Raw genomic sequence first — 72,089 nt, 5'->3', positions numbered from 1 at the left:
CACGGCCATCACGACCGGCCTCACGAGGTTATCTATTGTTCATTTTAGAATATATAAAATTCTATGAAACATTCTGCATAATTTTTTACTTGGTCACATTTATGCTCTTGGCCTACATAAAAAAAAATCTAATTTCACAAACTGATTGACCAAGTCTAGTGTTACCCTAACATGTATACTCTTTAAACATTTCCAAAATCTTATGTTCTAAAGCGTTCTTTGACGAGTGCATTTACATTTACTGTGATAATTAATATTTGGAATAAGAGTTAGGATCGACCACCAATTTATCTCATGTGTTTGTTCATAGTGTGTTAAATGTAATACATAAAAACTTTAACAACCTAAAGCATCATTAACAAAGAAAGACAAACAATAATTTTACATAAATACATATACAAATAAAATTCTGGAAATACGCAAATATATAAAAACAGTGAAGGACATCACATCATTATCAAAGAGAATGTCAACGATTACTTTACATGAATAGATACACAAATATTTTCTTGAGACTACCCTGAAAAATAAGTACAAACTCTTTACACAAATGGTGGATGTCGGAAACTGTTAGTTTGTGGGTGTAACTGTTCAGTGTTCACTACATTATGCACCTCTTTTATCAAGAGTCACACACTGATTCGGATTTCACAGCACACTTTCGTCTTTATTTGTGTACGGGAATGGAAGCTACAGCTTTTTGTGAAGTGTAGGACGCGAAGATTGTTCGAGATAGGACATTTTGCCTTTACAAGTCAGTCTTTGGACCCTCAACCGATTGTTGATCTCATCAGGTTACCATTCTTTCGCAGAATTGATGATGTGGAAGGATCTTCGGATTATACAGCCAGGTAAGTGGGTGCATGATTTGAAACAGCCAAGTTTTCGTCGGATTTGCTCACAGTATGAGGGAGGAACAGTAAGGTAAGATCGTTATAGGTCACTTAGATTCTTCTGAGTCGGCTAAGAGAAGTGTAATTGTGCCTAGTCTTCAGTTCTTCAATTTTCTTCTTTTACTATGTTTGTATTCCTACTCTTCTGTTCTTCATGTCGCTTCTTTCTCTTGATATAACTTTCTCTTGATATAACTATTGTATTTTGGATAGGGATATCGGTAATTGTGGACAGGTAAGTTATCTGTTTGGTGACACTATACATGGAACTTGAGTCGTTGTGTGTGACTCAGATTCCTCAGAAGTCAATGCCAGGTGACTGCAGAAGACGGCGGAGGACCGCTGAAGAAAGCAAACACAGTTGACAGATCCGTACAGCCATTAGCAGTTGCTGTAGGCTTACTTGACTGTATTATGTGTACAATTGGCTTATCTCGTCTCCATCGTGTAGTACAACAGTGGAGACAAGTCATCAGTGACCGTTTAAATTCCCATGTTGCCCCGAACGAGCAGGGCTGTTGTGGCTGCCGCCTGTTACCTGCGCCGTAACTGTCTGCCACCCGAGATCTTCAGGTCGCCGATGAACAGCCCAGCGGTTTGCCTACGTCCGCGACCAGGCTTTGGTTTACAGACAGCGTTTCTTGCTTCTGGACCGTTCTGTCCACTCACGGTGTTGTTGCTGCCAGTATGTCTCGCAAAGTTTCTTTTGCGAATCCTCTGCTCACTAATGTGCACAATTAGTTTCCAATTTACTACAAATACTACACAATACATAACACAATTTATTGACAGCTATGAAATACAAAATTTTAAGATGCACTCACTAGTGAGGTAATTTATCTTTAAATTTATTATTGTTCTATTTGTATTATTAGCCAAGACACTCACGTATTTACTATTATTAATTTGATAAATTTTTTTGTACAAAGTTAATGTTACTTATAAAGAAATACGCCTCTACCATTGTACTGTAGTTATTAAATATCTGTCGGTACCTCTATACCTATAAAAGAGACATGTTCATTAGTTGTCCACACAACCGTAGCATTTTACTAATCACCAGAGCCAATGTTAATAATTGCAAACCACTTGTTAACTATTTGTTGCACTACTGTTAACTACTGGCCAGTAGGATGTTTATACAAGTCTAACTACCCTACTATTCAAAGAAAACTACTCTGTTGTTGTGTATCACAAGATCGTCCGATCTCATGGCTCTTGGTTTCATCTTGGATGTCGTCGTGAATATCTGTGAAGAATAAAGTGCACGTCTGCACACACAAACATGCACAAGCGAATGATTAGGAGGGCCTCTTCTTCATTTCATGCTTTGGCTTGTTTCCTGTGGACAATTATAAACTACATAGCAAGTTTAGTATAAATTACTGCAAGCTTCTTTAGTCACATTTTTACGTACCTTCTCATGGTCTTACTCAGTACTACCTTCTCTGTCACTGTCTCCCTTTTTTCGGATTTGCTGCTGATACCTTTCTCTGGTGGTCTCTTCTTTTCATCTTAACAAACTTACATTTTATTTTACTTGTGGTACTTGCAAATATAAAGATTTTAGTACATTGTATAAAATCACTACTCACCAACACGACTGCCATGCTGTTCAGCAATAAAGCATTTATCTTCCGATTTAGCAAATTGAAAATAGCAGTTGTAGTTCTTCCCACTGATCGGACCGTGCAAGCCAATGTGTTCCACTAAGGCCTTCCTTTCCAGTACCATTCATAGTTTCGTACAGTATCTTATGCTTTTCTGATCGTTTAGGGCTGTAGAAAACCAATGATACTTTTCCCGTATTAAGAATTCCAGTTGAGGCGGTAATGTCTCCAATGCCTTTTCAGCGCACAGATGGAGTGAATGACAAACGCACCTCATGACAATTATCTCACTTATTTCATTCTTAAACAGAGCCTTGACTGAATCGTGTTTCCCAACCATGACACTCGCACCATTGACACCAATCCCGACTATATTTTCAATTCTCAAATCATCTTCTTTTAAATGAGCTTTTATGGCACCGTGCATACTTTTTGCATCAGCATCAAGTATTTTTATCACTCTGTAAAAAGTTGTGATCAGGGCCTTTTTCTTTGCACAGAAAACTCGCAGCATAACACACAAAACTTTTTGCATCGAAAGATCAGTGCTCTCATCGATTATGATTGAATACGGGCCATCACCAATTGCTTAATGAACATCAAACATTTGGTACGATGAAGTTTTAGACCCGGAATCGCAGGCGACGAAGGGTCTAGCTGTGGTAGTATTTCGATCAAGTGGTCCACAGTCTGTAATGAACTGTGGTTTGCGATGAATGCAGCAATTTTCAATTTAGCGATCTTGGTTGTTTCTGACAAAACTGGTTTGAACATTGAAATCAAAGTTTTACATGACTTTATAGATTTGTCGGATGCTACAGCCTTGTCATGTTTTTCAGTCTTTGCGTGAGTCACGTGATTCTTTCTGTGAGCTCTTAACGACAGTACTTGCAAGTCGCGGAGCATGAGTCAGTTGGATCAGGTCCTATCCAACATGTAACATAAATAATACGATTTTCGATAGTATATAACGGTATTTATCAGTGCAAATTAAACTAGTTTGACAAGTTTTAGACAATCCTTTAATGAGTTGCCTCCACTGCCTGGAGAACGGAATAAATGTAAAAATATTAGTTGAAAAGAACTTTCACACCACCTTCATATCAAACGTCACGAGTGCAAGCATGGAAATATTCAAAATGCCGTGTCGATTGAAATATCCCCATGATTCATTCCTAAGCTAGACAAATTAACGAACTCACGTAGAAAAACAAGCAAGCAAGTACGTGTAAATTGAACAAAATTAATTTGCAACAACCGGAAGTAATAGCAAATCACTGCTAAATCAAGCTCCTGTTCGAAGGCATTCCACGAACTGAACTGAAACACACTGACGACTGACATACTTAACCTATTTTTTTTAAGAAAATGTAGCGAAAATCTTGGCTGGTGTCCTGGTCTGGAAGCTTTTAAGAAATTCTTACATAATAAATATTTATCGAAGAATCAACATTTACATGACTATTCATTACGTATTGCTGCGAAACAATGACCGATGGAAACAATCTGACTGCAGAAATTGGGTTATCTCCCTAACCTCATTTTACTTTTCAATTTAGGTTTTCCGTGATCACATTCGGTTATTCTTCTTCTCGGACAGAGTATGATAGGGAGAATATAATATTTCGACTAGAATGCGATATATTTACAATTTTTATACCAGTTTAAAAACAGCTTGGTTAGAAACCTTCGAGTTCTGGATCAGTCTCCCAACATTTGCATATTTTTGTTGATATCGTTTCGTGTTTTCTTTTGGCATTCTAGAATGAATATAAGCACCAATCGTTATTCATTGATGTTCTTGTTCATTTCGTGGTACTTTAGAAAGACAATTATAACTTACTTTGTAATTTTAAAGAGTAGAATACGCTGTTACACAGGCCATCATGTACCTGACCACGTTAGAATCTCTACTATGGAGATTAGAGTGAATGAGTCTGCCCAGGGCAGGAGAGTACGTAGTACCAGCGTACTGGACATCGGCCCTTTCGATAATTCTGTGTTCTACCGCGAGCAGCGTAAAGATGCACAACATCCACCAATAGCAGTGCAATACTGTTCAGCACTTGCGCGGTACGAAGCTCTTTCCCGTTGCCTTGGAGACCAGAGTGAACCATTCCCATCATAGCCCATCTACATATATATACGTCTTAGATGTTGCCGACCGCAGCGTCGCCAGAAGAAGTACGGATTTCGTGTCCACTGCTGAAACACGCTGTGCACACTCCTTTCCCCTAGTCTCCATGATCTCAACAACTGTCGTTCGCACGCGGTTTCTGTCTTTCTCTCAGAGTCCCCCCAAAAATCCCCCCGTAAAAATGAAGCCCTTACAAAAAACCCTTTCCATCTATCTTCTCCTAAATTTGGGGAGAAAACCCATAAGTTGGCAACATTGGGAGCCAGGACCTTAATGACAGCAAGGGCCGCATTTGAACGTGCCGGTAACAGCGAAAGTCGCGCAGAGTGGGGGGGTAGTGCCTCCCCAGCGTCCTGTAAAGCTGAGGGTGTGGTGTCACCACCAGACACCACACTTGCTAGGTGGTAGTTTTAAATCGGCCGCGGTCCATTAGTACATGTCGGACCCGCGTGTCGCCACTGTCAGTAAGTGCAGACCGAGCGCCACCACACGGCAGGTCTAGAGAGACGTACTAGCACTCGGCCCAGTTGTACGACGACTTTGCTAGCGACTACACTGACGAAGCCTTTCTCTCATTTGCCGAGAGATAGTTAGAATAGCCTTCAGCTAAGTCCATGGCTACGACCTAGCAAGGCGCCATTAACCATATCTAGAGAGGGTCTCACTTGTATCATCAAGAATGCTGTATACAAATGATGGATTAAAGTTAAGTAGTCCAGCAGCTACGTACTTTTCTTTATAGCATTCATTACGTATCCTGTTTCAGACATAACGCCAGCCGGCGTGTGTAAACGCGTGCCTTTCGGTTACCCGTCACTGTGGACTGGCTGTCTTGTCAGTCCACAACAGAAGGAGTATTGACATCAGATTGCGGAGACACTGATTCGACTGATGTCAATGGACGACGATTCCAAGATGCTACTGCAGGCGGGTGTTAAATGAATGTGCACTAAATGAAGATTTGGCCCTGTCTGACTACCCCTTGAAGCATATCTTAGAATCTTTTAATTCTATAAATTACAATCTAAACATAAATGAATAATGACGGGAACTAATCCTACTAAATGATAAACATTGTTCCTGCTTATATATTTATTATGGAAGAAAAACCTTTAGATTACAAAGTTTAAAATTCCCAAGCAAAATTACTAATCAGTTGCACAACTCTGCCCCTTATTATGACTGCGCGGTCTAATACCAATGACGAGAAATGACTAACAACATCTACGTACCAAACACTAGAAGACTCTACTTTCAAAGAGGATCTACGGTGGTGTGGAACCTCAGTGGAAATAAACTAACGTGATCACAGCTGTTTAGCTTTTATAGTTCTAATAAGCCGAAGCAGTTTGCGATATCACTGTATGTACTGCGTACGGTGCGTCGAAGCGATGGTTCTCGGACTCGTCTGCGACGGTGGAAGAACTCCAGCCACAAATAAACTCTTTCAAACACTCGAACGCCAGAAGGCGATCCTCTGGCTAATATACTCTACTACTGTCTTCTCCTCTCTGTTTTCTATGGACGAGGAACGCGAACTCCCAACCACAAGGACGGACTTCAGATAACGTCTCAACGTAAGTAAAGGCAGAGGAAGTGCCCTCAATTACTGAATGCTGCGTACTCAACGACGACTTCCAACCCGGAGGTGAAGTCTAGAATCGTATAGGTTCACAACAGTACAGTTCCTAACTTAGAACTACTTAAACCTAACTAACCTACGGACATCACACACATCCATGCCCGAGGCAGGATTCCCACCTGCGACGGTAGCAGTCGTGCGGTTCCAGACTGAAGCACCTAGAACCGCTCGGCCACAGCGGCCGGCGAAAAACAGATAGTTCCATACAGTATAAACATTGCGTACAGCCATGTAACAGACCAGTTACGTAACATAACCCCTTTGTCTTCTCACTTTTTTTTTTTTGTGGCAGACCCTTGGCAGTCATCCTCGATCTTCAAAAATAGGCATACTAAAAGAAGTTAAGCCTTCTTCATAAGAAATTCAGAAGCTAGTAAAAAAACACTAAAATTAAAAAAGAAACCCTAACAGTCTTAAAATTATTTCCAGTCCATAACGGGTTTGGTGTAGCAACATTTCTTTTTTTCAATTTTTTCTTAATGACTTATTTCACCTTTATTTAGGCATCTTCGAACTGGCTTTCGAAAGAACTACAAAATTTCATAATAATAGTGTGACCTCATTTACTAAGGTTAGATTACCCAGAAAATATAAAAGCAACTTACTGGTATTTGGTAGCGATGGGTACATGGGCGCATAACCTCACTAAATGAGTCACGCCACTATTATAAAATTTTGTATTTCTTCCGTAGGCCAATCCGAATATGCCCAAATAAAGGTTGAAATGCGTCATTGGGAGATAATAAAAAAATTAACACTACAACCAAGATTGCTTGTTTCTTCATACCTACCTGTCTTCCCTTAGTCAAAAACAAACTTGGTGGGAAACTTCGCTCACGGATTAATAAAAAGAAAAAAAGAATTACTTATTGATGAGCCTGGGTATGACTTTGCTGGCTTGCTTCTCGGTGAAAACGAACATCACATTAATATTTAACAAGCTTTTATAAAACCGATGTAAAATACTTATTGACATAAAAAGTCTATGATGAATTATCAAAAGCGCACGTAACAAAAATAGATAAAAATTTATGGTAATGGTTATACAGAAACATAAAGAAAGGCAACTACCTCATCTGGTCAACCACTGAATGAAAAATTATAACATTTTACATATTCAGTGAATCATGTTTCCGTGTCGAATGTTGTATATGTCATGGGCTTGAGTATATTATGTGCACCAGAGTTTACTAAGCTGGTAGTGAGGTTTCTTGCTGTCCAAAGACATGGTCACGTTCCAGTCCTGTTCGTCACAGGCGTTAACAGTCGCTGAGGCCTTTGAACAAAACGGCTGACGGCGCCGCTGGAAGAAGCTGCCGATAGACAAAGCTTGAATTACAGGCCTTAAGTGATGTCTGAGGCAGTCAGAGTCTGTCGGAGGGATTTTCTCGGAACACCGGTTACCTTTCTGACACTGTTCAGGGGGCTGTCGTATTATCATGATTCTACCGGCAAGCTTGTGCAGACGACACTGAAATACCAAAACTGCATTAAAAAACTCCATTCTTCTGCACTCTTCTTCACAAACACACAAAAAAACTTGTTGAAAGATCCTACGCATGAATTTACTATTAGACTCTATTATTTATAATTTTATTGAAGTAGTGAATCTGTGGAAAGAAATGTCAGTATCTTTTTATAAAATGATTTCAATTAGGGTTTGAAAATTATTAATGATGTTCACTATTGATCATAAAAACGTAATAGAAATATAGAACACTCCAACGACAACATCTGTAATAATTTTCAGGAACAACAATTAAATTAAAAACACAATTTCTGTCACCCATTCTCCCGTTTAAAATCAGCTCATTTTATGGGCGTTTGTGAGAAAGAAATTCTGTTCACTTCAGCGGGGATGTCGAATCTCAATTGTGCATGCCACGCACAAAGAAGATGGTGAGAGTTACTGTATTCCAAAAGAAACAAATCGAAAGGGATTCCGTCTGGCAACCTCAGTGCATTAATGGCTTAAACTGGCTGCCGACAAAACAACAAAAACTCTAGGCAAAAAAAAAAAAAGCAAGTGGCAGTAGAGCTCTAAGTCTCTCCGGGTGGGGCCTTTACTAGCATCGCCTGAATACTAAAACACTCTCCTGTCAAGAGTCGCGTGCGGCTCATAGCATTCTGAAAGCGCAAATACCGGCAGAGACCAAACTGTCTCCTAGCACAAAACATTCCATACTTCTCAAAGAAATTAAAATGCCAGTTCACAAACGGGTTTAACATGATATATGAATGGAACACCAAATAAAAAACGTAAAACACAATGATGGTGTAAGGAGGCGATAAAAGACATTTTTATCTCAGTCTCGCCTGACATTCCTGAAATAAAACAAGATAAATATTCCTCAGCTGAAACTGCCGCCTGTTACTGTATTTCACCGCGCCATAAGTAAATCTATAACAGTTGATAATAACATGTTAAACGTAAATGTTCAAATGTGTGTGAATTCCTGAGGAACCAAACTGCTAAGGTCACACACTACTTAAACTAACTTACGCTAAGGACAACACTCACAACCATGCCCGAGGGAGGACTCGAACCTTCGGAGGGAAGGGCAGCGCGATTCGTGACATGGCGCCTCTAACCGCGCGGCCACTTCGCGTGACGTTAAAAACGCAGATCACACTATTATCCATATGGTAGAAAGGAGTCCATATAAAAAGAGAAACCGCCTCTTCATTGACACAGAACATTCAGTCATACGCAAGGCGTGCTGCTAACGCAGTTTTCACACTCACGCAAAAGCGGAAAGCGCAGCGTATCAAGTCTTCAATGCTAAATGACTAGGAAAGGCGCAGCTTATCGAATTTTTTCTTAACAATTATTTCTCACCACAACTGCCCGTAAAACACCCTTACAAGCTTTTCAGACTGTTTATGACCATCCTGAATAAGAATGCTCAATAGCTATAACTGTCAACTGTCTACGACATTCAAAAGCCTGTCCCAAGTGTAACATTCTGTCAATATACATTCGAAAATGTCGATTCCATTGTCCCCACTACTGGAAAACTTTTCACTGCAAGAGGGGTATCAAATGCATCACCTCAGCTGCAGCTCTCCCAACATCTGAAGAGGCCCAGACGCTTATAGACACAAACTGGATTCCAGTGCAACAGAAGTTGGTCGCACAGGTGTTATGGAACTTCGGATACTTCAGTATCAGTCAAGAAGTGCGTACACCAGATTAGTGTTATAGACTTGAACGTGATCAGTCCCATTCCGTCAGACATACCCACCTTGCAAGATATACTGTAGATGTAAGTGGCTCCACTCAGTGCAGACCACTCTACAAGTTCGAGCAATCCCTGAATGGAAGAGATTTATGCAGTCTACCAGAAACTTTCTGATCATCCACCATCAACTGACTTCAACATGGTTATACGGCTTTACTATATGCTGTCAACAACAGACAGCAGCAGGTGTCACATTTACCAACCCAGTTCCTTTCCTACCAGTAATATGTAGGTCACTGACAACATCACACGTAAAAATTAAATAGTTCCCAGCCACTGTTTACAGGAACGTACTTTACATGAAAACTTACTTAAACGGAGGTTCTGTTCGAGAGGCACGAAAAAGGGTGAAGTTAAGAATTTTTTTGATATAACGATTGTTTTTATTAAAATGGAGGTTTTACCACTTTATTATACATGCATTCTGTATGAAAAAAATATCTTATAACAAATTAAAAATGGCGGCTATAGTTATTGTCACAGTATGCTCCTCGTGGCGCGTCCTGGTTTGCACGAAGCGTTGTGTAGACTTGTAATTCGTATACTGATCGGAAACTCTGTTAAACTAATTCAACGAACGCCTATATTTCGCTCGGCTTACTGTTCCATTCAACACGTACCAACTTCAAAAATACTTTCACGCTCAAAAAATCCTTTTGAAAGCATAATCTGTACATTCAGATATACAAATTACGTTTTGTTTTTTTTCATCGGTCTCGGTCCTTCCCTTAACAACTGCACGACTCGTCGCGGCTCTACTCCTTCCTTCCCTGAAGCACCAGGTGCAGCGCGACATTTCATTTAGTATTGCGGTGTGGCGTTTTTCGGTCGCAATAACTCTCTTTGGTTTGGCGAAAGAATGGTGTCAGCGTTGCTTGCTCTTCGCTGTTTATTCCTGATATGAAGGGCGTTCACAAGTCCAGTGGCTGTTTGCACAAAAAGAAACAGTCTAGCGATATATCGGCCCAAGCCTTCAAAAATGAATGGGAATGACAGAAGAGTGGGATGAGAATTTTCTATACCTATTATGCCGTCGTATAAGCGACGGGTTCTAAATTTGTTACGAAACGACAGTAGGATACCATGCAGAAGGAATTTAAAGATATAGTGACAATGAAAGAGCAAAAAATTACAACGATCGACAAACGGGATTCATTCTTCTGTACAACAAGAAGCAGTTTGTGCTACATTTGCAGGCATGGAGCACGCGAAGAAATTGTTGGAATGAATAGTAAAATTTCTGAAGTCGCAAGCGTTATTCCACTGTCAGCGTGGTTCCGGACTGAAGCGTCTAGAACCGCTTTTTTTTGGTGCAATAATCTTTATTGAGCAAACTAACAGTACATATATGTATACACAATGCAACAGTTCTTCAAGGAACCATTTAAATATATACAAATGATTGTTAGTTAAACAAAAATGTGGAATAACATTAAATACAACAAAATATAGCATATTCTGTCTTCTTCCTTTTTTCCCAATAATCTTTGTTGAACAAACTAACAGTACATGTATATACACAATGCAACAGTTCTTCAACGTACCATTCAAACATATACAAATGATCGTTGGTTAAACAAAAAATATTAGAAAAACATTAAATACAACAAAATATAACATATTCTGTCTCCTTCCTTTTTTGTTTTTTGTTTTTTGGTCGATGCATGAGAACGTGGATAAGGGTGTTGCATCATGTGACGGGTAGGCATGGCACACCCCCCAACTTTGAGGGGGTCAAGGAAGACGCTGCGGAGATAACCGGCAAAAGTTTTTCGGTAAGATGGTTTCCGGGTGAGGGTGCTATGAGCGGTCACAACTTTGTACCACAAGTCAAGGACTGTATGCGGACCACTCTGAAAGAGGTATTCTAAAGCCTGTCCCCGAAACCAGATGAGTGTGTGGTGCTTAGCAAGAGGGTAGTGAAATGTCTGGGGCAACAACAAGAAATCTGGGGTTACCGTAATTGGCGGGGCACGGAGGTAAAAGCCCAAGATTCGTTGGATGAGGAGTCATACGTTTCGTTTCAGGAAGCACGTAAGACGGTGCTCGTCGGTGTCTTCGAGCTGACAGTCAGGGCAGAGTGGGGAGGTGGCCAGTCCTATGCGATAAAGTCGACTATTAGTCGGGAATTTGCCATAGACTAAAACATACCACAGTGCAGAGGCAGACGACGGTAAAATGGGTGCATGCACACACCCCAAAACCGTTCGCCAGTTAATGTCAGGGTGCTGTAGCACCATGGGGTCGCAAGGGTTGGACAGCATAAACAAACGATAGTAATCTTCTGTACGGGGAGGACGGGTGACTGGAAGATCGGCCCGAACGTAGCTGAGTTCGATGAAACAATTGGCGACGTGGTACAATAATGGAAAATAGGTGCCACATGGAGCGGTGGATCGAGAGAAGCTGGTCGGAGGTTATCTAAGAGACTGCGTGTTAAGGACGGGACCAGCCCCCGCCAGTGCCGCAACATAGTATGGACAAAGAGTGCAGAAGATCGTGCCCGCACGTAGACGAGTCCGAGGCCTCCTATTGCAGGAGGCAGTGTTAGAGTGTTGTATCGGACTTTGAAAAGTGCCCCTGCTGACACGAAATATCCAAAGGCTGATTGGATGCGGCGGCCAAGGAGTAACGGCATTGGGATGATCTGGGCGACGTGTACCAGTTTAGGGGCGACATACATGTTGACATAGGACACACGTTTGAGTTGGTTTAAGTTACGGTGCACTTGACCGCGGACATGATGCCGAATCGACTGCAAAAGCCGTCGGTAAGCGAGGGCCACTGTGCGGTGTGTGGAGCTCGTAAATTCGATACCCAAGTAACGAAGGGTGGTGCTTACTGGGAGTGGGGTCGGCACTATAGCTGGGAGGCCGAGCGTATCTACATCTACTTCTACATTTATACTCCGCAAGCCACCCAACGGTGTGTGGCGGAGGGCACTTTACGTGCCACTGTCATTACCTCCCTTTCCTGTTCCAGTCGCGTATGGTTCGCGGGAAGAACGACTGTCTGAAAGCCTCTGTGCGCGCTCTAATCTCTCTAATTTTACATTCGTGATCTCCTCGGGAGGTATAAGTAGGGGGAAGCAATATATTCGATACCTCATCCAGAAACGCACCCTCTCGAAACCTGGCGAGCAAGATACACCGCGATGCAGAGCGCCTCTCTTGCAGAGTCTGCCACTTAAGTTTGTTAAACATCTCCGTAACGCTATCACGGTTACCAAATAACCCTGTGACGAAACGCGCCGCTCTTCTTTGGATCTTCTCTATCTCCTCCGTCAACCCGATCTGGTGCGGATCCCACACTGATGAGCAATACTCAAGTATAGGTCGAACGAGTGTTTTGTAAGCCACCTCCTTTGTTGATGGACTACATTTTCTAAGGACTCTCCCAATGAATCTCAACCTGGTACCCGCCTTACCAACAATTAATTTTATATGATCATTCCACTTCAAATCGTTCCGCACGCATACTCCCAGATATTTTACAGAAGTAACTGCTACCAGTGTTTGTTCCGCTATCATATAATCATACAATAAAGGATCCTTCTTTCTATGTATTCTCAATACATTACATTTGTCTATGTTAAGGGTCAGTTGCCACTCCCTGCACCAAGTGCCTATCCGCTGCAGATCTTCCTGCATTTCGCTACAATTTTCTAATGCTGCAACTTCTCTGTATACTACAGCATCATCCGCGAAAAGCCGCATGGAACTTCCGACACTATCTACTAGGTCATTTATATATATTGTGAAAAGCAATGGTCCCATAACACTCCCCTGTGGCACGCCAGAGGTTACTTTAACTTCTGTAGACGTCTCTCCGTTGATAACAACATGCTGTGTTCTGTTTGCTAAAAACTCTTCAATCCAGCCACACAGCTGGTCTGATATTCCGTAGGCTCTTACTTTGTTTATCAGGCGACAGTGCGGAACTGTATCGAACGCCTTCCGGAAGTCAAGAAAAATAGCATCTACCTGGGAGCCTGTATCTAATATTTTCTGGGTCTCATGAACAAATAGAGCGAGTTGGGTCTCACACGATCGCTGTTTCCGGAATCCATGTTGATTCCTACATAGTAGATTCTGAGTTTCCAAAAACGACATGATACTCGAGCAAAAAACATGTTCTAAAATTCTACAACAGATCGACGTCAGAGATATAGGTCTATAGTTTTGCGCATCTGCTCGACGACCCTTCTTGAAGACTGGGACTACCTGTGCTCTTTTCCAATCATTTGGAACCTTCCGTTCCTCTAGAGACTTGCGTTACACGGCTGTTAGAAGGGGGGCAAGTTCTTTCGCGTACTCTGTGTAGAATCGAATTGGTATCCCGTCAGGTCCAGTGGACTTTCCTCTGTTGAGTGATTCCAGTTGCTTTTCTATTCCTTGGACGCTTATTTCGATGTCAGCCATTTTTTCGTTTGTGCGAGGATTTGGAGAAGGAACTGCAGTGCGGTCTTCCTCTGTGAAACAGCTTTGGAAAAAGGTGTTTAGTATTTCAGCTTTACGCTTGTCATCCTCTGTTTCAGTGTCATCATCATCCCGGAGTGTCTGGACATGCTGTTTCGAGCCACTTACTGATTTAACGTAAGACCAGAACTTCCTACGATTTTCTGTCAAGTCGGTACCTAGTATTTTACTTTCGAATTCACTAAACGCTTCACGCATAGCCCTCCTTACGCTAACTTTGACATCGTTTAGCTTCTGTTTGTCAGAGGTTTTGGCTGCGTTTAAATTTGGAGTGAAGCTCTCTTTGCTTTCGCAGTAATTTCCTAACTTTGTTGTTGTACCACGGTGGGTTTTTCCCGTCCCTCACAGTTTTACTCGGCACGTACCTGTCTAAAACGCATTTTACGATTGCCTTGAACTTTTTCCATAAACACTCAACATTGTCAGTGTTGGAACAGAAATTTTCGTTTTGATCTGTTAGGTAGCCTGAAATCTGCCCTCTATTACTCTTGCTAAACAGATAAACCTTCCTCCCTTTTTTTATATTCCTATTAACTTCCATATTCAGGGATGCTGCAACGGCCTTATGATCACTGATTCCCTGTTCTGCGCTTACAGAGTCGAAAAGTTCGGGTCTGTTTGTTATCAGTAGGTCCAAGATGTTATCTCCACGAGTCGGTTCTCTGTTTAATTGCTCGAGGTAATTTTCGGATAGTGCACTCAGTATAATGTCACTCGATGCTCTGTCCCTACCACCTGTCCTAAACATCTGAGTGTCCCAGTCTATATCTGGTAAATTGAAATCTCCACCTAAGACTATAACATGCTGAGAAAATTTATGTGAAATTTATTCCAAATTTTCTCTCAGCTGTTCTGCCACTAATGCTGCTGAGTCGGGGGGGGGGGGGGGGGGGGGTCGGTAAAAGGAGCCAACTATTAACCTAGCTCGGTTGTTGAGTGCAACCTCCACCAACAATAATTCACAGGAACTATCCACTTCTACTTCACTACAGGATAAACTACTACTAACAGCAACGAACACTCCACCACCGGTTGCATGCAATCTATCCTTTCTAAACACCGTCTGTACGTTTGTAAAAATTTCGGCAGAATTTATCTCTGGCTTCAGCCAGCTTTCTGTACCTATAACGATTTCAACTTCGGTGCTTTCTATCAGCACTTGAAGTTCCGGTACTTTACCAACGCAGCTTCGACAGTTTACAATTACAATACCGATTGCTGCTTGGTCCCCGCATGTCCTGACTTTGCCCCGCACCCGTTGAGGCTGTTGCCCTTTTTGTACTTGCCCGAGGCCATCTAACCTAAAAAACCGCTCAGCCCACGCCACACAACCCCTGCTACCCGTGTAGCCGCTTGTTGCGTGTAGTGGACTCCTGACCTATCCAGCGGAACCCGAGACCCCACCACCCTATGGCGCAAGTCGAGGAATCTGCAGCCCACACGGTCGCAGAACCGTCTCAGCCTCTGATTCAGACCCTCCACTCGGCTCTGTACCAAAGGTCCGCAGTCAGTCCTGTCGACGATGCTGCAGATGGTGAGCTCTGCTTTCATCCCGCTAGCGAGACTGGCAGTGTTCACCAAATCAGATAGCCGCTGGAAGCCAGAGAGGATTTCCTCCGATCCATAGCGACACACATCATTGGTGCCGACATGAGCGACCACCTGCAGATGGGTGCACCCTGTACCCTTCATGGTATCCGGAAGGACCCTTTCCACATCTGGAATGACTCCCCCCGGTATGCACACGGAGTGCACTTTGGTTTTCTTCCCCTCCCTTGCTGCCATATCCCTAAGGGGCCCCAATGCATCATAGTCGATTTACGGACATTAAGAATGCTACCAGAAAGACGTCCATACTGGTGGATCCATTGGATGGCGCCATTGATTTCCGTGGAGGAGCAGGTGAGAAAGAGGAGGTTTTCCGCATAAGCCCTGCAGTGAAAGGTGTAGTCACTTAAAGTGAGACCCTGCAGTCTAGAGGTAAGACCAGTCATGAGGGGCTCAAGTTCAAATGGTTCAAATGGCTCTGAGCACTACGGGACTTAACATCTACTGTCATCAGTCCCCTATAACTTAGAACTACTTAAACCTAACTAACCTAATGACATCACACAACACCCAGTCATCACGAGGCAGAGAAAATCCCTGACCCCGCCGGGAATCGAACCCGGGAACCCGGGCGTGGGAAGCGAGAACGCTACCTCACGACCACGAGCTGCGGACGGGGCTCAAGTGCAATGGCATATAGTAAAGTAGACATAGGGCATGCTTGACGCACAGAGCGGCGTATAGGAATCGGTCCTACAAGCCTCCCATTGACTTGCACCATCGAGACCGCGGGAAGTAGTAACCGGTGAATGGCATCGACAAAAAGTAATGGGAACCCCATACGTGTCGCGACCATGAGGAGGAATGGGTGTCGAACGCGATCAAAGGCACTCGTGAAATCGATGGATACCATTGCTGCACGAAGGCGACAAACTGCCACCAGCGCGATGATGTCACGGCATTCTCCTAGGGCTGTTTTGTAAGGTGGCCCCACAACCACGTGGAGTCTGCTCCGTTGAAAGGACCGTAGGTAAGACGGTGCATCATGGACGTTGACTCCGCTACGGTGAGGGTCCGATCAGGGGAAGGACGGAGATCATCATGAAGTGGCGTTGCCATCGGTTCATCGTCATAAAATTGGCGATAATGTTCAGCAAAGGCAGACACCACTGCCGCCTGTGTTGTGTGGTGAACACCGTCGGAGGTCGTGATATTGGGAACGAAAAGTCGCCATCGACGACGATGGTCGGATGCGGCATGGATTGTGGATGGTGTTTCGTCCTGGAGGAGGTCACGTCGTCGGGAACGCACCACCACACCATGCAGTCGTGCACATTAGAGAGAGAGGAGACGAGCTTTAGTACGCTGTCGATCCCTATGGGTTTCAGGTGATGGGGGGAGCGCATCGAGCTCACGGAGGACAGCATAGTGAAAATTTGTGGTGTCTCGATGCCATGCTGCTGCTTCCTTGCCACATTGCATGAAGACCTTTCTGATCGCAGGTTTGGCACATTTGAGCCACCAATGGGAAGTGGATGTGTACTGCGGGAGGTATCTTTCGCAAGACGCCCATACAGTGACAATACATTGTCGGCAGTGTGGATCATTAAGGAGGGTGTTATTAAGCTTCCAGTAACCTCTGCTGCGCCATACTGACTGAGGTGGCAAAGCCAGGGAGCTAATTACGGTGCCATGCTCCGAAAATGCAAGGGGCCATCGTTCAGCTTGGGCCACTTCGTTGCCAAGGTGGGCAGAGACATAAAACCGGTCCAGTCTGCTCGCAGAGTGTGCTGTATAATGGGTAAAACTGGGGGTATTGCCATGAATATTTTCCCAAACGTCCACTAGATGAAAATCTTCGATTAAGGTGAGCAGCGCCGAGCATGGAGAATAACCAGGGATTTGGTCCTGAGGATGGAGGACGCAGTTGAAATCGCCTCCCATGATAAGGCGATCATAGCGCCCAGAAAACAGGGGCGCCACGTCATGTACGAAGAAAGTGGACCGCTGCCGACGGTTCGTGGAGTCAGACGGAGCGTAGATATTAATGACGCGCTTGTCTAAGATGGTGACAGCCATGCCCCTTACAGAGGGAAGGATTGTCGTGTCCTTGAGTGGGATTGCTTCGCGTATGTAGAAAGCCACTCCACGCCCTTATTAATCACATGTGGACGTGTATGAGTCGTAGCCGTAGACCGGTGGTAGTGTGGCAACGCGTACTTCCTGAAGAAGGGTGACGTCGACGTCAGAGGCCCGAAGCATGTCACATAGGAGCTGCAGCTTGGGTGCAGTGCCGATCATGTTGATGTTCAGTGTGGCGAACCGGTACGTTTGTTTCAGTGATGGTGGACGCGCATCTACCATCAGCAAGGGAAGTATGAGGAGGGCACCGACAGGAAGTCCCGTCCCATCTGCTGCAGTGCCTCGCTTTTGATGTTAACAGGCAGCCTCGTCCGGCGGAGGCAACTCATCCGGAGGAGGGGGCGTACCTACCTCAACGTCGTCGGCCCATACTCCTGTGCTGTGGGTCTGTTCAATGTCCATGGGAACTGCGTCGTGGTGAGAGAGATCTGGAGCTGTCGGCGGGGAGACAGGCGTCTCAATCTGCTTACGGATCATTACATTGTGCGTGGCTACCTCCATGGTGATACCGTCCTGCGAAACGTCTTGTTCATCGTGAAAGCTGTCCACCGACCTCTGCGTGGGTGTCGTCTTCGTCGTGCGTTTGCGCCTACGTGGCAAGCGTTGTTTGCGCACGTGTTCCTCAGTGTCAAAATGGTTCAAATGGCTCTGAGCACTATGGGACTTAACATCTATGGTCATCAGTCCCCTAGAACTTAGAACTACTTAAACCTAACTAACCTAAGGACATCACACAACACCCAGTCATCACGAGTCAGAGAAAATCCCTGACTCCGCCGGGAATCGAACCCGGGAACCCGGGCGCGGGAAGCGAGGACGCTACCGCACGACCACGAGCTGCGGACTCCTCAGTGTCAGATGACGGCAAGGAGGAGCGTCGACCTGGTTCGAAGGCGTCGGTGGGTACAATGAAATTGTCGAACAGGTGTTTTGAAGAAGTACTGGTCTCCTCAGCGTCCGGTGCGGAAGCCTTTTCGGCGGCAAGGTTTGTCAGGTGGGATGTCTGCACCGTCCGTAGGTGACTGGGACGGTGGGACGTGCCGTTCGGAAGGACCGGGCGATGTACTGGACGAAACTGTAGACGTGGCAAGAGCCGCCGCGTAAGTGAACGGTAGTGCGGTCATCATGGGTGTGGCGGACGCTTCCGACAACGGAAGCTGCGCGACACTTCATTGAATGCATTCAGACCGTAGATGACCTTCTTTCCCGCAACTGGAACAGGTCCGAGGTTGGCCGTCGTACATTATAATGGGACGGCAGCCTCCGATACGTAGATAGGAAGGCACGTGTTTCTGCAACTCTATGCGGACCTGTCTAACACCGTTTAAAACGGGATAGGTTTGAAATTGTACCCATCGCTCGGCAACATGTTCCGGAACGTTGCCATAGGGATGGAGCGCCTCGATGACGACGTCTGCAGGTAGTTCGAACGGCAGTTCGAAGATCCTTATCGTTCGTGTGCCGAGACCTGCGTGATCGACGGTAACAGGTCCGACGTTGCCGTCGGAATGAGAGAAGCGCAGTCCACATTTTGCCTCTTGAAGCACCTTGTCGCACGCCGCATCGTTGATCATTTTGACGTAGGCGGTACTGCTAACTATGAACAAGTGGATACCAATTAGATCCGTTGGTGATATTTTAACTTCATGGCGAATAAATCGTTCTACCTCCAGGGCCTTGGGTCGGGCGAAGTCGGAACTAAAGATGAAACTTCTTCCGATACTTGTGCGCCATGGTGGTCTAGAAGGAAAAACGGCACGTGCCGCGGCCGAAGTAAACACAAACAGACGGTGCGCGCTTCGCCCGCAGCGCTCTGGCGCGTGACCGCCTCGCAGCACTGTCGGCGGCAGACGTCGGCCACAGCGGCCGGCCTGAACGAAGAGTTGGTTCAAATGGCTCTGAGCACTATGGGACTCAACTGCTGTGGTCATAAGTCCCCTAGAACTTAGAACTACTTAAACCTAACTAACCTAAGGACAACACACACATCCATGCCCGAGGCAGGATTCGAACCTGCGACCGTAGAGGTCGTGCGGTTCCGTACTGTAGCGCCTTTAACCGCTCGGCCACTCCGGCCGGCTGAACGAAGAGTGTGGAGACTATATATTTCTGCAAAGTACGTTGATTAAGTCAAGTGGCATTCCTGGAACTATTTTTTGATTTAAAACACACTACTGTTGACTTTATGAAGGAAAAAGGAGTGCAGGAACGAAAATTACAGCATTGGAAATAGATTGCAGAACTCGCACTGTAAGTGGACTTGACTGCATTCTGTGCACAGTAAGACACTGCAAGGTGAAAAACAAGTTGTTTCGGATTTGATGGGTATACATTTAAAAAGAAAATCGCGTTGTAGAAGGGACATATCTTGATAGATACGGTCCAGTTCCCTAAGCTCACAGGCGTTAAAGAAAGCGCGAGATTTGAAGAATTCATTGTGGCCTTGAGAGAACTTAAGGACAGTTTCCTAAGTGTTTTGAGGACACTGCCAACCTTACATCTGTTTTTGAACTCTTTTTCCAGACCGTTTCCCGTTTCAGTTGAAACTGTCCCTGTGCATGTACAGATGTAACTGATTGACCTGCTAGGTAAGACAAATCCCTTTAACGTTATAACTGTCCAGGTCGTCTACATTACTTCCGTCAGGTAGCTTCCACGTCTCCATAATGAAGTTGCAAAAGTGGTACAATATTTCGACCAATATATAAGTATGAAAGACCTTTTTTTCAATTGTTGTTGTTGTTGTTGTTGTTGTGGTCTTCAGTCCTGAGACTGGTTTGATGCAGCTCTCCATGCTACTCTATCCTGTGCAAGCCTCTTCATCTCCCAGTACCTACTGCAGCCTACATCCTTCTGAATCTGCTTAGTATATTCATCTCTTGGTCTCCTTCTACGATTTTTACCCTCCACGCTGCCCTCCAGTACTAAATTGGTGATCCATTGATGCCTCAGAACATGTCCTACCAACCGATCCCTTCTTCTAGTTAAGTTGTGCCACAAACTTCTCTTCTCCCCAATCCTATTCAATACCTCCTCATTAGCTATATGATCTACCCATCTAATCTTCAGCATTCTTCTGTAGCACCATATTTCGAAAGCTTCTATTCTCTTCTTGTCTAAACTATTTATCGTCCATGTTTCACTTCCATACATGGCTGCACTCCATACAAATACATTCAGAAACGACTTCCTGACACTTAAATCAATACTCAGTGTTAACAAATTCCTCTTCTTCAGAAACGCTTTCCTTGCCATTGCCAGTCTACATTTTATATCCTCTCTACTTCGACCCCCCCCCCCCCCCCATGAACCATGGACCTTGCCGTTGGTGGGGAGGCTTGCGTGCCTCAGCGATACAGATGGCCGTACCGTAGGTGCAACCACAACGGAGGGGTATCTGTTGAGAGGCCAGACAAACATGTGGTTCCTGAAGAGGGGCAGCAGCCTTTTCAGTAGTTGCAGGGGCAACAGTCTGGATGATTGTCTGATCTGGCCTTGTAACATTAACCAAAACGGCCTTGCTGTGCTGGTACTGCGAACGGCTGAAAGCAAGGGGAAACTACAGCCGTAATTTTTCCCGAGGACATGCAGCTCTACTGTATGATTAAATGATGATGGCGTCCTCTTGGGTAAAATATTCCGGAGGTAAAATAGTCCCCCATTCGGATCTCCGAGCGGGGACTACTCAAGAGGACGTCGTTATCAGGAGAAAGAAAACTGGCGTTCTACGGATCGGAGCGTGGAATGTCAGATCACTTAATCGGGCAGGTAGGTTAGAAAATTTAAAAAGGGAGATGGATAGGTTAAAGTTAGATATAGTGGGAATTAGTGAAGTTCGGTGGCAGGAGGAACAAGACTTTTGGTCAGGTGATTACAGGGTTATAAATAGGTTTAATAATGAATAAAAAAATAGGAGTGCGGGTTAGCTACTACAAACAGCATAGTGAACGCATTATTGTGGCCAAGATAGACACAAAGCCCATGCCTACTACAGTAGTACAAGTTTATATGCCAACTAGCTCTGCAGATGATGAAGAAATAGATGAAATGTATGACGAGATAAAAGAAATTATTCAGGTAGTGAAGGGAGACGAAAATTTAATAGTGATGGGTGACTGGAATTCGTCAGTAGGAAAAGGGAGAGAAGGAAACATAGTAGGTGAATATGGATTGGGGGGAAGGAATGAAAGAGGAAGCCGCCTTGTAGAATTTTGCACCGAGCATAACTTAATCATAGCTAACACTTGGTTCAAGAATCATGAAAGGAGGCTGTATACATGGAAGAAGCCTGGAGATACTGACAGGTTTCAGATAGATTATATAATCGTAAGACAGAGATTTAGGAACCAGGTTTTAAATTGTAAGACATTTCCTGGGGCAGATGTAGATTCTGACCACAATCTATTGGTTATGAACTGCAGATTGAAACTGAAGAAACTGCAAAAAGGTGGGAATTTAAGGAGATGGGACCTGGATAAACTGAAAGAACCAGAGGTTGTAGAGAGTTTCAGGGAGAGCATTAGGGAACAATTGACAGGAATGGGGGAAAGAAATACAGTAGAAGAAGAATGGGTAGCTCTGAGGGATTAAGTGGAGAAGGCAGCAGACGATCAAGTAGGTAAAAAGACACGGGCTAATAGAAATCCTTGGGTAACAGAAGAAATATTGAATTTAATTGATGAAAGGAGAAAATATAAAAACGCAGTAAATGAAGTAGGCAAAAAGGAATACAAACGTCTCAAAAATGAAATCGACAGGAAGTACAAAATGGCTAAGCAGGGATGGCTAGAGGACAAATGTAAGCATGTAGAGGCTTGTCTCACTAGGGCTAAGATAGATACTGCCTACAGCAAAATTAAAGAGACCTTTGGAGAGAAGAGAACCACTTGTATGAATATCAAGAGCTCAGATGGCAACCCAGTTCTAAGCAAAGAAGGGAAAGCAGAAAGGTGGAAGGAGTATATAGAGGGTTTATACAAGGGCGATGTACTTGAGGACAATATTATGGAAATGGAAGAGGATGTAGATGAAGATGAAATGGGAGATAAGATACTGCGTGAAGAGTTTGACAGAGCACTGAAAGACCTGAGTCAAAACAAGGCCCCGGGAGTAGACAACATTCCATTAGAACTACTGATGGCCTCGGGAGAGCCAGTCATGACAAAACTCTACCATCTGGTGAGCACGATGTATGAGACAGGCGAAATACCCTCAGACTTTAAGAAGAATATAATAATTCCAATCCCAAAGAAAGCAGGTGTTGACAGATGTGAAAGTTACCGAACTATCAGTTTAATAAGTCACAGCTGCAAAATACTAACACGAATTCTTTACAGACGAATGGAAAAACTGGTAGAAGCCGACCTCGGGGAAGATCAGTTTGGATTCCGTAGAAATGTTGGAACACGTGAGGCAATACTGACCTTACGACTTATCTTGGAAGAAAGATTAAGAAAATGCAAACCTACGTTTCTAGCATTTGTAGACTTAGAGAAAGCTTTTGACAATGTTGACTGGAATACTCTCTTTCAAATTCTGAAGGTGGCAGGGGTAAAATACAGGGAGCGAAAGGCTATTTACAATTTGTACAGAAACCAGATGGCAGTTATAAGAGTCGAGGGGCATGAAAGGGAAGCAGTGGTTGGGAAAGGAGTGAGACAGGGTTGTAGCCTCTCCCTGATGTTATTCAATCTGTATAGTGAGCAAGCAGTAAAGGAAACAAAAGAAAAATTCGGAGTAGGTATTAAAATTCATGGATAAGAAATAAAAACTTTGAGGTTCGCCGATGACATTGTAATTCTGTCAAAGGCAGCAAAGGACTTGGAAGAGCAGTTGAACGGAATGGACAGTGTCTTGAAAGGAGGATATAAAATGAACATCAACAAAAGCAAAACGAGGATAATGGAATGTAGTCAAATTAAGTCGGGTGATGCTGAGGGAATTAGATTAGGAAATGAGACACTTAAAGTAGTAAAGGAGTTTTGCTATTTAGGGAGTAAAATAACCGATGATGGTCGAAGTAGAGAGGATATAAAATGTAGACTGGCAATGGCAAGGAAAGCGTTTCTCAAGAAGAGATATTTGTTAACATCGAATATAGATTTAGGTGTCCGGAAGTCGTTTCTGAAAGCATTTGTATGGAGTGTAGCCATGTATGGAAGTGAGACATGGACGATAACTAGTTTGGACAAGAAGAGAATAGAAGCTTTCGAAATGTGGTGCTACAGAAGAATGCTGAAGATAAGGTGGGTAGATCACGTAACTAATGAGGAAGTATTGAATAGGATTGTGGAGAAGAGAAGTTCGTGGCACAACTTGACTAGAAGAAGGGATCGGTTGGTAGGACATGTTCTGAGGCATCGAGGGATCACAAATTTAGCATTGGAGGGCAGCGCGGAGGGTAAAAATCGTAGAGGGAGACCAAGAGATCAATACACTAAGCAGATTCAGAAGGATGTAGGTTGCAGTAGGTACTGGGAGATGAAGAAGCTTGCACAGGATAGAGTAGCATGGAGAGCTGCATCAAACCAGTCTCAGGACTGAAGACCACAACAACAACAACTACTTCGACCATCATCAGTTATTTTGGTCCCCAAATAGCAAAACTCCTTTACTACTTTAAGTGTCTCATTTCCTAATCTAATTCCCGCAGCATCACCTGACTTAATTCGATTAAATTCCATTATCCTCGTTTTGCTTTTGTTGATGTTCATCTTATACCCTCCTTTCAAGACACTGTCCATTCCATTCAACTGCTCTTCCAAGTCCTTTGCTGTCTATGACAGAATTACAATGTCGTCGGCGAACCTCAAAATTTTTATTTCTTCTCCACGGATTTTAATACCTACTCCGAACTTTTCTTTCGTTTCCTTTACTGCTTGCTCGATATACAGATTGAATAGCATCAGGGAGAGACTACAACCCTGTCTCACTCCCTTCCCAACCACTGCTTCCCTTTCATGTCCCTCGACTCTTATAACTGCCATCTGCTTTCTATGAAACTAAATAAGTCAAGATAAAGTGTCAACCTGAGTGTAAAATTTGTGAAATTGTCTGCATCAGTCCGAATGTCGACAGTTTGTAGCAGATAAAATTTATATGTCTTCAGCGTATTACAAATAATCCAATAATACTGAAAATTTGTTTTGTTTTTGATCTGCTGCAGAAACAACGAAACAAACATGCCAAATTTAAACAGACCCAAAATACCCAACGTTGGCGATGTTTTACAGAAGCTCGAAAATTAGCGCGAACTTCAATGCGAGATGCTTATAACAGTTTCCACAACGAAACTTTGTCTCGAAACCTGGCAGAAATTCCGAAAAAATTCTGGTCGTATGTGAAGTATGTTAGCGGCAAGAAAAAATCAATGCCTTCTTTGCGCGATAGCAATGGAGATACTATCGAAGACAGTACTGCCAAAGCAGAGTTAGTAAACACAGCCTTCCGAAATGCCTTCACAAAAGAAGACGAAGTAAATATTCCAGAATTCGAATGAAGAATAGCTGCCAATCTGAGTAACGTAGAAGTAAATATCCTGGGAGTAGTGAAGCCACTTAAATCACTTAATAAAAGCAAGTCTTCTGGTCCAGACTGTATACCAATTAGGTTCCTTTCGGAGTATGCTGACGCATTAGCTCCAAACTAAACAATCATATACAACCGTTCGGTCGACGAAAGATCCGTACCCAAAGACTGGAAAGTTGCACAGGTCACACCAATATTCAAGAAAGGTGGTAGGAGTAATTCACTAAATTACAGGCCCATATCGTTAACGTCGATGTGCAGCAGGATTTTCGAACATATATGGTGTTCAAACATCATGAATTACCTCGAAGAAAACGGTCTATTGATACACAGTCAACATGGGTTTAGAAAACATCGTTCCTGTGAAACACAACTAGCTCTTTATTCACATGAAGTGTTGAGTGCTATTGACAAGGGATTTCAGATCGATTCCGTATTTCAGTATTTCCGGAAGGCATTTTGACACTGTACCACGCAAGTGGCTTGTAGTGAAATTGCCTGCTTGTGGAATATCGTCTCAGTTATGTGACTGGATTTGTGATTTCCTGTCAGAGAGGTCACAGCTCGTAGTAGTGTTATAGGCCCTTTGCTGTTCCTTATCTATATAAACGATTTGGGAGACGATTTGAGCAGGTTGTTCGCAGATGACGCTCTCGTTTATCGACTAATAAAGTCATCAGAAGTTCAAAACAAATTTCAAAACGATTTAGAAAAGATATCTGAATGGTGCGAAAATTGGCAATTGAACCTAAATAGCGAAAAGTGTGAGCTCATCCAAATGAGTGCTAAAAGTAATCTGCTAAACTTCGGTTACACAATAAATCAGTCTATTCTAAAAGCCGTAAATCCAACTAAACACCTAGGTATTACAATTGCGAACAGCTTAAATTGGAAGGAACACACAGAAAATGTTGTGGGGAAGGCAAACCAAAGTCTGAATTTTATTCGCAGGACACTTAGAAAATGTAACAGATCTACTAAGGAGATTGCCTACACTACGCTTGCCCGTCCTCTTTTAGAATACTGCTGCGTGGTGTGGGACCCTTACCAGATAGGACTGACGGAGTACATCGAAAAAGTTCAAAGAAGGGCAGCACGTTTTGTACAGTCGCCAAATATGGGAGAGAGTGTCACAGAAATGATACAGGATTTGGGCTAGACATCATTAAAAGAAAGGCGTTTTTCGTTGCGACGGAATCTTCTCACGAAATTCCAATCACCAACTTTCTCCTCCGAATGCGAAAATATTTTGTTGACACCGACCTACATAGGGAGAAACGATCACCACGATAAAATAATGGAAATTAGAGCTCGTACGGAAAAGATATAGGTGTTCGTTCGTTCTGCGCGCTATACGAGATTGGAATAATAGAGAATTGTGAAGAAGGTTCGATGAACCCTCTGCCAGGCGCTTAAATGTGATTTGCAGAGTATCCACGTAGATGTAGATGTAGAGGTGTTGTTGAGAAATGTGAAATATAAAATCAGTTCGTACGATTTCATTACCATTTGCGCGGCGGGTTCTCCTTTCCCTATCCACACGCTCAGACAGCGCGGTGAGGCAGTGGGGGAAAAGGGCCAACCAGACTGAGCTCTACTGCACTTCGATGTGGTACACTCATTTAATATTCGTTCTTAACCCACTTCATTTAACATTAAACACAGTTTTTGTACCACTGAAACCCTATTTACAATGACTTACGATTTTTCCGTCCTCTGCAACGCATGAACTATTAGCCCTAGAGAAAAAAATTAACGGGACCTTCTTGTGTGCTGTTTAATGTAGTTAAATTTTGCCCTGGAAACTTTTTCTATAGAAGGCACAGTCTTCGAGTTATTGAAGAAAAACATAAAAAATTATCTTTAAAGGCCGCCCCTCCCACCCTCCATCATCAATGTTAACACCTCACCGGTCAGGATTTTTAGTCTGAAGTTCATGGCCTTCTCTCCTACCAATGTACAAAATTTGTGATTACACGAATTTTTCCCGCTATTCAACCCCTTTGGTCTTCACTGAATGAGCTGTTTAAAAAACAGAGAGAACACACAGTGGAAATTCGAAAAGAAAAACTAGAATCATGGAAGCAGTAGCTATGGGGAAGAGGCCTATAAGCATGCTTGCCTCAGTCACGTCACGGGGAAGCATATATAAAACATGATAAATTCGGCAATGCATGAGAAACAAGAAGAATCATTTATTAAAGGAATTTACGTCAAAAAATATTCACCTTTTGCTTTGTTGATGGGAAAGTACTCAACTTAATCTAACCTATCACTGCAGATGGTGACTAACTAAGCTAATTGAAGTACAGTTTGGACTGCAGTTAAAGAGTCCCTAAGTTCAGTCTCTGAATAGGTAAACACTTTCACTATCACTTCGGCTAATCTTCGACACTTAGCTTTAATTGTTCCATGACTAGAACTGGCCAGCAACAGATGACGGCAGATGAGAACTGAAGAGAGCTGCTGAGAACTGAGAGGTAACTGTCAGAATGTTGGCGTGCAGCTGCTTAAATCGTGTGCTCGACGCATTAATGTACAACTCCGAACTATTTAGCGGATGCAGAAACATAGTTCTGGGTTTCAGTCCTTTTTTTTTGTCTCCGATCAGTTGAGAAATGGAAACGACAGTGAAAATCATAAATGTTTTCTTTCCAACTTTAGCTACACCTTCCAACTGATTCTCTGCATAGGCGCAGGTCCAAGTGTGATATTTGTCATAGGGTGGTACCAGCTTTGCGATAACCTCGTCAAAGAAACCAGCCGTCTGCGCTTTCTGCCGATACCCTAAGCTGGTCTGCAGGCCGCTTTTTGTGACAAAACGCTGTCATAGCCAAAGATTCATGTAAACAAAGAGATGGAAACAGAGGGAGCCAAGTCCGTACTGTCTGGTGGGTGACCAAACACTTCCCATCGAAAAAGGTACAGGAGATTCGTTGCTGCTCCTACAGTGTGTGGCTGAGCACTGTCATGAAGAATGATACACATGACAGTTACATTATATGGGCTGCATGAAATCAGGCTGAATCCCTCTGCATGCACTTCATACCTGGCTGGAGACACAATTTTCTAGGCATCTTTACGTGCTCAGTGTGCGTTCAGAACCGAAGCGTGCGACGCGATGCTATGGACGGGCACAAAAGAGGCACTGTGCAACACATCTGTGCAAAGCTTCAGCAGATTTACACTGTGGTTTTAATTTCGCGACTGAGTAGACGTTCAAAAAACAGCCCTTGTATTTGCGAATGTGTTGTAGTGGAAACATACAATATCCCTCGTATCTGCGCCATGAGTAAATCGTCGAAGTATTCGCAACAAAGTTCCCGAATTTACTGCCCTCCAGGTAATACACTCCTGGAAATGGAAAAAAGAACACATTGACACCGGTGTGTCAGACCCACCATACTTGCTCCGGACACTGCGAGAGGGCTGTACAAGCAATGATCACACGCACGGCACAGCGGACACACCAGGAACTGCGGTGTTGGCCGTCGAATGGCGCTAGCTGCGCAGCATTTGTGCACCGCCGCCGTCAGTGTCAGCCAGTTTGCCGTGGCATACGGAGCTCCATCGCAGTCTTGAACACAGGTAGCATGCCGCGACAGCGTGGACGTGAACCGTATGTGCAGTTGACGGACTTTGAGCGAGGGCGTATAGTGGGCATGCGGGAGGCCGGGTGGACGTACCGCCGAATTGCTCAACACGTGGGGCGTGAGGTCTCCACAGTACATCGATGTTGTCGCCAGTGGTCGGCGGAAGGTGCACGTGCCCGTCGACCTGGGACCGGACCGCAGCGACGCACGGATGCACGCCAAGACCGTAGGATCCTACGCAGTGCCGTAGGGGACCGCACCGCCACTTCCCAGCAAATTAGGGACACTGTTGCTCCTGGGGGACAGGCGTGAATGGAGGGACGAATGGAGACGTGTCGTCTTCAGCGATGAGAGTCGCTTCTGCCTTGGTGCCAATGATGGTCGTATGCGTGTTTGGCGCCGTGCAGGTGAGCGCCACAATCAGGACTGCATACGACCGAGGCACACAGGGCCAACACCCGGCATCATGGTGTGGGGAGCGATCTCCTACACTGGCCGTACACCACTGGTGATCGTCGAGGGGACACTGAATAGTGCACGGTACATCCAAACCGTCATCGAACCCGTCGTTCTACCATTCCTAGACCGGCAAGGGAACTTGCTGCTCCAACAGGACAATGCACGTCCGCATGTATCCCGTGCCACCCAACGTGCTCTAGAAGGTGTAAGTCAACTACCCTGGCCAGCAAGATCTCCGGATCTGTCCCCCATTGAGCATGTTTGGGACTGGATGAAGCGTCGTCTCACGCAGTCTGCACGTCCAGCACGAACGCTGGTCCAACTGAGGCGCCAGGTGGAAATGGCATGGCAAGCCGTTCCACAGGACTACATCCAGCATCTCTACGATCGTCTCCATGGGAGAATAGCAGCCTGCATTGCTGCGAAAGGTGGATATACACTGTACTAGTGCCGACATTGTGCATGCTCTGTTGCCTGTGTCTATGTGCCTGTGGTTCTGTCAGTGTGATCATGTGATGTATCTGACCCCAGGAATGTGTCAATAAAGTTTCCCCTCCCTGGGACAATGAATTCACGGCGTTCTTATTTCAATTTCCAGGAGTGTATTTAGCGAATCATGGAACGTACAGGGAATAGGCAAAATAATGTGAACAGTGGTAGTAATGGGATGGTTGTGTTTGGCGCTGAGCAACGCAGGTAAGGCACGTGTCTCGCTGGACTGCGCGTGTTCAGTACGGACTAGGCATCAGTGCAGGTTCTTTACGAGCAGCGCACACTTCTTACTTGCATTCAGAGACCGAGATCGGCGTGCAATGTAAGATCTAATATAGTTCCAAAGAGGACAGATTGTGGCGGCCAGATTAGCTGGAGCATCAGTAACTAAGACAGCCAAGTTATCGAACGTTTCAAGAGCAACTGTTTTAACTGTCAGGACAGCCTGCACGAAACATGGAAAGACATCATCGTGCAAACGTAGTAGTGGGCGCAAATCAAAACTAAATGACAGAGACCGTCGTACGCTAACACGAATTGTGTCAAAGCAACACAAAACTACGGCGGCTAAAGTGACTGTAGAGCTCAATAGCCATCTTCGAGACCCCTATCTGTCGACACTGTCCGTCGAGAACTCCATAAAGCGAATATTCATGGACGAGCTGCTATACCAAAACCATTAATGACGACAATCAACGCAAAGAAGCGTGAAACATGGTGTCAGGGGCGTAAATCCTGGACGGTTGATCAGTGGAAACACGTCATATGGTCCGAAGAGTCAACGTTTTCGTTATTTCCAACATCGGGCGGTGTTTACGTCTGCAGAACGCCAAAAGAAGCTTACAACCTTGATTCCGACGGTCAAGCATGGAGATGGAAGTGTGATGGTGTAAGCAGACATATCTGCTGGTCCCATCATTACTCTCAAAGGCCGTGTTACAACCAACGATTATGTGAACATTTCAGACGATCAGGTGCACCCCATGATTCAAATGTTGTTCTCCAACAATGATGACATATTTCAGGACGATAATGCATCCATTCACACAGCCAGGACAGTACACTTGTGGCATGAGGAGCATGCAATTGAACTGCAGCTTGTTCCCTGGCCAGCACAATCGCCGAACTTGAACATTATCGTATCCTTGTGGGCGGTACTGGAGCGCAGACTCCGGAGAGGATTTCGGCCTCCGTCACTACAGGAGTTAGAAGAGGTTCTAATCGAAGAGTGGCATAACATTCCACTGCAGATTGTACAATCATTATATGCCAGTATTCCAAGAAGAATCGCACTGTGTTACGGAAAAATAGGGGTCCAACCCCTTATTAATAAACCATTCCCAAGTAAGTACAGGCGTTCACATTATTTTACCTCTCTCCTGTGTATCAAAAACACAGATTAGATACCACAGGAGTAGTGTTCACTATAGTTGACACTAGAGGTCGAACTTGAGTGTGATTATGAAACTATCTGGACATGACTAAGTGAAATCAAGCTAATCGTTGGATGTTTTTATCAGCCAGCTGATTTTGCCGTGACAGTTTTAGAGTCCTTCAAAGGAAGTCTGTGCCCAGTAGCACGGAAATGTTCAAATCATGCAATGTTAGCTGGAGACAATTTTAACCTACTGTGAATAGACTGAAATGTCTATGTACTGCTGGTGGTGCAGACAGTCTTGTTAAGTACTGCCTATTTAGACAATCCACACTCAATGGAAATATTTTAGACCTTATAGCTACAAACAGGCCTGCCCTAATCGACTGTGTCAGTGTAGAGACAGGGATTAGCATACGTAATGTCTCATATCGATTATAGTTACAAAAGTTAATGAATCAGTCATTAAGGCAAGGAGAGTATTTTTGTGAGAAAGCTAGAAGTAGTATAGCTATGTACGTGCTCGGCCACTTTATACAAATGAGCTTTATACAAATGACCTGTCAATGTCGAGGTCCCTACTTCTACCCCTCCCATCCTCACCTTTCCTCGGCCTTTTTCAGGCAATCGTACTGTGATGTCACACAAGATGGTGGCAGAAAAAGTTTCGGACAATTGTTCATTTTAGAAAGAAAAGTTCATGTGTTATCCTGTTGGAAGCATGTTAGTTCAGCTGTCGGTCAGCTGGCCGATGTGGTCGAGCGGTTTTGGCGCTTCAGTCTGAAACCGTGTGACTGCTACGGTAGCAGGTTTGAATCCTGCTTCGGGCATGGATGTGTGTGATGTCCTTAGGTTAGTTAGGTTTGAGTAGTTCTAAGTTATAAAGTTATAGAGGGCTGATGACCTCAGATGTTAAGTCCCATAGTGCTCAAAGCCATTTGAACCATCAGCTATCGATCATATGATCATCGAAAACTGTTCGTTCGATTTACCATGCTAGCAAGCCATACAAGAAAGGAGAGCGATGAACAATACAGTTTCTAGATTTCAAGCCAATATGAGTAACTTACAAGCAGATAACCTTGATGTAGCGAGGCAGCTTAAATAAGGGACTCAAGGACTCTGGTCCAGATTGTATTCCAGTCAGGTTCCTTTCAGAGTATACTGATACGATAGCTATATAGTTCGCAATCAAATACAACAGCTTACTCTTCGAAAGATCCACACCTAAAGACTGCAATGTTGCACAAGTCACACCTTAATACCGAAGAAAGGAAATAGGAGGAATTCGCTGAATTACAGACCCACATTACTAACATAGATTTGCAGTACGATTTTGGAACATGTACTGTGTTTGAACTTTATGAATTGCCTCGAAGAAAACGATTTAGTGACAAAGAGTCAGTATGGATACAGAAAATATAATTCTTCAAAATGGCTCTGAGTACTATGGGACTTAACTTGTGTGGTCATCAGTCCCCTAGAACTTAGAACTACTTAAACCTAACTAACCTAAGGACATCACACACATCCATGCCCGAGACAGGACTCGAACCTGCGACCGTAGAGGTCGCGCGGTTCCAAATTGTAGCGCCCAGAACCGTTCGGCCAGTCCGGCCGACAAAGTATCATTCTTGCGAAACACAACTAGCTCCTTATTCTCACGAAGGAATGAATGCTATCGACAGGGATGTCAACTGATTTCATCTTTTTAGAATTCCAGAAGGCTTACAACACCGTTGCCCACAAGCGTCTTCTAATCAAATTGCATACCTATGGAGAATCGCCTCAGCTGTGTGAATGGATTCGTGATTTTTATTTTAAAGGCCACAGTTCATAATAACTGATAGAAAGCCATCGAGAAAAACAGAAGTAATATCTGGTATACTCCAACGAAGTGTTATAGGCCCTCTCCTGCTCCCGATCTACATAGACGATTTAGGAGACAATCTGAGCAGTCCTCTTAGACATTTCGCAGATGATGCTGTTATTTACTGTCATCAGCTGATCAAAACAAATTGTAAAACTATTTAGATAAGATATCTGTATGGTGTAGCACTTGGATGGGTCAAAGTCCGGGTCTGCCAAGTGCTACTGGCAAACGGGGTGCACTCAGCCCTTGTAAGACCGATTGAGGAGCAACTTGATTGAGAAGTAACGGCACTGGTCACGAACACTGACAACAGCCGTGAGAGCAGTATGCTGACTACATGCCCCTCCGTATCTGCCTCCAGTGACGTGAAAGGGTTGAGGATGACACGGCAGCCGGTCGATACCATTAGGCTTTCAAGGCACATTCAGACAGTGTTCATTTGTTTTTTATTCGTGTGGTGTGAAAAGTAGCAACTGACTCTTAATTCACAGAGTGAAGCCATCCTCATCAGTACTAAAAGAAATTAGCCGAATTAAGGTTGCACAATAAATCACACAAAACTAAAGGCTGTAAATCTAACTCAGTATTTAATGATTACAATTACGAATAACTTAAATTGGAATGACCACGTAGATAATTTTGTGGATAAAGCAAAGTAAACACTGTGATTTATTGGCAGAACACTTAGAAAGCGCAACAGGACTACTAAGGAGACTGCTGACACTACAATTGTCCACTCCTCTTCTCGAATATTGCTATGTGGCGTGGGACCTGCATCAGATCAGACTGAAGGAGGACAGCGAAAAAGTGTAAAGAAGAGCAGCCCATTTTGTATTATCACGAAATAGGGGAGAGAATGCAACGGATATGATACGTGGATTGGGGTGGCAATCATTAATACAAAGACGTTTTCCCTTGCGGCAGGATCTTCTTGTGAAACTTCAATCATGAACATTGTCCTCCAACTGTGAAAATATTTTGTTGGCGCCTACCTACATAGGGAGAAATGATCACTATAAAATAAGAGAAATCAAAGCTTACACAAAAAGATTTAAGTATTCGTTACTCACGCGCGCATTTCGCAAGTGGAACGGTAGAAAAATAGCTTGAAGATGGTTCATTGAATCCTCTGCCAGGCACTTAATTGTGAATTGCAGAGTAATCATGTAGATGCAAATGCAGATGTGAGAGGTGGCATGAGCCCCCTCTCATATTTCTATCTTACTCTGAGTAATTCGATTTTCCTCTCTAATTGCATGCGGTGAAAAGTTGCTATTTCTTCACACACAGACTTCCCACGCAGTGTCTCTCGTCACCTGGGTGGTCCGGTGACAGGCGGGTTCTGCTGAGCTTGAAAGGGTTAAGCTGACAGGTGTGAGGGAGTTGAGTGGATGCTTTCCAGACACCGACATTGTCATAAGAGCGGGAACGACACGCCCACAGGGGCCTGAAGGAGCGGCTGGGCTGGAGATACCGTTACTTCACAGAAACTTAGTGAAAACACTTTCTGGCGGGCTGCCAGTGAGGCGTGGGAATGACTTGTGTTCCCAGGCAGTCTTGGCGGGCAAATTCCCGCGCTTTCTGCAAAATCGTAACTGTGATTGGCTTGCTCAGGGCATAGCTTCGTGACGTAGCAAAATCGGCGCAGAAATTGGTGCCAAGAATCTCCATTGGTGGAATGGGAGTGCTTTGGCAATAGAGTGGAATTTTCCGCCGGTTTCCTGTTTGCTGATTGGAACGTTTAACCACGGCCACTGTCGTGGGGGCAGGAATGTGTTCTGTGTTCGGCTTGTATGGGTGCTATTGAGGGAGTCGTCTCTCGCCTTTCGGTCGGAGTAGGTTACAAGACTGAGCTCTCGCTGCTCTGGACAGCCTGCCTTCCGTTGGTTGTCTAATATACTTTTATTTAATTGTAACTGTTTGATGAAGTTGCTGAAGTTTCGACTTCAACGTAACTTTCCAAGTACAGTTGGCAATTGAGCGTTCTGCATACAAGTGGCCTATGTTGTCTGTCTTGAGCAGTTTTGGGTAAAGTTGACTGTATCGGAGTTACTGTGTGACTTCTCTTGTTAAAATCAATCACTGTACCGTCAGTGATTGTGTGGCGGGCCTTCTTTGTCTCCCTCAGAGGCGCATTTGTATTGCTAGGAAGTCTTTAGTCTGGAAGAACCAGACCAGGATAATTTGTTTTGGGCTATACTCGCGACACTATCATCGGCGCGATGGGACGTCGAAGCTACAAGCCATCGCCTCTGGTACGCCAGATCGTGTTGTTACAGTTAAGAAGACAGCTTGGTAATGTATGTCCGCAGCACTCACAGAGTAGGGAATTTTGCTCTGTGATAATTAGAGCTCAGCAGAGCGCGCCTGTTCCTGTCTTTTCTTACGTGGTTCTGTGTTGGGTGTTCATTGTCTGAGTTCTCACTACTGTAGCAGCAATTAATGTTGGGTTGGCTCGGTGTTACTCTTAAGATTTGATTTGCAAGGAATTGGCTCCACATACCACTTCGTCATAAATGTCACAATCTAGTTTATGAACAACTTCACCTTCACAGCATTTATTTGAGTATCCAATTTGATCCAATTTGATGTATTGTAAATGTTTCATGTGTTTTGTTTATTATTTCGAGTTTAGTCATAATAAATCAAATTGTTATTTTGGATAGAACTTTCATTCTGTTAATCGGTAGAGCAACCCTTTCATTTCTCACTACGTTAATGAAACTTTCCTTTATTTAATTAATTTCTATCAAATTAAATTGTTGCAGGTGCCAGACTCTTTTCTACTCCACTTGCAGGGTCGATTACAGTCAGTTCACGTTTCTTCTTAATCCATGTGCAACAGCAAAAGTCGTAGTTAGAAAAGGGGGGGGGGGGTTAGAGCATCATTTACATATGAAGATTCTGGAAGAATTTAGTGTTAAATACACTGCTAGCCCCGGCACCTCGCAGATGTAGATGTAGAGTTACACATAGCTCAACTACCTGTCACGTGATCATTGAAAATCTGGTGGAAATGATGTTGAAAAAGAGCAAAATAGGATTATTTATCAACAATTACGGGTGGTTTTTCACGTCAGCGCTGTATTACGATAATTAACACTGACATTACAAGAAAAGTTTTATATGGGAAAAAAGATGGAAAATTTAACGCTATATTTCCCCAAAAAGAATTTAACTGACACGCACTTACAGTATGAATTCTGGAGTATATATCCCCAAAAAGAATTTCGACACGTACGTCACACAAGGAAGATATTTCATTTAGGGGGCGGGAGTCGTGTCACATTGCAGACAGCGGCAGATATGATGCTTCTCAGCGCCTCTTGCCAGCGAAGCGAACTGACGGCGCGCTCCGCCACCGTGCTGCCGGCGGCGGACCGCCTCCCCACTCACCCCACTCTCCCCCCCCCCACCAACCCTCTCCGTGGCACTACAACCCCGGCGCCCCTAACCCCGCTACCCTTCGCTCGCGCCAAATTATTTCCTGTCACGACTCGGCGTCGCAGCGTCGAGCCTCCGCTGCATTGCTATCGTGCGCTCTGTAAAGGAAAATTTCATTTTATAATCTTTATTTCGCGTCTGCGGAACAGTTCCCAGTATACCATCTTATAGCCCGCAAGTTTTTTAACCCGTAACTCAAGTGGTGTGGTTTCTCTGACCGCGAGAAATTTTTCGCACTTGCTCTCCAAGGCCAGTTCTGGCGAAATGCGTCTGTATCCAACCTACCCTCCTCAAATAGCCAATCCTACAATGTTTTGTTGTTGGTGGCTTTATCGCCTTCTTAGTTTGTTGTTGATACTTGTTACCGTCACGTTTTGGGGTCTCCTAGACGTCTCAAGAACTACCTATCTGTTTTCTTCAGTACAGTACAAAATGCGTTCGCAGAAACGAGTCAGTTTTAAGGATACTATTTTTTATGAAATTTTTAGTCGGTGGATGGAGGAGGACGTCAGCGATGGAGATCAACAAACAGGCGACGAAGATGACAATCCTACAACAGCCAGTGATCACAGTTCTGCTAGCGGAGGATCATTCAGAATAAGAACTTTAGGACAGTTGTGATAGGGACCTTCCTATTGCTCCAATAAAATATTTGAAGTATTAATTAAAATCAAATCTGTTCTGAGTGGTGATATAGGAATAAGTTAGAGTCCATCACTGGATGTCAATTTTGCGAATTTTCTTTTTTACATATCGAGGGAAATCGTTATGTGCAAGTTTAATCCCTGGAATTAGGTTCTATGTGAGTATGTGAAAATTTACTTGCTACAGAGATACTATAATTTTTCAGAACGTAAAGTTCATTTCTCTAACAGTTAGTTTATATGTTTATATTTGGATGGCGTGTACAGGTACAGCTGCCCATGCAGCTTCAACACGATACCACAGTTCATCAACAATAGTGACTGGCGTATTGTGACGACCAGTTCCTTGGCCACCATTGACCAGACGTGTTCAATTGGTGAGAGATCTGGAGAATGTGCTGGCCAGGGCAGCAGTCGAACATTTTCTGTATCCAGAAAAGCCCGTACAGGATCTGCAACATGCTGTCGTGCATTATCCTGCTGGAATGTAGGGTTTCTCAGGGATCGAATGAAGGGTAGAGCCACGGGTAGTAACACATCTGACATGTAACGTCCACTGTTCAAAGTGCCGTCAATGCGAACAAGAGGTGACCAAGACGTGTAACCAATGGCACCCCATACCATCACGCCGGGTGATACGCCAGTACGGCGATGGCGAATACACGCTACCAATGTGCGTTCACCGCGATGTCGCCAAACACGTATGAGACCATCATGATGCTGTAAACAGAACTTGGATTCATCCGAAAAATGACGTTTTGCCCTTCGTGCACCCAGGTTCGTCGTTGAGTACACCATCGCAGGCGCTCTTGTCTGTGACGCAGCGTCAAGGGTTACCGTAGCCATGGTCTCCGAGCTGATAGTCCATGCTACTGCAAACGTCTTCGAACTGTTCGTGAAGATTGTTGTTGTCTTTGAAACGTCCCCATCTGTTGACGCAGGGATCGAGACGTGGCTGCACGATCCGTTACAGCCATGCGGATAAGATGCCTGTTCGGATTCAGCACGGCGTTCCGTATTACCCTCCTGAACCCACCGATTCCATATTCTGCTAAGTCATTGGATCTCGACCAACGCGAGCAGCAATGTCGCGATACGATAAACCGCAATCGCGATAGGCTACAATCCGACCTTCATCAAAGACGGAAACGTGCTGGTACGCATTTCTCCTCCTTACACGAGGCATCACAACAACGTTTCACCAGGCAACGCCGGTCAGCTGTTGTTTGTGTATGAGAAATCGGTTGGAAACTTTCCTCATGTCAGCACGTTGTAGGTGTCGCCACCGGCGCCAACCTTGTGTGAATGCTCTGAAAAGCTAATCATTTGCATATCACAGCATCTTCTTCCTGTCGGTTAAATTTCACGTCTGTAGCACATCTTCGTCGTGTAGCAATTTTAATGGCCAGTAGTGTATATCACTGTGGTGGAGTACAGAGAGATTTTTTTAAAAAAAGAATTGTTTCTTGCTAATGTCATAAGAAGCAAGAACAGACAATAACTTGTCGACTAATCACGGCTGTTCGACGGTTCAAATGGCTCTCAGCACTATGGGACTTAACATCTGAGGTCATCAGTTCCCTAGAACTTAGAACTACTTAAACCTAACTAACCTAAGGACATCACACACATCCACGCCCGAGGCAGGATTCGAACCTGCGATCGTAGCGGTCGCGCGGTTCCGGACTGCAGCGCCTAGAACCGCGTGGCCACCGCGGTCGGCAATCACGGCTGTTTGTTTAAAATTATTTCCTGCTAAAACACGTCATAATAGGCAGACAGTGGCACTAACCGAACATAACCAGTTCCACTCAGTGATCGGTTCAGTTGGATCAGAGGACGCATATTATTCCATGTAAACACAGCCCACACAATTATGAAGTCACCTCAAGGTTGCACAGTGCCTTGTTGACAACTTAAGTCCACAGCTTCGTGGAGTCTGCGCCACACTGGAACCCTACCATCAGCTCTTACCAGCTGAAATCGGGACTCATCTTACAGGCCACTGTTTTCCAGTCGTCCAGAGCGCAACCGGTATGGTCACGAGCTTAGGAGTGGCACTGCAGACGATGTGCTGTTAGTCGCGCCGGCTAATCACCGAACTATTCGGGGCGGACGTCTCACCCACCAAAACAGCAACACTTAACATAACCTTACACTCACCTGTCACTGGACAGTCATGTACCATTGTCCCACCGACGACGACGCCTCAAGAGATCGAGGCAGCGGCGGCGGATGTGGACACAGAAAACCACTACACAGAGCCCTACACAGGGCCCAAAACGCAGACCCAGAAAAACACCAACACAAACAAGCAAGCAACGAAACTCGCTAGGCAACCGAAAGGCGCTGTTGCCTACACCTACTAGCTCATCTCAGGCTAGCAACAATACTAACACAAAACAAAATGCAAAGACAGCTGTGTCGAACAACAACAAAGCACACAAAGCCACAGCGGTGCCCACACAACAAAAGACTGGTTTCCCCCCAGTGGTTATACAAAACTACGGGAACCTTAGTGCCCTTAACACTGCATTCGCGGAAAGGCACATAAACAGTACATTACATGCAAAGTACTCGGGGGATAGGGCCTCACTGTACGTTGCCACAGACAACGAATATAAAGATCTTCTGACCTTCCTCAAAGATCGAAAGATCGAACATTACACGTACAGAACGCTGGACGAGAGAACCCAGCAGTACGTGATCAAGGGAGTTGATCCCAGTACCCCCAACGAGACAGTACAGCGGCGCTTTGTTATCTAGGATTCGAGTGTAAAAGTGCCTCCCGGATGACGGGGTTCCGCACACACGCACCGTTACCACACTACATGGTTGAGTTAGCCGACACGGCTGATTCCCGCGCCATCCTGCAGATAAAGAGCTTTCTGCGGATGGACGTACGTGTAGAACTTTACGAACCACCCAACGTCCCCCAACAATGCAACAACTGCCAGCGGTTCGGCCGCTCGGCCCTCCGCTGCGGCCCGGTAACTCGCTGCCGCGGATGTGCTGGCAGTCACAGATCCAACACCTGCACACAAACACAGCCAAACCAGCGACGCTGTGCCAACTGCGGTGGGCCCCATGTGGGAAACTTCAGACAGTGCAGCTCATACAAACAGGCGCTGAAGCGTAAACAAGACAAGAGCAAGGTACAATACGACATACCACGCCCGAGGCCAGCGCCGAACCCAGTAAGGAACGGCGTAACGTTTGCCACGGTTGCACGCCCTGGCGGAACGGCACTGGCCGAGGAATCTCAGCGCCCTTCACACACACGAGAAACAACCGCTGCAACAGCTACACAACAGCCACAGACAACACCTGAAACCCAACAAGCATCGGTACCAACACCTATGCCCCCAAACAACACGACCCCACTTCATGAAATCACGTGCTGCGAAGAAACGCACGATATACAGGAAAACACATCCACACAAGAACCCCCAGAACCCCAAGCCCAGAGGAGGAATGGACGTACACGTAAACACAGGGCGGGGAACACGAAATCACCACAACAGGCCACGCAGCAACAACAGATCAGTAGCACACAGGAAAACAGTCAACAAGACATCGAGACTGTAACTAACTCTACCATCCCCCTCACCACAGAAGTAACAGAGGCGCCACAACCTCTGTCACAAAGCATAAACACAAATGCCACACCTAACAACGCACCAATACCCGCACAAACGGCCGCTAACTCCACAACAGCACCTCAGGCTGCCACACCCAACACCAACACATCACCTGGGGGAATACTGGAAACACTATTCCCTCGACACACGACCGTTCAAATCCTTACCAAGGTGCTGACGGCTGACACTCATCACCCAGCTCATGAGCGCCGAACCCGGGCAATACTGGGCTGTCATACACACTCCCATCACAACACTCTTTCACACTCTTACATGAATAATATACCACATCCGGCCCATAACGCAAACCCTCACACACTATCACAGACCCTATTCTGGAATGCAGACTCGATCCACAACAAAAGGGCAGAATTTGCCGCGTTCATGGAGCGCAAGGGAATCCTTGTCGCGCTACTGAGAGAGACTAAGCTTAAACCGCACAAACAATTAAACTTTACTGGCTACTGTGTCTATCGTACCGACCGACCGGGCGGCGCCGTGGCAGGTGGAACTGCAATCGTCATACACAAAGACACTGAGCACACAAACATAGAGCTCCCTGAACTGGAAAAAATCGAGGCTACGGTCGTCAGAGTCAAGTTCAACAGCCCTGTAGGCATTTCAACACGCGATATCAGCACATTACTTAACATTTCACCGCGAGTAATAGTCGCTGGAGATCTGAACCCAAAACACCCAGAATGAAATTCACGCATACGAAATCCCAACGGCAAAAAACTGTACGAACATTCACTCGGCAGAAACTACATTATACTAGTGCCGACTGAACCGACGCACATTCCCTATCAGAGGGGACACAGGCCAGACGTGATAGACATGGCCCTCATCAAGGGCATTACATCGACACTCAACGTTCCGTTGAAAACGATCTGCCCTCAAACCACCAACCTGTAATACTATACATTGAGGAAACACTGCAGCACATGGAACAACGCAAGATGTTGGACTACGGGCGTGCGACTTGGACATTGTTCAAGGAAACGCCTGATAGCCACATCCCACCCATACACGAAATTAATGAAACACCACAAATTGACGAGGCAGTAGAAACCCTCACTAACGCCGACCAGGACGCAATGGCAGGCACCATACCTGATCGCACCTCACAACAACACAGTGTGGCCCTGCCCCAGGAAATCCTGGGCCTAATCTCAATGAGGAATCGCCTCAGGAGACAATGGCAGCGCACCAGGCGTCCGTACTTCAAACGGCACATTAACAGGCTACAGGGCATCATACACGATAAAATACAAACACATAGAACACAATAGTGGAACCAAAAACTCGAAGGGCTGGACACCGCACGACCTGGCGTGTGGCAACTAGCCCGACACTTCACCAGGGAGAAAATATACACCCCAACACTTCAAGGGCCTGACGGACCTGCATACTCAGCGGAAGAGAAAGCAGAACTAATGGCCCGCACACTCGCAGCGTCATTCACACCGAACCTGGTACCATCAGATCCAGTGTTCACACTTGCTACTGACCAAGAGGTTACACGCATTCTAGCCCAACCATCGCGCGACGACATTCGACATGCTAGCACAGCCGAAGTCTCCTGGGCTATAATGCATTCCGCTGCTAGGAAAGCCCCTGGTTATGATGGCATTCAAAATCGTGTCCTCCAGGAGTTCACGGATAAAGCAACTGAGTACCTAACACACATAACGAATGCCATATTAAAATACCAACACTTTCCCGCCTTTTGGAAGACGGCCAAGGTCCTGATGTTCAGGAAGCCGGGGAAAGACCACAGCCTCCCACAAAATTACCGACCCATCAGCCTTCTGAGCTCGCTCAGTAAGATTGTTGAGAAGGTGATTCTCAAACGCATCACTAGGCACTGCATAACAAATGACATCCTGAGACTGGAGCAATTCGGCTTCAGGAATCACCACTCCACAACACAACAACTCCTACGGGTCGTTGAACATATAACATATGGCTTCAACATAAACAAAGCTACAGGGGCGGTGTTCCTAGACATCGAAAAGGCTTTCGACCGTCTATGGCACAACGGCCTCATCCGCAAACTCAGCGACGCGGGATTCCCCGACGGGCTGGTGCGTCTAATACACTCATACCTCACAGACAGGAGTTTCAACACTGACGTGCAGGGAAAACAATCAACACGACACGGTATACACGTGGGAGTACCCCAGGGAAGCATCCTAGGGCCCCTACAGTTTAACCTCTACATAAACGATCTCCCAACCACACGCAACACAACGATGGCAATCTGCGCGGATGACACTGCCATCCTCGCGCAAGGTTGGAAACCATCAAACATTACGTCACGCCTACAGACTGCACTCAGAGTGGCTGAGCCTTGGTTGGAGAAATGGCGTGTTAGAGTAAACGTCGACAAGTGCGAAGCCGTTCTGTTCACTAGAAGACCGAAGCAACTGCGCAAACACCGCTACTGCAGACCAATAACTCTACATGCACGCCCAATACGTTTCCACGAGAAAGTAAAATACCTCGGTGTCTGGCTGGACCGGAAATTACTCTGGGGGGACCACATACAACACATGACCTACCGAGCTAGCGCGAGGCTCAAACAGCTCTGTCCTATACTCAACAGGCGTAGCACACTGAACAGAAGGGTGTCGAGGTCCATGTACAGTCGTGGACAAAACGAGCGAGACCCCTCGCCTCTTCGTTATGCTGATCCGCACGGCTTTAAAGTCTGCTACACAGCATAACCGGCAAGGCGACGAAGTGCTACCAACATACTATGCACAGGCGTGAAATTGACAAACTATCTGAACTTTTTTAGGCTGTTTTCAATAATTTGTAAGACTATATTAATGCTGATTAGTGTGTTAAATACAACACGCAAATATAAGACAGAATGAAGGAAGAAACGCTAATTGGTATGAACTGTACCAATAAAAATGAATTTCAACTTATCGAGATAACATAACTGTTTTAGTAAGACAAAGAACGCCGGATCGTTACGAATTAGTAAAATATTATCCGCTTTCGGCCGCGAAACGGTCTGTGTCAACGTTCAGACCAGTCCTACTGGATTACCGTTGCTGACCTACCACGAAAGTGTGCAAATTTAGCAATGTGTGAAGATTCATAACGAAATTCAGTTAAAAATCATTCAGTGCCACACTTAAGTCAGTTCCATTATTGACAGAAGCGGAAAAAGTAGGCAGTAACATGTATGAAATTCTACAAGAGTGTCATATTGACATGCACAGGGCGGCAGTACAGAATGAAGGTAGCGATAAAAAGTATTGAGGGCGCGAGAATTTCTTAAAATTGCTTTACTGGTATTCTACCTGTCTCCATCGAGATTAGAACCGAAAACAAACCAGACCTTCCTTTCACTACGCTAGCAGACAACCCAGGCAAACAGCCCTCTATTATTACCCCAGACATGAATAAGCCGGCAATTTCGCAATGAAAATGGTAAAATGATCTACAGATTCTGTTCCATAGAGCTTTCTGGGCTCAAAAACATGAATTTTCTTCCTTTATGTCACCGCTTATGTGATAATCATTCGGGATGTTTATCGAAATAACAAAATACTCTTATTAGAGGGTAAATTTAGTGGGATAATTCTGCACCACCTCAGGAAATAAACGGCTACATAGCTGCCAAACATATTCTACACTGTTTCGAATTCTCCACTAGACTCGCCACAGCCAGAAAACGTTCATTAGCCTAAGTGTTTCTTAAGCTACCTAGCAATGGGAATGTTCGCACTTCTAAAACACGGTAGCATTAATACTGGGATGTGAATTACAACGTGTATAGGTAAATGGATTCTATTTGCATTCCTGTAAACGTGATTTGGATCGAAAGCGTAGCTACGATTAATATGCTGATGTATCGACTACAACTAGAACATTTCGAATAAAGAGTAGGGGGTGTTATTTATGCGGCTCTCATCTTCAGTAGCTGTCGTAGCTGTTTTCGTTGTTAGGATTTCGTCACCTAAACCGGTAAAAACGGAACCCTACAAGTCTCACTTTCTTGACCGTCTATCGGTCTACCCAACCTTTCAAACCCGTTTACCTCCAGAACGGGTAGACATAATAAGCGGAAATGTATCGCACTTCTTGCGGTAACCGGTCCCTTGGTGGTGTAAAAAAGTGAGCTTCTATGTCAACGCAATCTAAAGATACGGCCGTTTATGTAAAGAAAATTTACGCAAAAGGTCAAAAAATGGCTTCAAGAACTATGCGACCAAACTGCTTATGTCATCAGCCCCTAGACCTAGAACTACTTAAACCTAGCTAGCCTAAGGACATCACAGTCCGCTTCGACTACTCAGTTTGTATATTTTGCTTTTTTTTTCATAGTTCCACACAACTTCTTCCTGTTTTCTCGATTGACCTGTGTTCAGTTTTTCAAGGCCTATCCACTGCGCCAACTTATAGGGAGGTTCCCTTGTTAGCTATGAAACAACTGTAGCGAAACGGAGCATCCTCGTTATCCATGTGATGGATAAGACGACTAATTCGCAACATAAATGTCAGTGTAAGCATCAATTTATGTTGGAACGTGCTTCCTGGACCAAATAACATACGTTTCCTACGTCTTCAATACGAATCATGAAGCAAATGTAATTTAAAGGACATAAAAATATCGAGTGATTTTACTAACATAATTATAAAACACCCGCGAACATAAATCGATGATCACATAGTTGTAAAAAAGTAGTCTACAGTATTGCCATTGTCTATTAGACTAGCAGCAGGAAGAAAACGTACGCTCAGCTGTGATGAGATATCTTGCACTGACGAAGCTCGCGCTTCGAAGACACCACAGCATCGTCTGCCACCATTTCATGGGAAACGAAATATCTCAAGTGTACAGCCTTAGACATAAAAACACCGCCGGCGCAAGCACCGTTCGATCCGCGATATGACGCCGTTGAAAGCACGGCTAACCCGCGCCGGAAAGCTGTTAATATCATCTGATGTTGCTAACAAGTTATTTACTTCTGGTGAATGATTTTCTGCGCAGTTCATTTAAGATAGAATAACTAAAATATATTTGATGTTACGGAAGACGAAGGGTGCCTAATTCATTTCCCTCTCTTTACTTATTATGTTACATTCGCAATCTGAGCATACGTATTATCCATAACCACACTTTAGCGCCACACAGATACGTGAATGAAACACATTGGAGTACAGTTTTAGACATAAAAACTGACCGCCGGCCGCCTACCACAGAGACTAAGTCCGAGTCTATTCACTTAACGTAGCCAATAAAACTGACCGGCCATCTGCACAATCTGGCAACACTGTAAGATGCGGAAGCGTTAGGAGGAAGTGTTGTCTACTTCCGAGATGTTCTCAGATTGTGTGAGCCCGTGGTCTAGTGCTAGCCGGCACGGTAGCTCAGCGTGTTCGGTCAGAGAGCCGGTTGGCCTCTGTAATAAAAAAACTGAGTGGAAGGATCAACCACCGAACTTGAACAGGATGTCCTGCGACGTCCGCAACGACCAAACACAACGATCAATAATGAACAATAAAAAAAAAGAAAAGAAAAAATGGTAATCGTCATGCATTCTAAGCTTACGGTCGCCTGTTCGTGTCCAACTATTTTTTTTTACCACATTTCGGTCTAAAGTTATGATTCTGATTGAGCATCGAAGATAATTCGCTTAACATTCTACCCACCAGCAACGACAAGTATTCCAGAAACAATTCCGCAGGACAGCTCGTGGCTGCGCCGCGATCATAACAGCTTCCGTTCGAGCGTTTCCTCGCGCTGCAGCGGCTACCGGCCACCGGCCAGACGCCACCCGCCGCCTGAAATCCGGCGCCGCCCATGTGAACGCGGCGCCGCGTTGTCAGTGTATGTATCAACCGTCATTTTCGAATTTGAAGTTCTAGTTATCATCTTGCAGTTAAGCACTGGATTTTGCATACTTGAAAATCATGAACTACAGTTAAGCATTGTAAAATTGAGTCGCAAGTGGAAAAAGGTGTAACATCTGCAACACAACGTTTACTTTTGGTATAACAGAGGGGTGAATGCAGAGGAGGCAGCTAGAAAGATTTGAACTGTGTTTGGAGCGAGTGCTTTTGGTAAAAATACGCCAGAAAAAGATATTCGTGTTTCAACAAAGATCGTTCTGGCATGAATGATTTTCCACATTAAGGAAGTCTCGACTACTGATAGATGTGATAGATTACTATTTAACCATCATGCGATGTTTGCATTCAACAGGCAAAGTTCAGAAGTCTGGTGTAGGAGTACTGCATGCTCTAATTCGAAACAACAAAAATCAATGGAGTGACTATTATTGAACGTCATCAGGTCACTCATCGACCATTCCTATGCAGTACTGTTACTGGTGACGTATTTTGTTGCCTTTATTGTCAACTTCCTAAGAAGAAATGAAGGCTGTGCCCCACCAAAAGACGTAAACTCGAGGAAAGAGTAACGTGAACATGATATTTTACATCTGATAATTCCAAAAGTGTGTTTTGGGCTACGAATTCTGCCCCCAGGGTGTGTGCAACACAGCTGGCATTTGTTGCCACAACTGAGACACCTTTCTTTCGCAGTGTAAGAAAATCGAGCAACAAAACTACATCACCTGTGCTACTGTATGATAACGCACTATGTTGATTTGAGAAAGAAAACAATCCAGGAGATTGATAGAAAAGTCGTCTGTCAGGCACTTGTATTGATAGGGAAGTCCTCTCTCAAGCACTTGTCCCTCTCGTCATATATTTGTAAAATTTTACCTTTCCCGCACTTGATCGATCAACCGTCAAGGCAATTCATTTCTAGACGGAAATACTCTTAAAACTACTCTGGTTTAATGACATCGTTAGAACCAGTAGGTTTCTACAGGCGTAGAATTTGTAAACAACTTTAGCATTGTCAGATCGTTTTAGATATCGTGAAAGAAAATTCTGCTGCTGATTAATTTCTCTTTGATAATTACTGTTGCGTTTAGTAAACTAATGGAAAATGCAATTAAAATATTCACTGTACTAATACAAATTAAATTCAGCTTCCTACAGAAACATCACGACGGCAGTCTATCTCAATAAAGCATTAAGTGTCTGTGAGACGATTGAACCTATTTTAACACGAATTAGTAGGATATTACCAACTTTTGACTTCGAAAAGATCTGTATTTATTTCATTTCCTGTACCATTCGCAAGTATTATGAAAATGTGACATTTCATAGGTAAAATTATGTATTCACAACAACAAAAAATATGTCGGTAGAAAACAAAAGTGGCATTATGAATTTGGCAGTACCGTAAGGTTTTCGCTCTGACACTAAGAGTTACTGAAAGTAGCAAGACGAATTTTGCTCGAGCGTTGTCTTACGATTCCCTTATTGAGTTTTTATCAGCCTGCTTGTAGCTGTGCTACAAAAGAATTAAAAATCTGGCTTTCAGCGAGTCGCGAATGGCGAACGAAAGCAGCTTGCACCTGTTAGCTAAGCATGTTACCTGGGAACTGGTTTTTTCCTAAACTGGGAAGACGTCCATTTGTGGTTGAATTGTTGGCAAATGTCAGTCAGACGTGTGCCGTTGGTCTAAGCGTTTCGGTGTGTTGAATTTGTACCAAAGATTTTTCTACAGGTTTTTTCTGCCCAAATAGAGAGTTGAAGTTTTCCATTAGTATTTTCACGTCATCCTGGTGAATTTTGCTCATAGTATTTTCGACTTGGTTCCAGAATTTTTCCCATGCACTTCTAAGCGCTACAGTCTGGAACCGAGCGACCGCTACGGTCGCAGGTTCGAATCCTGCCTCGGGTATGGATGAGTGTGATGTCCTTAGGTTAGTTAGGTTTAATTAGTTCTAAGTTCTAGGCGACTGATGACCTCAGAAGTTAAGTCGCATAGTGCTCAGAGCCATTTGAACCATTTTGATCCAGAATTTTTCGACATTTTCGGTGTTTTTCTTATTTTCGATGTTGGTGGGGACACGTGCATTGATGAGTGTATATTTTTTACTGGGGCTCTGAAGGAGCATAGTACCTAAGCTTACACACTACTTAACCTAAATTATCCTAAGGACAAACACACAAACTCATGCCTGAGGGAGGACTCGAACCTCCGCCGGGATCAGCCACACAGCCCATGACTGGAGTGCCCCAGACCGCTCGGCTAATCCCGCGCGGCTACTAAAAGTATACTCGTCCACAAAACCCATGTGGACAATTATCTGATAATCGGTCAGGCTTCGCTTTGTCGCAGCTCTTTAGCATACAAGTCCATTTACTTTCAGGCTCCTCCTTACAATTCTTGCAATGCAAGGTAATTGAAAAATCCCATCCACTCGACGCCAACTGAGGAACTGACTGGTGCATGTGTTGTTCAACACACAGTAGTTGTCAGCCTCACTAGAATCAATGACTGTGTGTTGTGTGTGTGTGTGTGTGTGTGTGTGTGTGTGTGTGTGTGTGTGGGTGGGTGTTTTCGTTTTCATGCACAATCTGAGTCAATACTATTAACATTAGAGAGACAACCAACAATAAATAATTCATCAAATATGACTGTAAAGTATTTTAATGCGATGGGAAGTTACTAACTGAATTTTCACCCAACCCACGTCCAGCATATTACGTTAAGTAAGATGTATTAACTCCATAGTATCGTTAGCAGAGACAGTGCGCTCTTGTTGTCGAGGCTCGCGACAAGCGCAGCGATCAGCAGTGCCCAATGCCGCCGCGATTTGTTTATGTTGGCTGAGCGTGGACACTGCAGCAGACGCTTCGCCATAAACAGAAAGAAATCACCTTGTCTCTGACCGCAGTGAGCGGATATCACTGCCTGCGTGTTCTTATAGTAACCAACGTGAGACTCTACTCACAGGAGCCATGGAGCAATTGCAATGGGTATCATGTAATTAGTCATCAGAATATTAACCAGTGATGAAATGTCCACTCTATATGAATCCCAAGAAAATAGGAACCTTCTCACAAAGGAATGTGAGGTGATATCAAAATTTATCCAACATACAAAAATTAACTGCAGGGCTTTCATGTATGCAGTAGTAGCACACAAGGAAATATTATGTCTTGGAAGCGTATATTTCATTTCCTCTTCTCATTTTAACGCCCTTGTTTTAGTATGAAGTGGGAAAATAAACACGAAAAACTCAAGTTCCTGAGAAGCATGTAAGTCATTTCCTCTTCTCATATCATAACTTTTGTTTTAGTATGAGGTAAAAAAATAAACAGTTTAGGGTTCTGAAACATAATATGACACCAGATTCTTATCGTAGGCGCTATCGGAAACGCAAAAAGCAGAGAGCTGTCCATTGTTTTGTCCAAAAGTCTGTTTCCTTTCATGCATTACTCACGTTAGGAGATTCTTATTTAAGGACTTGTGGGCATCAAGTTCTTCAGCAGAACAAGCTTTATGTTATTGTGCTATGGAAAAAATGCAACAAAGACGAGTTCCCCTGGAGCACATGTCTGTATTCAGCAATGACCGCCAGCTGCCACAACACTTCACAGAATCCTTGCGGCGGGCAACACAACTGTGCGTGCACTTCAGACTTCATTCAGTAAGACGTCAGGAGATGGATGGAAACGTCAAATTAACGTTTCTTTCCGAGTCGTATTCAACCCAGAATGAGGTGTTATTAAGGTAGTTGAACGTTCTAGCAATTACACTTATATAATTCCAATATGAGTATTCAGATAGCCAAAAGAACCCGTTAGTGCGAAACCATCTGGAACTGCATTAACATCAAACTGCAAGAACTTGAGACAATACGTGGACTCTTCTCTTCGCTAGGTGACCTATTACTGATGTTTAGGATTCTCACCTGCCTAGGCGTAATGGAAACGGAACTTCAGAGGCGCTTTCCGCTATTCTTGACAAACATGAGAAACTTGTAATCACTGCGAGTTACAACTGCGTGATGATAATGGTTGAGGTTGTCAGTAGTTGTGGTGGTGTTATGCTGTCAAACTGCTTACGGCAACGTTAATGGTGGCGCACATAATTTAGCGCTGACTACCTACCTAAGTAAAGATAGTGTTGTGGCGTCGTCGCTTGTCTTTATTTGGCCTCAGCTTGAGTAATCCGATTTAACGAACATAGTACTACCTTCGCGGGCTGCTAATGATACAGTATGACTACAGAGATCATCGTGCGGGTATTACATTAATTCTGCAATGAATTGCTTAAAAAATGTTACCCTCAGCTATGCAGCTGGAATGACTCATTACACAGGTACTCTATGTTGCACTTGGTTAAGTGATCAGTTCGCTGCAATCCTGCTTCTTCTGTTTGTAAATGCTTGTATACGTCAAAAATGGTTCAAATGGTTCTGAGTGCTATGGGACTTAACATCTGAGGTGGTCAGTCCGCTAGAACTTAGAACTACTTAAACCTAACTAACCTAAGGACATCAGACACATCCATGTCGGAGACTGGAGTCGAACCTGAGACCGTAGCTCTCGCGCGGTTCCAGACTGTAGCGCCTAGAACCGCTCGGCCACCCTGGCCGGCATACTTGTATACTGACCACTCGTTATTTGACTAAATATGAACTACAATCTAATTCGCATGTATATGGCATGGGTTAGCTCCGGCACGAAGGTATGACTAAGGATTGGCTTCCGTTGGAGTCCCGTTATTTTGATGGCAAGACTAATGTTCGCAAATCACCTCTATTGCCTCAAAAAACAATTGCATCTTAAATATCGAAGGACCGACGTCCGCTCTGTCACAGCGCGTTGAAATACAGCAACGACAGCAGATGAAAATTTGTGACCGACTGAGCTTCGAACCTAGACCTGCTGCTTACTAGACAGACGTTCTGACCACTGCACTATTACTTTTTTTTAAAGTTTGAGAAGAATTTCAGCACCAGGTAGGCGGAGGCAAAGAGGGCAGGGGTCGAAAATCCGAGGCCTGGCCACAGTGCCTCCCCCATACCTGTCACTGAGCAGCTGCATTATTCACATGTATTCCATGTTTGCACTCATATATTCCTTTAAATTGTTGAACAAAATTGAAGTAGTAATTAAGGTAAAATAAATTACAGATTGTCGCCTCCAATCGCGTGCGATCCTTGTGGAACATAACTTATAACAGTGAACAGGGTGACGGAAAAATAAATAACAACCATTCATTCAGAAATATATTCACAAATTAAGTTATTATGCACTGGATGCATATGAAGTCTGTAAGGAAGCCATATATTTTTCAACAAATGGAAGAAGTTTCGGAGCCGGAGGGGGTTTGCCAAATTAGAACAGTTGTGATTTAAGAACCGACGTAAAAGAATATTCCAGGAATAAAAAAAAGTGAAAGAATAGTATTCTGCTTCTAATCAATAAAACTGTCCATCTCTTTGTAGCCCACATAAAGCAATAGATAAAAATTTTTTAAAACATTCCTTATATTTGTTATTCTTCTTCAGCTTAAAATGTTCTTCTGCAATATAAAACATGCACTCTTCTAAGTTCTAAGTTTTGTTTATTATGACGTACAACACAAACTGTCCCAGAAGCCACGAATAACTGTTATTCTTTGCGGACGGGTAACATTTCCAGTCAGGTTTAAAGCTTCAGTTATCGGTATATGACTTTCTGCGGTTCTGTGGATAGTGCTAATTTCTTCGTAGTTCAGTTCCAAATTCTGATTCTATTTTCACATGAGAAGATGTGCGCTACAGTTTCTAGAAGCCCACATTTGTCGCAGTATGAAGATGGTCTCAATTTGATTTTTCATAATCGTTCCGCTGAGGGTATGGTTTCGTTTACAACGTCGCACCATACGGCACTGACTCTAGTTGGTATAATTTTATTGTTGATATTTTTCCAGACGTTTCTCCAGTTTTTTGTAGGTTAATTCACCGGAATTGGTTTGTGTAGACGATGTCTGGTAATATAATCATAGACGGTTCTAGTGTTGGTTTGTGCTGGTGGAAGTCTTATACAGCTCCAATCGCCATAGTACTTTCGGACGTAATCTAGGCTGGCGTGCTACATTAACAGGAGCGTTCCTATCTCCAGGATCTAGCGAGAGGAACAGAAGTTTCGTGATGCTTGTCTTAGTGGCATGTATTAGTTTAAAGGCACGTCTTTAATTCCAAGTCCTCTGTTTTGCCTGTGCAAAGTCGCCGTGTGGAAGGGTACTTTGAAGATATTTTGTTTCCACACATACCAAGAGGCTACAGCTAATATTTTATGTGCAGTGACCTACAGTATCGGTAAGACAGCTGTGACATGATAAATTTTGCTACGTATCTATGTATTTATAAACCGAACTTTCTGCAGTCACTCTAACGATCGCATATCATGGTCCTTCAACACGGTTCCGATGACATTAAGTTTCCGCTCCCAACTGTTCGTGGCCATTCGCTTGGGGTTCGCCCTTAACCACAATCCGAGATGGAGACTCACTTCAGTTACATCTAACCAGTGCGCACTTATTGCACTATTGTAGGAACCGAGATGCAGTATTTTGGATTTAAAATTTTGTAAATTTGTGGTGAGAACGTATGGGACCAAGTAAGCTTACACACTACTTAATCTAACTTAAACTATGGACAATGCCGGAGGGAGGACTCGAAGCTCCGACGGTGGGCACTGTCGGGACACAGCAACCAACCTCTCTGCAGCACATATCTACACACGCTCCTCATCAGACGCGAATTCCCATCTTTGCCGTATACCACATGTGCGGTACTCCCCCCTCCCTCCCCCACCCCCCTCCTCCCGACCATTATTCCACTCGCTCGCGGCCACACTGTATTCCCGCGAGGGTTCGGACGATGTCGTGCGTCAGGGTTCGGACGATGCCGTGCGTCTAGCACTGAAAACTTTAGATGACCCGTCGAGAGCCAAATAATTATACAGGATGTTTCAGGAGAAATAGTAATTATTGTAGGAGATGGTAGTATAGACAAATTGCAGAAACAATGACATATAACATGTGTCCAATTTTTATTGAACATACATATAGCTGGGTTGTAATGTATCTAGAGGTAGCCCTAGATGGAAAAATATTATGAACACCTCACATAAATAATTTGTTCCACTGCGAAAGACAATCTTATAAGCACTAGAAGCTGCTGTAGGGTAAAATTGGGTCTAAACCCAGTACTTACTGGATATACACCTCTGTAAAAAGACCATTGGTAATTTATAGGCCTATAATATGAACGAAGTCGAACAGAAGGTGGCTGCTAGGGAGTCTGGCAAAGTGCAGAGACTGATCTGCTTTCACAAACAGATGGAATTAGCAGGACATCCACTCTTGGGATTGATATTACGCTAGACATGCCAGCCTTACACCTGTGGCTTAAAATGGAGACAGCGGCAGGGACATAAAGGCTAAAAATTGGAAATAGCTGGATATAGTTAGAATATACGGAATCCCAAATTAGTATGGCGCTGGCTCGGGAAATGCCGACTAACTATACAATAACTTGTAGCTGTTTCAATAAACCCTGCTATGTAACAGTTGAAGGCAGGGAGTAGTGGAAGAACGAACCACTAAACCGTGCAGGAGACATAATATAGTGGTTTGCTGAGAGGTCGAGAACACATGAATGTACCGGGTGTGGTGTACTCTTTAGGGAAGATGGCCACAGTATTACATGACATCTTCTATCAGCAAGTGCACGGAGGAGAATTAGAGTAGACCCTACAAAAATCGTAGCATCCACTTTTATTCAGACAGCCAAGCAGCTCTGAAATCTCTATCAGTCCGTACAACTAGATCGAAGGTCGTTGCAGAATGCCATGAAACATTTTCTTTCGAACGTGTCCGAAAGAACAGACATCACACATATATCCATATACAGGGTGTTTCAGGAGGAATAGTAGATATTTTAGCAGGTGGTAGTACAGACGAAATGCATAAAAGAATTCCATATAAATGCGTCCACTTTTTATTGAGGACAGAGATACAGCTGTTAGTACACTCGTTGACATAAAACTCGACCGGCGGCCGGCCGCTTCAGAGGCTAAGTCCGCGCCGATCGCGACATGGGACAAAAAAACTGGCCAACTCGCTAATTCTCTAAGTCCGGTTATCTGCACAATCTGGCAACACTGTAGACTGCGGCACTTCCTGGAGGAAAAACTTGTCCCAAGATAGAGAGACTCTAGGCTGATTACGCCTGTGGTCTTGCAGTAGCGTGCGTTGTTTCTGTTCATAATGTCAGTGGATCGAGAGCAGCTGGCATACAATATTTTTATAGCCTCTTCTGTCTGAATGCTGAACACGTGAATGTAATGGTAGCGCAGATTCAATCTATTTCGCTTTATGACACACCGATATCAAAATTTTATCTAGTAACGATTTTGCGGCAGATTTCCTGCAGACTGTCCTCCTCTGGACGCCGTATGCGGCAAAGCTCCGGGATCCATTTGCTGGCTACTGGCAGCGGCCGTGGCGACAGCAGCGGCGCTGCACTCCCCCGTTCTTTATCGAAAGCGCCTGCTACCGCTCATCGCTTTTGATGATTTAAAACGCTTTATTATTAAATGTTGCTCCACAGAAAATATCTACAATTTCCATTCACGCTCAAAAGCAACGGAGACAGACGCCCTGATTAGTAGGCGGGTAATCGGCAAGAGCTGAGTATGGCCCGAAATTAATTTTATAGACTGGGACGAAAGTAAACCACCTCACTACGTTCGATGAATTTATAAATGCTTCATACCTCGTTTCTTTTCCTTTCAAACTTAATTATTTGTGCAACTTTTGGTCAATGTTTGGATGTTTTCGTCAAGCCAGAGTGAGCGTCTGTGGTGTAAAGTGTATTACAGTTCTTGTTTCATTCCTTATGGTAAGTCTATGCGATAAACTGTGTGAATACCTTGCAATGCATGCTCTGTAGCAGTGCAGGCACACTGTACATTTGGAGTTCCATGTACGGGTTCATGAAGTATTTATTGTTGATCGGAAGTGATAGTTAAGGTCATCAGATTTAAACCAGAAAAATTTGTCGTTTTGAAGGTTTCAGAGAACGGAAAGGAATTGCTAACGCCGGTGTTAGAAAACGTCTACAGTTAAATGCTATTGCAAAAATTTAGAAGATGGGAACTATATTAATGAACAGGTGCACTTCATAAACAACCTTCCGACATGTTAGACCTATATGACGAACAAAGCTCAAATTTATATCGTTGACAGTCGGTTTGAATCTTTTCAGGACCTATTTTACAGTGAAGCACCTTGGAATTTGCAAAGCAGAAATCCATGATATTAACTTAATTTACTAAGTCGAAATCGGACGAAGATTGATGTTTAAAGGCATTCTTCAGATTTCGCATAAGAAATTTTTACTAGCAGTTTGCAACTCCATTAATTAAAATGAAAAATAAAAGGTTGTAGTCAGCGGCTTCTACCGTGATTCGAACTTATAGTACAAGCACTGCAACGCACAAGGGAACCTCTGCGCTAACGACACACTGGCGGCCAGAGGCGGACTATAGTCACTGCGATGTTGCCTGAGCCTCAAAACGCAACCTTAAACACACAAACAGAGGAGGTGGAGATTACTGTTTTAACATCCCGTCGACCACGTTGTCATTAGAGACGGAGCACAAGCTCGGATTAGGGAAGGATGGGGAAGGAAATCGGCCGTGCCCTTCCTAAGGAACCATCCCGGCATTTTCCTGAAGCGATTTAGGGAAATCATTGAAAACCTAAATCAGGAGGGCCGGGCGCGGGATTGCACCTTCGTCCTCCCGAATGCACACACAAACTGGTGTTACTTATGTGAAGAACGCCGTTCTTGGAGTCCAGAAATTAAATATACTTTCTAATTGTGTCATCTTGCAGTGGATTATATCGTACGAGTCTTCGATGTGAAAAACGAATGTCAAGTGAATTTAGCGAGGTAACGCCGACCTACACCCGGAAGTAAATGCACTATCAGAGTGTTGACAAATACTTGCTACGACGCTGCCATTTCTCGGCTCTCTGACGAGGCAGCTCTTCAGCGAAATGCTTGCCGTGATTCTCCGATACGGTTCTTCAGAGTGGAGACGCGCGCGCACGTTTGGTTTTTATGCGGCGTTCTCCCCTGATGGTTTCTGACGTCGCCTTGTGGGCTATGTATACATATGAGACATTCAATTATCATTAATCCAGAATGATACAAGTTTCAGCTTCCGGCGTGGAAGAAGGCTGTTGACGCCGACATTATATCATTTCAACGTAGGGAAAGCAAAACGGATCATTCAATGTTTCTCATTCAACATAAAGCATGTGAGATAAATTTCCGTAACGTTCATAATCATCTAAAAATACAAACGAAGTATAAATACACCGGAAGCTTATTCGAATTGAATATAATGTAAGATACCAAACGCTTTGCACCTCGATGTCGAATTTGTCCACTTGCAATCGTTTGCAGCATGCACATAGAATGTCATGATTACCACGAGAATGAAGAAGTATGTTGGTAAGGATGGAAGCAAGAAGAGACGCAGTCAACAAATATTCTATTCCTCATGGCATTCATTTCATTTGACACGTAAGAAGAGGTAAAGCGAGAATTTACTTTCGTTAACACGAAAGATATGCCGCACATATTGATAACGAGGAAGTCTGCGTCTTCATACGTTTCCTCCTTGAAATCTGTATGCTCTATTATATACTAAGTAGCCCGATCATTGTTTCAGTAATGTTACCCTCTTGTTTGACCCCGTAACGATGAACAGATTCCAAATGCATGTCTCTGCGCGAAAGTAGCTGTTCGAACCCTTCCTGGGTTGTTTTTTGTGTTTTATTGCTTGGAATTCCTGAAGCAGACCACTGTGCCTTCCCCCTTCGTGGGTTAGGTCTCAAAACTAAACCGCTTTGTATCCAATGGCATAATTTATTCATACAGCATCAGCATAAGACTCTTCCGAGTGAGAGAATGACAATAACAATCGTAACAAGAACAAGCAAATAATGAATGATGTTTATTCCAACGCAGAACGAGAATGGCTTTAAATATAAAAATCTATATCTATATCCATATCTATTGATCTTTGAGTTGGCACAATGCAATATATTCTTAGCATTTAGTTACTGAATTTAGTTCTGGATGTTTGCAGAGAAAAGGAAAAGTCGGTACTTCTCACTAGTGTAATATAATGTGAACCAGCAACTACCCTTTCCTTAGAACACGACTCAAGCAGGTCCTCAAGCAGGCACTGCTGCATTCTGTTCCCTGACATTGCTCTGATGACGGTTAATGCATATAGTTCCGATTATGAAATACAAAACGTATTGCAGGTTAGTTCCTAGGATAGTAACATTGAATTTGCGTTGTAGATGGCACATGAACGAGATGACTATCCATATTACTCATCAATATAAAAAGACAATATTTTGGGAATTTAGTAGGATTACTCAAAATGAATTCTGAAATTGGGTGACTGACCGCACAGGTGCTAAACGTCGTCAAGAGTATACGATGTCCTAATCGCATTAGGAATATGAAGATCGTCTTCGACAGCTCGCCACTTTCACGTTGCTATCTCCACCCTACTCCAGACAGCTCTCGGTGGAGTTGCACTACGTTGCCGATGTTATGGAAGGCCTTCAAACCGACAACAGACCACATATTGAAAAATACAAGCGAATTCTCTTGCAGCGTAAGCTTATTGTAACTAATCTAAAAATTATTGGAGAGGAACATTGTCCTATTCAAAAAAAGTAAAATGTTACACACTGTTGACGTCAAACGGACATTATCTATGTCCTGTCTTGCGTCCTACTCATCTATAATATCAAGTGTACTATGCAAATGATTATATATAATGGATTATAAGGTAATGCATTGATACCAGATGGTGGGGGCCGGCCGATGTGGCCGTGCGGTTCTAGGCGCTTCAGTCTGGAACCGCGTGACCGCTACGGTCGCAGGTTCGAATCCTGCCTCGGGCATGGATGTGTGTGATGTCCTTAGGTTAGTTAGGTTTAAGTAGTTCTAAGCTCTAGGGGACTGATGACCTTAGAAGTTAAGTCCCGTAGTGCTCAGAGCCATTTGAACCATTTGAACTATTTAACACATAATGACATAAAAAATTTAAGTTATTCACGAGCAGCTAGTTGAGAATATGTATGAACATTAAATGACACGACGAACCGTCTTGTTCTGCATATGGATTCAAACCCAGCTCATGCAGACTAAGCAAAGATTTCGTGACTGACGGAAACTAACATTAGACAGTATCAGTTAGCAAATATCAACTTTAAATTGCATAACGCAAACACTTTTAACAGTCGTGAATTCCTACCCAGCATCTATTGCCCCTGTTAACGAACTACGAGAGATGTTAAATATTGCTTCTTCACAAGTAACTTACTTGAAATGCCGTGAGGTAAAGCTGTGTGTTGGACACGGATTCGAACCCGGAACCTAATCGGATTGCCATCGAAGCACAGTCAAATGTGACATATCGGAATTTCGCGGCAGTAACTAGATGTTTTAACTGAAATGACGAGACGAAACATTAATTTTTTCCTTCCCAGGACTCCAACCCGGCACCTATCGCTGTTATATTCTAGAGAAAACTAACGTTAAATATGGGCTTGTTGCACCAGCAGTGACATGTGAGCATGTTTGAACTGAAATAATATGACGAAGAGTTCAGCGCTCACTGGGAATAGAGCCCCACACATATCGTTGTTGACTACACACAAAGAGACGTCAGCTACCGAATTTTTCTCCACCAGCTGCTCAGAATAGCATCTTGAACTTACAGTCATCTCGCAAATAGTTCTGTGTCTCACTGGGAGTTAAAAACGTCGGATATCGTTAGTGTTGACAGGGAATGAAAATACACTAAAAATCAAAATTATTATCCACCAGCAGATAGGTGTTCTCATGCTAGAGCTTGATAATACATAATTAAATCTTTAGTGCCGGGCCAGGATTCGATCCCATTCACGCATAATATGTGAAGGTGTTGAGGAATCTGCAGTTTTGAACAAACAACAAATTGTAGTCGAGCTGTATTGCCACGAAGGGATCAAATATCGCGTTAAGGGCGGTCTGAGTTGCATTCCCAGTTCAGAACCAATTTTATCGACATACAGAAGTTCAAATAAAAGATGGAATAAGTGTCCTGTGACCATACATAGCGTTTGTGTCGTCACTTGAAATAAATAACTAGTATAAGAAAGGTTACTGGTGATAGAGCTTCTACATGTCGCCACTCCAGACTTTATTGTGGTTCAACCTACCGTCTACTTGGTAAAGAAGGAATATCATCTTTAATGTGAATTTTCAGACCACGCAGCCATTATATCTCCTTCACTTGGTGTAGCCAGGAGAGAATGGAATCTGTCTCTCCCTATCTAAAATCATTGACAGAAGTGGGAATCGAGCCCAGACCATAGGTATAACAACCTACCATCCGTCCAACAGACCACGAAATCCTCTTCTCTGCGAGAACGTTCTATCGTAACGCAGTTGCGCCACACTGGATGAGAATTCTGACACACAGGCTCCCTGTAGTAATTTGCAGCATGTTCAGTAAATTCATTTACTTGGTTGACCGAATCACCATGAACTAGCTGCCTCGGCTACCCAGTGCATACATTCGACTATTTTGTAATCACAGAAATAAAATCACGTTACTGCCACCTACACACAACTGCCAACATTGTAGGATGCAGAAGTTTAAATAGGAAGTGTTCCTTTCCACTTGAGCTATTCTATTGCGCTATCTGTTACTAGAAAACGTCGTTCAGTCCAAAAGAAAAGCTGTAACTGTTTGTCTCTCAGAAGTCAAGACCTGGCCATATGCATAATCTCACAGTGCTGTGGAATCCAAAAGTTCTGGAGGAATAGTTGCCGAGCTCTGGAGCTGTTGTAGCTACGTGTCAGCTTGTAGCATAAATAAGATGTCGCGAGTTCGAATACATTAGGTGCTACATTTTTTAAAACGCAATTCTGCTCTCTGCTGAAGTTATCAATCTAATGGAACTTTGAACATAATTCCCTTCACTTCTCAACCCAAAGTAGTCGCATGTGGAAAAAGGACTAACTACTGTGACATTTTGTTCTATTCAGGTTTAATAGACAGCAGGCAGCAGATGCATCTCGAAGATGTGCAGGGAGAGCGCATCGTGCCATAATATGTCAGAAAAGTATTTTCTACATTAGCCGTCGTGTGGTAGTGATATTTGATTCTTCTTCAAACTTTGATTGACAGCTTTAACTCAGAACAAATTTTCTACATGCATGTAATCAATAAACTGCATGTGCATTGTCAGACTGTCATAGGTAACATCAGAGAATTCGCATATATCGTTGATGATTAATTTCTCTCTCATATTTACTATTGTTTTAACAACACTAAAGGAAACCTTACGAAAATTGTGCACTGTATTATAAGAAATGAAATAAAACTAACCATGATAACCTTACGACGAAAGTATCTGTACACAAGCATGCCTCTATCGACACGAATTAATAAAATTCTACTCACTTAGATTTTGATTGGTTCTGTGTTTAATTGGTATGCTGTGTCATACTCAAGAGGTATGCAAATGTGGCATTTCATAAATATAGTTACGTATTCCTAGAAACCCAAAATTCGCTTGTCAGCAGCGGAAAGAGGCGTTACCTGTTGTGCAGCATTGTAAGTTTTTCAACATTGCACTATGAGCTGAAAGCATTTTCTTGCGATTTCCTTATTGATGTTTGATCTGACTGCTTGTAGCTCTTTCACAGAAGGGATAAAAACGTTTCAGTCAGTGAGACTGGAACTGCGAACCGTAACAGACGCTGCTTCACAGGTCAGCACGTTACCACAGAGCTGGCGAGGAAGTATGGGTCTCAGCTTCCTATTACGACGGCAATAGTAACTAGAACTCGTAAACCGCTATTTACAGGTCGAGATTAGTTGCGATTTCCACCTGCAACGACTTTCCTGGGCTGAAAACCGTAAATTTTCAATCTTTTGTTACCCTTCAAGCTATAATAACTCAGATTATTCAATGGAAATGACGGGTAAAATCAAGTGAACTTTGAGGCTTAATTCCGTGCACACCAGGAAGTAACTCGTCGATCACAGAGTTGCCAAACATACGTTGCCTTGTTGCCAAATCTCAGTTACAGTACCAGCAGGAAGAAGACGAACCGATGTGATCCTACAGCGGTCTGGGAAGTGACCATAGCTGGTGTCTCCAAGTCGCGGCTGCTACGGCCTGGAATACGTAATGCGTCTGATTCGCTTTCTGTAACTAGGTTTAGGGACTGGAGCGTAGTTACTAATAATACTCAGAACTGACTGCAAACTGAGCATCATAAATCAGTAACTCTCATTATTGTTTTTATATTTCTTTCGTAAGTGCACTCAAAACTAAGAAAGTCATTCACAGGCGTTTTCGTGCCTCGCCGATAGTCGAGCACAACATACAAATAAAAATAAAAAAGAATGTGTGTGTGTGTGTGTGTGTGTGTGTGTGTGTGAGAGAGAGAGAGAGAGAGAGAGAGAGAGAGAGAGAGAGAGAAATAAAAAGCAATGAGAGAGAGTGTAAAAAATTGTTGTAAAGAAATTGAATCATGGTATTTAAAGAAATCTTTCATTAAAATGACACGTTCCACATCATTACGAAATGTCGTATTCATGATCTATGGAACAAGAGTTAATCTAATGTAATCTAATCTAATCTAATCACATCATATTGATGATTAGCCATGAAGAGTCATGAATTACCGAAAGTTTTGCCAATACCAGTAATCAAATCTAAACTTGAAAATAAAAGACGACAATTTTTGTAATAAACCGTGACTCCTATCAAGACCCTTTCATCTTTGTTATCTAACCACGAAAGATGTCTGATATACCTCCATTCTGAAGTAACAAAGTGTGCATGCATTTAAAGATGAAGTGCATGATGTGAAGTTCTGTGACGGAGATACGAACCCAACACGTAATCCGATTGTTAACTAAGAAAAATCAAATGTTACGTATCGGTTTTTCTTACGAGCCGCTAGGTGTCTGAATCTAAAATAAGGATACAAACTTTTGTGCCTAAGCGACAATCGAACTGCACCCCTACCGTGCATCCACGAATATAGCTTAAGTATCAGTTGCTTACTCATGAACAGTAAGATGTGTGCGTGTTTGACCAGAAATAACGACACCTGTTGCGATTGTTGGCAACACATGAACAGACATTGAAATTGCGCGTTAATTTTCACTAGCAGGTGGGTGTGCACTTGATAAAGCTAGAAATGAAATTATCAATATTTTTGTACTGGATCAGGTTTCAGACCCACATACTTACCTTTGGAGGAGACCTAGAGAAGATTGCAGTCTTGGGAAAAGGAACGAAATGACTGAACTATACTGTTCCGAGAGATTCAGATCCTCGAAAGAGGAGATACGAATTCGAATCACAGTCCAGCACCAAATTTTTAAACGTCTCTAGTTCAATCAAGTACAAGTAAAATAAGAGCCCTGTCCCTTTAAATGGCTATCGGTTCATGAAATCAAATAAAATTTTCTAATGTAAGTAAGCTTACTGGCGACTGTATTTCTTTTTACCATGACTTCCGCTGTGTCATTTCCCAACGTAAACCGGCTCTGCCCAGTTGGTAATGAAGGAACGTGATGTTTAATGCGGATTCTGGATTATAACGTCTTTCTCTTGAGGTTACCAGAGGTAAAATAAATCTGTTTGTGCCTCTTAAAAGTAAATGCCTGAACCCACGCATTGCACTTGTGATAGCTCGTTCCACCAGACCATTGTGGCCACATTACCCAGCCCCAGGAGTGTGCTGTAACGGATGATGTGCTTAGCTTACAAAATTAGTCACGGTGGAAAAAATGCGAGTCTATTAAATGGTCAAGTAGAAGCAAGCTTCTGACGCAGAGATTATGCTATTCTCATGTCAGCAGGATGTAAAGACTCTTCTAGGCATCATAGGCTGGATGTGAAGCCATTTTGATTTTTCACAAATTCAGCAAATTTCTTAGTTCGAGAAAATCCACTGTGAAGTGTGAAGATGCCGGATAATTCGATTATTACTGTTATTATTAATATCATTTTATTCATACTGCTGCTGTAACACAAGTGCTTGAACATCATTTAGTGCCTTTTGGTCACTATAGAAGTAGTTTCCCAAGTACAGGTTCTTTCCCTGTCTACGGAATCCTTTTCATGTGCTTCGATGGCAATCCGATTAGGTTCCGGGTTCGAATCCGTGTCCAACACACAGCTTTACCTCACGGCATTTCAAGTAAGTTACTTGTGAAGAAGCAATATTTAACATCTCTCGTAGTTCGTTAACAGGGACAATAGATGCTGGGTAGGAATTCACGTCTGTTAAAAGTGTTTGCGTTATGCAATTTAAAGTTGATATTTGCTAACTGATACTGTCTAAAATCGAGGTATATCACTCTCTGTATGCCTAATCAGGAATGACTGTTAGTTTCCGTCAGTCACGAAATCTTTGCTTAGTCTGCATGAGCTGGGTTTGAATCCATATGCAGAACAAGACGGTTCGTCGTGTCATTTAATGTTCATACATATTCTCAACTAGCTGCTCGTGAATAACTTAAATTTTTTATGTCATTTTGTGTTAAATAGTTCAAATGGTTCAAATGGCTCTGAGCACTACGGGACTTAACTTCTAAGGTCATCAGTCCCCTAGAACTTAGAACTACTTAAACCTAACTAACCTAAGGACATCACACACATCCATGCCCGAGGCAGGATTCGAACCTGCGACCGTAGCGGTCACGCGGTTCCAGACTGAAGCGCCTAGAACCGCACGGCAACATCGGCCGGCCCCCACCATCTGGTATCAATGCATTACCTTATAATCCATTATATATAATCATTTGCATAGTACACTTGATATTATAGATGAGTAGGACGCAAGACAGGACATAGATAATGTCCGTTTGACGTCAACAGTGTGTAACATTTTACTTTTTTTGAATAGGACAATGTTCCTCTCCAATAATTTTTAGATTAGTTACAATAAGCTTACGCTGCAAGAGAATTCGCTTGTATTTTTCAATATGTGGTCTGTTGTCGGTTTGAAGGCCTTCCATAACATCGGCAACGTAGTGCAACTCCACCGAGAGCTGTCTGGAGTAGGGTGGAGATAGCAATGTGAAAGTGGCGAGCTGTCGAAGACGATCTTCATATTCCTAATGCGATTAGGACATCGTATACTCTTGACGACGTTTAGCACCTGTGCGGTCAGTCACCCAATTTCAGAATTCATTTTGAGTAATCCTACTAAATTCCCAAAATATTGTCTTTTTATATTGATGAATAATATGGATAGTCATCACGTTCATGTGCCATCTACAACGCAAATTCAATGTTACTATCCTAGGAACTAACCTGCAATACGTTTTGTATTTCATAATCGGAACTATCTGCATTAACCGTCACCAGAGCAATGTCAGGGAACAGAATGCAGCAGTGCGTGCTTGAGGACCTGCTTGAGTCGTGTTCTAAGGAAAGGGTAGTTGCTGGTTCACATTATATTACACTAGCGAGAAGTACCGACTTTCCCTTTTCTCTGCAAACATCCAGAACTAAATTCAGTAACTAAATGCTAAGAATATATTTGCATTGTGCCAACTCAAAGATCAATAGATATGGATATAGATATAGATTTTTATATTTAAAGCCATTCTCGTTCTGCGTTGGAATAAACATCATTCATTATTTGCTTGTTCTTGTTACGATTGTTATTGTCATTCTCTCACTCGGAAGAGTCTTATGCTGATGCTGTATGAATAAATTATGCCATTGGATACAAAGCGGTTTAGTTTTGAGACCTAACCCACGAAGGGGGAAGGCACAGTGGTCTGCTTCAGGAATTCCAAGCAATAAAACACAAAAAACAACCCAGGAAGGGTTCGAACAGCTACTTTCACGCAGAGACATGCATTTGGAATCTGTTCATCGTTACGGGGTCAAACAAGAGGGTAACATTACTGAAACAATGATCGGGCTACTTAGTATATAATAGAGCATACAGATTTCAAGGAGGAAACGTATGAAGACGCAGACTTCCTCGTTATCAATATGTGCGGCATATCTTTCGTGTTAACGAAAGTAAATTCCCGCTTTACCTCTTCTTACGTGTCAAATGAAATGAATGCCATGAGGAATAGAATATTTGTTGACTGCGTCTCTTCTTGCTTCCATCCTTACCAACATATTTCTTCATTCTCGTGGTAATCATGACATTCTATGTGCATGCTGCAAACGATTGCAAGTGGACAAATTCGACATCGAGGTGCAAAGCGTTTGGTATCTTACATTATATTCAATTCGAATAAGCTTCCGGTGTATTTTTACTTCGTTTGTATTTTTAGATGATTATGAACGTTACGGAAATTTATCTCACATGCTTTATGTTGAATGAGAAACATTGAATGATCTGTTTTGCTTTCCCTACGTTGAAATGATATAATGTCGGCGTCAACAGCCTTCTTCCACGCCGGAAGCTGAAACTTGTATCATTCTGGATTAATGATAATTGAATGTCTCATATGTATACATAGCCCACAAGGCGACGTCAGAAACCATCAGGGGAGAACGCCGCATAAAAACCAAACGTGCGCGCGCGTCTCCACTCTGAAGAACCGTATCGGAGAATCACGGCAATCATTTCGCTGAAGAGCTGCCTCGTCGGAGAGCCGAGAAATGGCAGCGTCGTAGCAAGTATTTGTCAACACTCTGATAGTGCATTTACTTCCGGGTGTAGGTCGGCGTTACCTCGCTAAATTCACTTGACATTCGTTTTTCACATCGAAGACTCGTACGATATAATCCACTGCAAGATGACACAATTAGAAAGTATATTTAATTTCTGGACTCCAAGAACGGCGTTCTTCACATAAGTAACACCAGTTTGTGTGTGCATTCGGGAGGACGAAGGTGCAATCCCGCGCCCGGCCCTCCTGATTTAGGTTTTCAATGATTTCCCTAAATCGCTTCAGGAAAATGCCGGGATGGTTCCTTAGGAAGGGCACGGCCGATTTCCTTCCCCATCCTTCCCTAATCCGAGCTTGTGCTCCGTCTCTAATGACAACGTGGTCGACGGGATGTTAAAACAGTAATCTCCACCTCCTCTGTTTGTGTGTTTAAGGTTGCGTTTTGAGGCTCAGGCAACATCGCAGTGACTATAGTCCGCCTCTGGCCGCCAGTGTGTCGTTAGCGCAGAGGTTCCCTTGTGCGTTGCAGTGCTTGTACTATAAGTTCGAATCACGGTAGAAGCCGCTGACTACAACCTTTTATTTTTCATTTTAATTAATGGAGTTGCAAACTGCTAGTAAAAATTTCTTATGCGAAATCTGAAGAATGCCTTTAAACATCAATCTTCGTCCGATTTCGACTTAGTAAATTAAGTTAATATCATGGATTTCTGCTTTGCAAATTCCAAGGTGCTTCACTGTAAAATAGGTCCTGAAAAGATTCAAACCGACTGTCAACGATATAAATTTGAGCTTTGTTCGTCATATAGGTCTAACATGTCGGAAGGTTGTTTATGAAGTGCACCTGTTCATTAATATAGTTCCCATCTTCTAAATTTTTGCAATAGCATTTAACTGTAGACGTTTTCTAACACCGGCGTTAGCAATTCCTTTCCGTTCTCTGAAACCTTCAAAACGACAAATTTTTCTGGTTTAAATCTGATGACCTTAACTATCACTTCCGATCAACAATAAATACTTCATGAACCCGTACATGGAACTCCAAATGTACAGTGTGCCTGCACTGCTACAGAGCATGCATTGCAAGGTATTCACACAGTTTATCGCATAGACTTACCATAAGGAATGAAACAAGAACTGTAATACACTTTACACCACAGACGCTCACTCTGGCTTGACGAAAACATCCAAACATTGACCAAAAGTTGCACAAATAATTAAGTTTGAAAGGAAAAGAAACGAGGTATGAAGCATTTATAAATTCATCGAATGTAGTGAGGTGGTTTAATTTCGTCCCAGTCTATAAAATTAATTTCGGGCCATACTCAGCTCTTGCCGATTACCCGCCTACTAATCAGGGCGTCTGTCTCCGTTGCTTTTGAGCGTGAATGGAAATTGTAGAAATTTTCTGTGGAGCAACATTTAATAATAAAGCGTTTTAAATCATCAAAAGCGATGAGCGGTAGCAGGCGCTTTCGATAAAGAACGGGGGAGTGCAGCGCCGCTGCTGTCGCCACGGCCGCTGCCAGTAGCCAGCAAATGGATCCCGGAGCTTTGCCGCATACGGCGTCCAGAGGAGGACAGTCTGCAGGAAATCTGCCGCAAAATCGTTACTAGATAAAATTTTGATATCGGTGTGTCATAAAGCGAAATAGATTGAATCTGCGCTACCATTACATTCACGTCTTCAGCATTCAGACAGAAGAGGCTATAAAAATATTGTATGCCAGCTGCTCTCGATCCACTGACATTATGAACAGAAACAACGCACGCTACCGCAAGACCACAGGCGTAATCAGCCTAGAGTCTCTCTATCTTGGGACAAGTTTTTCCTCCAGGAAGTGCCGCAGTCTACAGTGTTGCCAGATTGTGCAGATAACCGGACTTAGAGAATTAGCGAGTTGGCCAGTTTTTTTGTCCCATGTCGCGATCGGCGCGGACTTAGCCTCTGAAGCGGCCGGCCGCCGGTCGAGTTTTATGTCAAAGAGTGTACTAACAGCTGTATCTCTGTCCTCAATAAAAAGTGGACGCATTTATATGGAATTCTTTTATGCATTTCGTCTGTACTACCACCTGCTAAAATATCTACTATTCCTCCTGAAACACCCTGTATATGGATATATGTGTGATGTCTGTTCTTTCGGACACGTTCGAAAGAAAATGTTTCATGGCATTCTGCAACGACCTTCGATCTAGTTGTACGGACTGATAGAGATTTCAGAGCTGCTTGGCTGTCTGAATAAAAGTGGATGCTACGATTTTTGTAGGGTCTACTCTAATTCTCCTCCGTGCACTTGCTGATAGAAGATGTCATGTAATACTGTGGCCATCTTCCCTAAAGAGTACACCACACCCGGTACATTCATGTGTTCTCGACCTCTCAGCAAACCACTATATTATGTCTCCTGCACGGTTTAGTGGTTCGTTCTTCCACTACTCCCTGCCTCCAACTGTTACATAGCAGGGTTTATTGAAACAGCTACAAGTTATTGTATAGTTAGTCGGCATTTCCCGAGCCAGCGCCATACTAATTTGGGATTCCGTATATTCTAACTATATCCAGCTATTTCCAATTTTTAGCCTTTATGTCCCTGCCGCTGTCTCCATTTTAAGCCACAGGTGTAAGGCTGGCATGTCTAGCGTAATATCAATCCCAAGAGTGGATGTCCTGCTAATTCCATCTGTTTGTGAAAGCAGATCAGTCTCTGCACTTTGCCAGACTCCCTAGCAGCCACCTTCTGTTCGACTTCGTTCATATTATAGGCCTATAAATTACCAATGGTCTTTTTACAGAGGTGTATATCCAGTAAGTACTGGGTTTAGACCCAATTTTACCCTACAGCAGCTTCTAGTGCTTATAAGATTGTCTTTCGCAGTGGAACAAATTATTTATGTGAGGTGTTCATAATATTTTTCCATCTAGGGCTACCTCTAGATACATTACAACCCAGCTATATGTATGTTCAATAAAAATTGGACACATGTTATATGTCATTGTTTCTGCAATTTGTCTATACTACCATCTCCTACAATAATTACTATTTCTCCTGAAACATCCTGTATAATTATTTGGCTCTCGACGGGTCATCTAAAGTTTTCAGTGCTAGACGCACGGCATCGTCCGAACCCTGACGCACGACATCGTCCGAACCCTCGCGGGAATACAGTGTGGCCGCGAGCGAGTGGAATAATGGTCGGGAGGAGGGGGGTGGGGGAGGGAGGGGGGAGTACCGCACATGTGGTATACGGCAAAGATGGGAATTCGCGTCTGATGAGGAGCGTGTGTAGATATGTGCTGCAGAGAGGTTGGTTGCTGTGTCCCGACAGTGCCCACCGTCGGAGCTTCGAGTCCTCCCTCCGGCATTGTCCATAGTTTAAGTTAGATTAAGTAGTGTGTAAGCTTACTTGGTCCCATACGTTCTCACCACAAATTTACAAAATTTTAAATCCAAAATACTGCATCTCGGTTCCTACAATAGTGCAATAAGTGCGCACTGGTTAGATGTAACTGAAGTGAGTCTCCATCTCGGATTGTGGTTAAGGGCGAACCCCAAGCGAATGGCCACGAACAGTTGGGAGTGGAAACTTAATGTCATCGGAACCGTGTTGAAGGACCATGATATGCGATCGTTAGAGTGACTGCAGAAAGTTCAGTTTATAAATACATAGATACGTAGCAAAATTTATCATGTCACAGCTGTCTTACCGATACTGTAGGTCACTGCACATAAAATATTAGCTGTAGCCTCTTGGTATGTGTGGAAACAAAATATCTTCAAAGTACCCTTCCACACGGCGACTTTGCACAGGCAAAACAGAGGACTTGGAATTAAAGACGTGCCTTTAAACTAATACATGCCACTAAGACAAGCATCACGAAACTTCTGTTCCTCTCGCTAGATCCTGGAGATAGGAACGCTCCTGTTAATGTAGCACGCCAGCCTAGATTACGTCCGAAAGTACTATGGCGATTGGAGCTGTATAAGACTTCCACCAGCACAAACCAACACTAGAACCGTCTATGATTATATTACCAGACATCGTCTACACAAACCAATTCCGGTGAATTAACCTACAAAAAACTGGAGAAACGTCTGGAAAAATATCAACAATAAAATTATACCAACTAGAGTCAGTGCCGTATGGTGCGACGTTGTAAACGAAACCATACCCTCAGCGGAACGATTATGAAAAATCAAATTGAGACCATCTTCATACTGCGACAAATGTGGGCTTCTAGAAACTGTAGCGCACATCTTCTTATGTGAAAATAGAATCAGAATTTGGAACTGAACTACGAAGAAATTAGCACTATCCACAGAACCGCAGAAAGTCATATACCGATAACTGAAGCTTTAAACCTGACTGGAAATGTTACCCGTCCGCAAAGAATAACAGTTATTCGTGGCTTCTGGGACAGTTTGTGTTGTACGTCATAATAAACAAAACTTAGAACTTAGAAGAGTGCATGTTTTATATTGCAGAAGAACATTTTAAGCTGAAGAAGAATAACAAATATAAGGAATGTTTTAAAAATTTTTTATCTATTGCTTTATGTGGGCTACAAAGAGATGGACAGTTTTATTGATTAGAAGCAGAATACTATTCTTTCACTTTTTTTTATTCCTGGAATATTCTTTTACGTCGGTTCTTAAATCACAACTGTTCTAATTTGGCAAACCCCCTCCGGCTCCGAAACTTCTTCCATTTGTTGAAAAATATATGGCTTCCTTACAGACTTCATATGCATCCAGTGCATAATAACTTAATTTGTGAATATATTTCTGAATGAATGGTTGTTATTTATTTTTCCGTCACCCTGTTCACTGTTATAAGTTATGTTCCACAAGGATCGCACGCGATTGGAGGCGACAATCTGTAATTTATTTTACCTTAATTACTACTTCAATTTTGTTCAACAATTTAAAGGAATATATGAGTGCAAACATGGAATACATGTGAATAATGCAGCTGCTCAGTGACAGGTATGGGGGAGGCACTGTGGCCAGGCCTCGGATTTTCGACCCCTGCCCTCTTTGCCTCCGCCTACCTGGTGCTGAAATTCTTCTCAAACTTTAAAAAAAAGTAATAGTGCAGTGGTCAGAACGTCTGTCTAGTAAGCAGCAGGTCTAGGTTCGAAGCTCAGTCGGTCACAAATTTTCATCTGCTGTCGTTGCTGTATTTCAACGCGCTGTGACAGAGCGGACGTCGGTCCTTCGATATTTAAGATGCAATTGTTTTTTGAGGCAATAGAGGTGATTTGCGAACATTAGTCTTGCCATCAAAATAACGGGACTCCAACGGAAGCCAATCCTTAGTCATACCTTCGTGCCGGAGCTAACCCATGCCATATACATGCGAATTAGATTGTAGTTCATATTTAGTCAAATAACGAGTGGTCAGTATACAAGTATGCCGGCCAGGGTGGCCGAGCGGTTCTAGGCGCTACAGTCTGGAACCGCGCGAGAGCTACGGTCTCAGGTTCGACTCCAGTCTCCGACATGGATGTGTCTGATGTCCTTAGGTTAGTTAGGTTTAAGTAGTTCTAAGTTCTAGCGGACTGACCACCTCAGATGTTAAGTCCCATAGCACTCAGAACCATTTGAACCATTTTTGACGTATACAAGCATTTACAAACAGAAGAAGCAGGATTGCAGCGAACTGATCACTTAACCAAGTGCAACATAGAGTACCTGTGTAAT

This window comes from Schistocerca cancellata, chromosome 4 (genome assembly GCF_023864275.1).
Source record: "Schistocerca cancellata isolate TAMUIC-IGC-003103 chromosome 4, iqSchCanc2.1, whole genome shotgun sequence".
In the NCBI taxonomy this organism is placed as follows: Eukaryota; Metazoa; Arthropoda; class Insecta; order Orthoptera; family Acrididae; genus Schistocerca; species Schistocerca cancellata.
This window is presented reverse-complemented; position numbering follows the sequence as displayed.